We start from the raw sequence: 72,089 nt of genomic DNA, 5'->3' as shown, positions 1-72,089 counted from the left end.
GTATTAGTAATGAGGGTTCATCACTGAGTGATGACAAGCCCAAATGACTCATCAGTAAATAGTCATAACAGTAATTCTGAAGACAGTGTTTACACAACAGGAAAGGGGTCTAGGGACCACGTGGTAATGGTATGGGGTGTGTATATTGAAGGACTAGAGCAGTGAGCAGATCACAATGACAAGTCCTATAAAACACAAAGACTTCCCAAACCAAAACCACTTTAATAACGTAGATGACTGATAGGAGCATGAAAATGTCATTGGATGGCATCTCTAGAGGAAACTTCTTCTTTGTCCCTCAGTTACTTTGGACTTCAATGCTCACCTAGAAATAAAACACAAGGGGTGCACACTGACCTTTCAATCAATACAGAGACCCCAGAAGCAGAGGCAGCAAGCCGCCATTGCTTCTCAATGCTGTGTAACTTTGTGCAGGCCTCCTGCCCTCCAGCTGTGTTGTGCCCTTAGCTTGAACACATTTCAACCACTGTGTTGATAGTACTCTGTACTGTTATGATAACCACCTATATGGGAACAAGGATTGAACAATGATTGCTTTATTGCTAACATGTGAATTCAAAGTTAGGAATAAAATTGAAGACAAACAGCCACAGATTGCCCTCACTCTGGGAAGGACACGGACCATCGACAGTTCTGAACTTAGTTTCGGGTATATATTTAAAATATACAGTGAAAAAGAAAGATGAAATAAAGCAATTTCATGATTATTCATGAGTTCCATGCCCAATATTTCATCAATTGTGAGATATTCTGGAATCAGAATCACTTCTAGCCTCAAGCTTTTTGATAAGGGATAATCAATATATATATATTCATGATGAGACAAAGACTCTAGAAAGAAGTTAATTTTCCTTTTTTTATTGGATATTTTTTATTTACATTACAAATGTTATTCCCTTTCCAGGTTTCCTGGACATAAGAAGTTAGTTTTCAAAAAAAAAATGACAAAATGATTATCAGGGCTGGAGAGATGGCTCAGCAGTTAGAGCACTGGCTACTGTTACAGAGGACTGGGTTCAGTTCCCAGTACCCCTATCATGTGATTCACAATTGCATATAACTCCAGTTCCAGGGGATTCTATGTCTCTTCTGGCTTTCACAGAAGCCTGCATATATAAAATACACATACATATACTAAGGCCCAAACACTTACACATAAGATAAATCTAAAACCTTTTGTTTAATTTTTAAAAGATTGTGACTTTATTTCATAATCTTAGTCTTTCTTCATGGGGACATTCAGAAACAGAAGTGAGCAGTTTAACAAATAACTCATTGATTTAAATTTATTTTTAGCAAATATCTTTCCTACTTGATATTAGATTTATTGGCTTTATCTACATATTTAAGTCTCATTGTAGTACACAGCATAGAAGAAGTCCTCATTAAATGGGCATTGTTTAGATAAATATAACATACACAGATACACACACATGACACTAGTAATTCCATTATGTATCAATTAGCAGTTTGAATAGAAAGGATAATAAAACCTGAATCCTTTTCTCAGGAATACATGATATGCAGTACCTTGTAGATTAGACTGGATAGTCCAAAGACATTTCAAGGAAGTAATTATCAAATAGATGTTGGGTTTTAAATGTTTATATCCATAAGCAAACACTTGCTATCTGTTTTTTAAAGATATTTTAGTATCTGCAATAAGTCTAAAAGTATTTATATTTAAAAATAAAGAAAATCTTAAAGCAAATAATGAAACTAAAGGAAAAAAATGGAAAGAATTGAAATACATGTCACACCAAACTTCACATATAAGAAAGCCTATAATACATATAACATGTTCATGTATGTAATATTAAATACTGCTTATAAGTTAATAATAAGAGAACTCAGAGAAGACAAAATGCACATGGATAATAACTGAAACCAGATCCTCTTGGCTTTCAAGTGTAATCAGGAAATATATGTGTATAGATACAGATAGATAGATAGATAGATAGATAGATAGATAGATAGATAGATAGATATAAATATTTAAGCACATAGTACCACTTCCACCTACTGAAATGATAAAATTAAGAATAATTCTGCCTTAGTATTATGGTGAGAATAAGTATATAAAGTCTTAAAACCTTTTCATCAAAACTAATCAGTTTTTCTCATTTTAATTTTCTTGAGAATTCCATACTTATAATATTGTGTTTTGATAAAACCCACCCCTCCAGTTCCTCTCTTCCCCACACCAACTTTTCTCTTAACTTTATGTGTTCTCTCTCTCTTTTTTAAAACACAGAATTCACTTAATGTTGCCCATAAGTACATGAGCACAGGGAAATAAAGCTACTAGAGCATGAGGCATGACGTCATGAGCCCCTCTCAGCCATGCATTCAGACACAGCTACTCTGAGTTCATGTGTAATTGGCCTGCCATGTTGCTACAAACCTTCTCCACCATGAGCACTTAACATGTTTCTGCGCCCTCTCTCATGATGACCACTGAGCTTCAGAGATGGGGATGCTCTACATGTCCCACTTGGAGCTAAGCACCCCAGTCTCTTTTTCTCGACACATGGACCAGTTATGAGGCTCTGAGTCAGTTGCCACCTTCTGTGAGATGTGTAGCTGCTAAGACCATCCACCGTGAGAAGAAGCTACAGAGAACCAACTGCTCTCGGCCGAACGAAATCTAATGGTGGGAGGCGGAATCAGTAAAAACCGAATATAAAGGAGTTGATCCGTGTGCTTTGCTTCCTGCTCTGTGCCCAGGGAAACAGTTTCTTTTTTTTAAAGGTTTATTTATTATATATAAGTACACTGTAGCTGTCCTCAGACACACCAGAAGAGGGCATTGAATCCCATTACAGATGGTTGTGAGCCACCATGTGGTTGCTGGGAATTGAACTCAGGACCTCTGGAAGAGCAGTCAGTGCTCTTAACAGCTGAGCCATCTCTCCAGCCCCCGGGAAACAGATTCTTTAGCTGAAAATATTTGTACATTGCAGCAAAGGCTTCTGTGAGTGCCTGAGGAGTCCACTTTGCTCTTCTAGAGGACCCAAATTCAATTTTTGGCACCCACATGAGGACTCAGAATTATAGCCTCAGTTCCAGGGAATCAATGTCCTCTCTTTTAGCCTTTGTGATCAACAGGCACAGAGATGGTAGTGTGTGTATGTGTCTGTGTGTGTGTACATATAGCATGCATATGCAGCCAAATCATACCCATAAAATACTTTATAAAAATCTATGTGAAATATTCTCTTCAAAAATTTAATGTAATCTTAGCAAGAAGGAAATTGGCAAAACTGGCTTTGTATCAATTTTTAGAAGACCAGGCACTAAGATAAGTAAATAAGAGAGCTTACCACCAAGCCTGACTCTGAGTTTGATCCCTAGGACCTATATAATGGAAATAAAGAACAGTTTTCTGATCTACGAATATGAACTGTGGTGTAGTGTGTGTGTGTGCGTGCGCACGTGTGTGTGTGCGTGTGTGTGTGGTGTGTGCACATGTGCATACACACATATAAACACACTAAATAAATATAAAAAGTAAAATGAAAGAATCTTATAAATTCTAAAACCTCCTACATAGGGATTTGCTTATTGGATTTTGTTTACATTGCATATACAGAAAGTAATAAAGATATTTGAAAAAATAGCAGAAAATCGATTCCAAGTTAATGGCAAATGTCAAAGCATGGATCTGAGAACCTCAGAAAACATATATTATGGAAATACTATTATGCCATTCTAAAGGAAAGGGTTTTTTTTTTTTTAAAGAAAACAGATATACTTTTTAGACCTGCATGGGGAAAAATATCTTGCCCATAGAGAAACAAGAAAAAGATGGCCTACAACATCACAGAAAAGAGTGAAGTATTTACAGCACCAACAGAAAAACCATCTCCCCAGAACTCTAGGAAGCAATCCAGGAGCAAAGAAGAAATATCGTACTCGCAGGCAAACTTGGTGCAATTGTGAGGAGTGGGTCTGCCTTGCAAAAGTGTGTGAAAGATATTCTGTACTGGAGGAGGAGACTATAGAATGGCAGCGGGGTCCATATAATAAAAGACAACAGGAAAGGTGATTTGCTTTTTCCTAACCCTAACTGGTCTGACAGACACTGATTTACTCCAAATAAACCCAGCATCGGTGTATTTAGGCAGACATGCCCAAGGGTTGGCTGTGGTATAACCTGCTGGTGTATGGGAAACAAACGAAGCATTGTCATAGAGGGCAGCTGTCAATGACTACTTTTATGTCATTATGATCTGATAACGCACAAGAAAACATTTTGATTCTGTTTTTATTTGCTAAGGCTTGATGTATGGCTTAGGAAAAGAAAATCCTAAAGTTCACACAAAAGCAATAAAGATGTCAAAGAACTGAAGTTACTCTGATAAAGAAGTAATGCATTCCCCATTCTCAAATCGTGCTACAGAGCCATAGTAGCGAAAAGGGTCTGATAGTGGTGTTAACAAAGACAACTGGAATATGATAGAAGACCAGAAATAAACTGACACAGCCACAGCTAGTCTTCAACAAAAGTGTCAAAAACATATATTGGGGCAAACAACAACAACAGCAGCAGCAGCAGCAAACAGCTCTCTTGACAAACTGAATTGAAAAATGTAGACTTCCACATTTATAAAAATAAAACTGTATCCATATATCTCATTATATGCAATCCAAAATGGATTAGAGACCTTAATATAGGACTTGAAACTTTGAAAATGTTAGAGAAAAATATCAAGAAAGCACGTCAAGATACAGTCATGAGGCTTTCCCTAAAGAGCTCCAATAGTACAGAATGTAGTCCCCTCAAGAACTAACACATGGCATTATGTGAAATTAGGACATTTCTGTACAGAAAAAGCACCACAAAGTGAGGAGAGATCATGCAGAATAGGAGAAAAATCTTTCTTTGCCAACTACAGGTCAGTCAGGGCATTAATCTCTAGAATGCGTGAAGAACTGTAAAAAATAAATATGAAGAAAACAAACAATCCAATTAGTAAATGAGTTGAAAAAAGTCTAAATTTATGGTTCTTAATAGAAAAATACAGTGGCCAATAAATTTTAGAAGTGTTTGATATTTGTAGCCACCAGAGAAATTAAAACTGATCCCAGATTCCACCTTACCCCAGTCAGAATGGCTGCCATTGTAGGAACCAATGAGAACGATAAAGTTATTCCATAAGTCACACCTTATGGAATGAAGGTGTGAGGGAAAGTAAATGTTTAGTCACTGCTGGTGGTGGGAAAACAAATGGACACAGTCCTAGAAATCAAGCTGAAAAGTATCATATGAACAGCTATTCCACAGCAGTGTGTGTGTGTGTGTGTGTGTGTGTGTGTGTGTGTGTGTGTGTGTGTGTATGAAGTACTCCACTTCAGTATACAAAAGTGATCCTTAAACCTCCTTATTTATCATTGCTCTATTTACAATAGTCAGGAAAGAAACTAGCCTTGCTTAGTGGATAAAGAAAATATGGTATAAGCACATAACAGAATTTTATACAACTATGAGGAAAAATGAAATCATGGCATTCGTAGGCACATGAATGGAACTAGAAATCATTCTGAGAATGTTAAACAAGTAAAACAAGATAGTGTATTTTTTTCTCATATGCAGAACATGTGTGTGTGTGTGTGTGTGTGTGTGTGTGTGTGTGTGTGTTGTATATATCATAAAACTGGAAATGAACCCATGAGAAAGAGAGATCTTGAGGTGGGGTTCAAATACTGAGACAAATATGGCATGGAAGCAGAAGAGAAATAAAATAAACAAAACATGTGGAAGACACAGTTGTTTTGAGGAGAACAGTATGCATGAAAATCCCATAGTGAAATATGAAATATAGTACTTTGGGTGTACCAACTTTAAAATCATTATAAATACTAAAACTTTCCAGATAAAAGCACAAAAGTTAATGAAAGAGTGGAAGACACCTGATAAAGACCACATAGAAAGGGGCTGGCGTGATTGCTCAGTGTTGGGAATATTTTCTGCTTTCCCAGAGGACTCCATTTTGATTCTCAGCACCTACCTGGTAGTTCAAAACCATCTGTAAATCCAGTCACATTGCTGTGTCAAAACACAATGAACAAGGCCATTCATAAAACAAAGAATTTAATTAGGCTTCCGATTTCAGACAGAGTCCATGATGGTGGACATAAGGATGTGGGTAAGAACATGGTGAGAGCTCACGTGTGACTCATATGCAGCAGGCAGAAGGCTAACTTAGAATGGCTTGAGCATCTTGAAAACTGAAAGTCTAGCCCCAGTGATGTATCTCCTCCAACCAGGCCCCATGTCCTAAACCTTCCAAGATAGTTCAACCTACCGGGGACCAAGTATGCAAACATATGTGTGGGACCATGTTCATTCAAAATACCAGAGGCTGTCTTTAGGCCTCTGCTGCCACCAGGCACACATGTAGTGCACAGATATGCATGCATGTGAAGCACCTATACACATAAAAGTAAATATGTTTATTTTAAAAGCTAATGTATAGAAATAGCACATGTGGAAAGTCTTTTTCCACCTATATAATCCTCTTGAACATCAGTGGTCTACATCAATTACAAGACAGAGATTATCAAGGCAGATAAAAATCAGCACCCACCCCATTGTAAAGTCATCTAAGGTTCCACCTTAAACACTAAGAAATACAGATTTAAAATAAATGAATGGAGAAAGACATTCTAACACAATGTAAATTCCATGGGCAAAGAAAGACAAACAGAAAGAGGGACATTATATAATTATACTAAGATCAGTTCTTCAAGATGGTGTCATAAAAATGTTCAATGTGCATCCCTGAAAACAGAATCATAATATACTTTGAAACAATTGATGCGACCTTTCTGAGTACGTATATGATTCCACCATTTTAGGGTTTCTCAAACTTCTTTCAGAAATAAAAAGATAAAATCAACAAAAAAGAATAAAAAGAATAAATCAGGGTCTAGTTGGATACAACAGGAATTAGTAGTACATGAATGGTATCTACAGATTTCAACAACAGCTGAATAGATATTTGTCCTAGGCCCATAGAATATTCTAGATTGCCTATATGCAGAGACAAAAGTTAAAAGAATAAACATCATAAACTATCCGTTCTCCAATCACAATGTAAACAACCTAGAAATCAATAAAAGAATAAGTCCCCAATAACAAAGATTAATGATGCATGATTCAAAGGATAAACTCAAGAACATTTTTTAAATATTTTAAACTGAAGTTGAAAACATTTTACGTGTCAATTTGTCATTTCATTATAAAGCAATGTTATTCTTAGTCTGCAATCCAGCAACTGGGCTGCTTAGTACTGACCCTGGTGAATTGAAAATTTCTATCCAAACGAAACCTGGCACACAGATGTTTCTAACAACTTCATTCAAATATTCTCAAAAAATGAGGTCGTTATCAGTAAGTGTCTAGATAACATGTGGTACATTATACAACAGGATAACATTTAATACTAAAAATATTGAGCTGTCAATCAAAACAAACAATCAAAAACCAACAACAACAACAACAACTAAAACCTGAATGAGACTGCTGGTCTTTCTACAGGGTCACCCTCCTCCTCAGCTTCGTCCAGCTTTTCCCTAATTCAACCTCACGGTCAGCAGCTTCTCTCCATTAGTATGGGTGCGAATATTCACATCTGACTCTTTCAGCTGCTTGTTGAGTTTTTCAGAGGGCAGTCATGATGGCCCCCCCCCTTTTTTTTAGCACTTCATAGCCTCAGCAGTAGTATCAGACCTTGCTGCCTCCCCTTGAGCTGGATCCCACTTTGGGCTTGTCGCTGGACCTCCTTTTCCTCAGGTTCCTCTCCATTTCCATCCCTGCATTTCTTTCAGACAGGAAGAATTATGGGTCAGAGTTTGACTGTGGATAGCAACCCCGTTCCTCACTTGATGCCCTGACACTCTGCTAGAAATGGGCTCTACAAGTTCCCTCTCCCCACTATAGGGCATTTCATTTAGGGTCCCTCCCTCTGAGTCCTGAGAATCTCTCACCTCCCAGGTCTCTGGTACATTCTGGAAGATCCTCCCAACCTCCTTCCTCCCAAGATTGCCTGTTTCCATTCTTTCTGCTGGCCCTCGGGACTTCAGTCCTTTTTCCCCATCCAATACCAGATCATATTCCCTCCCCCACAATCCCCCTTCACTCTCAGGTCCCTCCTTCCCCTCTTGTGGTTGCTTTCTTCTCCCTCCCCAGTGGGACTGAGGCATCCTCACTTGGGCCCTTCAGCTTGTTGACCTTTTTGAGTTCTGTGGACTGTATCTTGGGTATTCTGACTCTTTTTTTTTGTGGCTAATGTCCCCTTATTAGTGAGTGTCATGTCTTTTGGGGCCTGAGTCACCTCACTTAGGATGACATTTTCTAGTTCCATCCATTTGCTTGCAAAACTCAGACGTCCTTGCTCTTAACAGCTGAGTAGTCTTCCAGTGTGTAAATAACCAGCAGTCTCAATTTAACCTGGACCCCTGAGATCTCTCAGACACTGGATCACCAACCAGGCAGCATATACCAGGATTATGAGGCCCCCAACACATGTACAGCAGAGGACTCCCGGGTCTGGGTTCAGTCAGAGAAGATGCACCTGACCCTCAAGAGACTGGGGGTCCCAGGGATTTTAGAGGTCTAGTAGGGGTGGGGGTGGGGACATCCTTGTAGAGACTGAGGAAGCAGAGAGGAGGTATGAGATGTGGAACAGTTGGAGGGTGGACCAGGAGGGGAATAAAATCTGGAGTGTAAAATATATAAGAAGTGTAATAACATAAAAATAGCTATAAAAATAATAAAAAGGGCAAAAAATTATTTTGTATAAAATATTACAAAAAAATGAAATGAAAGAAACCCATTGAAAAAAGTAAACGTCGTGCATGATTCTAACTGTAAGGTATTCCAGAAAACTAAAATATGGAGGAAGTAGACTAGAGAGGAATCACCAAGGTGAAAGAAAGGCTTAGCTGTGCCTGTCTCTATTGCTAGTGCTGGAGGAATGGAGCGAGATGAGGGGAGCTGGGCAGTAGGGATGGCTTGCCACCCTGTCTAGCCCTTCTGCGATTTTTAAGTGTCTCAATAAAGAAGGTGGCAAGCAATGAAGGGAGACAGCTGACATCAAGCTCTGGTGTCACACATTTGCCCACAGTCACGCACACTCTGCAGACATTCCCATACTGCCTGCCACACACGAGCTCTTTCCACACAGATGCCCACAAAAAGACTCACAGGAGCTCAACAAAAACACCTTGTGTGTGAACAAAATCGGAGACACACACATATAATACATGTATATCACATTTTATGGACTTTATATGCTTCTATAAATGAAATAACTATTATCCTTGTGCTATTGGCAATTGCTTGGAAACCAGACCTTTGCTATTATGAAGATAATAGGTCAAAGCAATTGACAGGTAAATCTACATATTAATGGCCATTTTTCCAGGTTTCCTGTATGAACTTGCTAAGATTGAAGGAACTGCTTTTAGACTTTGGATGCCCCCTCATATTCAGCAGTTACCTTCCAAAAAGTTACTTCCAGTTTAGATGCCTACACAGGATACAGAAAAACAGTATTTCTCATGATAGATTCTAACAGGCTGTATACTTCAAGTTATAGTTATTTGATCAAAAACATAAAATATAAATGTAAAATGTATAAATGACTAATAACCTATGAAAATTCAATTTTTTTTCTGTTGTAATTTGTTCAGGCATTCCATGTTTTTGTTTTTATTTCTAAAAGGTCCATTTATCATGATATTGATCCATATTTTGACATTAATGCAGCAACCATTTTTCATAAGTTGCCATTTGCCCTTTATTTATTATTAGAATTTTAAATTTGAGTTTAATCAAATAAATTCATTCTGTTATGGATTTTGTCTTTATCATGTTAAAGAAGTTCCTTTCTACTTTTCTAACTTTGGTAGAAATAATGACTTGGTTATTTCTAAAGTCTTTGCTATTTATTCAAGAATTGTTTAATTTATCAAAGAGATCAATTGCATGAGCATGTATACATATTTATTAATATCTAATGTCTCTAAACTTTTGAGTTTTTCATTTCTAAAATCCTCAAATGCACATAAGGTTGAAAATAGTATAATTACCCATGGTATACTGTATTTGTCAAGGTTTCCCAGAGGAACAGGACTGCTAACATACACATAAACATGGAAAGAGAATAAATAATTAATCATGAACCTTGAAGAGCACAAGCACTGATGGGTTGGTTAGTAGACAGGAGACTCAGAAGAGTTTCAGTCCATAGGCCAAGCTGAGTGGCAGAATCCCCACCTGTGTCAGGAATGCTGATCTCTATTCTCCTAAGGCCTTCAATTACTTGGATCAAGCTCACCCACGTTATGGAAGCCGACCAACTTATTTAGAGATTGTCGGAAGCAAAATATTAATCTCATAAAAAGTATCTTGACAGAAACATGCAGAATAATGTCTGATCAAATATCTGCACGCTATGGTCCATCTAAATTGCCATGTACAAAAGCCACCATCATTTAAATGTCCTAACTGTTAGGCAGAGCATGGCAATGAGCAACCAAGCACTGGGAAGGTGGAAGAGGGAGGGTCAGATCTCAAGCCCAGACACACAGCAAGTTTGAACAAAGTCAAGGCTATGTGAGAGTGTCTCCAAAGAACCAAGAATATTTTAACATTAAAAATACAGTTTAATAGAATTGGTATAGTAGTAATTGATAATAGCAAAAGCATAAATACTAATTTATAGGGTGTTTTTTGTTTGAATGACTGATCGACTCTATTGAGACAAAAGTATCACTATGTAGGTCGGCCCAGCCTGGAATTCATTATGTAGACCAGACAGACTATCCTTAAACTCACAAAGATCAACCTGTTTCTGCCCTCTGAATGCTGGGATCTAATTTGTGTGTGTTTGCCTGATTGTGTGTATGTGCAACATGTATGTAAATCCTTTCAAAGGAAGATGCTAGAACCCCTGGATCTGGAGTTACATACACTTCGGAACCTCAATGTCAGCGCTGAGGACCAAATCTACATCATCTACAAAAGCAGCAAGTGCTCTTGGCCACTCAGTAGCCTCTCCAGCACCTTTATATCTTTCTATTTGCTAACTGAACCCCTTCCGAATGGTCCATGCGTCTACTGTGACGGAATCTACTGCTCCTGAAATTCTTTCTTGCTCTGTGATGTAAGCTGAAGCCCCTCCATACTGCCTGGCCTTAACTAAAAGTCAATTTTCAAGAAGTCATACTTATTACAGAATGGCACATGCCAAACTCTGGGCACTGTCGGTGCCCACTGTTTTGGAGATGGAAACACTCCAGGCCTCACTAGTATATACAGCTAGGTCATCTACATATTTAAATCATATGTTCATACTGATATTTGCAAACCTGGCTTCTTTACTTTTATATTTACCTTAATATTATGCCAGTAAATATTAATTCTTAATAATTTTAATGTAAATATTATTTTCTTCATGCAAAGTGATTTCAAAAAGCAATTATGTGGTCACTTCTAATATCTTTATTATTAAAAAACCTAAAGCTTCCAACATCTACAACATTTTTCTTAGAGTATGTTCTATTCTATGTATAAAACTTTAAAGCTATTGCTACAATTCTACTCTTATGTACTCCCCTTAGCGCAATATTTTTTCATGTAATATTTACTCCCTTCCCCTTATCAGCAGCACAAAAGCTATCCCCTGCAGGTTTGTGTGCCTTTTCTTCCTTCAACTCCAGAAACGCAACATCCCATTTGAACCAACAGATTTGAAGTTTGATAATAGAAAAACGTTCTGACCTTTGATTTCTGAAATATGTTTAGGCTCTACTCATCAGCTTTTTAGGTTTATTTTGGTGTGTGTGTGTGTGTGTGTGTGTGTGTGTGTGTGTGTGTGTGTGTGTGTGTGTGTGTGTGTGTGTGTGTGTGTGTGTGTGTGTGTGTGTGTGTGTGTGTGTGTGTGTGTGTGTGTGTGTGTGTGTGTGTGTGTGTGTGTGTATGTCTGTGTGTGTGTGTATGTCCGTGTGTATGTCTGTGTGTGTATGTGTATATGTGTATGTGTGTGTATGTGTGTGTGTGTGTAAGCCAATGACAACTTCAGTTATTGTTAGTCAAAGTATTGTCTACTATCCTCTATATTTTATTTCTCTCAACAAGGCTACCCTAGGGATCTACCTGTGCAGTGATGGGATTATGAAGAAGCTCCATTCCTAATGCTTCTGTGTAGGTTCTGCAAATGGCAGACAAATCCCAATGCTTGCCAGGTAAGCATCTAACCAAGTGAGCCACCTCCCTACCCCCAATCTGTTCAATTTATAAATAAAAAATGGGGATGTTCTTCTGTGGCTTTCCTCCTTTTTCTCATTTCTTTGTTAATTTTCTCTCTGTTGCACCATAACACATACTCTTATTTAAACTCCATCCAACATGCAAACCATTAACTTACTTAGTATCCAACACCAACTCTTCTGCTAAACTGTTCTTATCATTCTAGATTTCTCTGAAGTTGCCTACACACATGATATTATATCTTTCATGTCCCAGATAGTTTTTTGCTGGGGTGGGTCCCTGAAGGACATTTTAGCTGAATATCACTACTTGCTTGAACATTTGTAGATGTTTCTATGATGTTTTCAGATGTTAAAGGATGCCACCAGCTGAGAGTTCACACGACAATCTGCTTTGATATCCTTGAACAGGAGTTTGATCTTTTATCAGGGAAGCCCAAGGGAGCTTGTCTCTGATGTCTGATTACCATGCCAGGATATCCCCACACTGACCGTTGACTGTGTAGGTTCATCTCCCTTAATTTCCGAAAAGATTTCTTGAAGAAATTTCTTCTAATTTGACATAGTAATTCTTTCCTATTCTATCCCTTTCTTGTATGAGAGGCGTTTCTCATGTTTATGGCTTTGCTTTGCTTTTCTTCCATACCAATACGTTTACTCACAGTTTTCTTTTGCAGCTGTTTCTCAGCCTCACCCATTTGTATTTCTGTCCTTTCTTTGTACAATCTTCCTTGTTCACCTCTGTGAACCAATAGTCTGCCTTCATCTCCAGGAGAGTTTTGTATTCTTTGAAGTCTCTCTCTTCAGTTCTATCAAATCCATATGTATCTTCTTGGTACAGAAGTTTTCCTATTTCTACTTCATAATTGCTCCTTCTATCCTCAATGTCTAATTTTCTGTTTTTAATTTTCTTTTATGTTATGGCAGCATTTTTCTCACTTCCAAAACAACGTTGACCTTCATCTGTTTTCTTATAGTATCGCCATATGGGATTTGGGTGGTTTTGTTTGCTTTTAACATACTTTAATGATGTTCATTATTCTTAGCATTTTAATTGGAAGGTGTATTCTGTGGAGTGAGGGATAAGATCTGAATAAGTTGGGCTTTCCTGGCTTCTCAACTCAAGGATTCCGTCTTCTATTGCTGTCATGAACAGATGTTACCTTACCACAGGTGTCCATCTGTGGTAAAGTTGACACGGGTTCTTTCCGTGTCCTGTTCAATAAAGGCTTGCTAACTTGTGGCTGCTGCTTTCAAAGGGTACCTCAGATGTCCAGACTACTCCGTATCTTAACCCTGGAAGTGCTGCCTTCCTATCATGCACCAGTCTTCTGCATTCTGAAGCCTATGTCTTTGCATTCCTCAAGTGTGAGACCATCTAACAGCTCCCCTCAGCAATCCATCCATGTCACTTTGTGAGATTGCTGATGCCAAATGTCCTCTTCAACTGTCTGTCTGTTTCGTTTGCAATTTTCTGTGCACTTTTTCCAGATACCATGTAGTATGAGGGGCCCTGTAGTATCTGGTCACTGCCTATGAACTGGAGTGCATGCTCCACTGTGCCTCAGGCTGGAAATATAGAATTGTCTGTGTGAGGTTTCATTTGTTCTCTGTCTGCTGTCTGCAGGCCTTAGAAGAAGACGTTGGGTGATTGTACTGCCCATTACCTTCAGCTGAAATTTCTATATTTCTTCAGTTTAGCTTAAATTTAAAATTTTGCACTAGTAAGAAGAAATTAAGGGCAGCCGTAGGAATTCAGAGTATGAAAGGTTTTCTTTGGCAAGATCAAAAGGAACGCACGTGGGAAGAGAGTAATGCATTCAGACACATTAAAGCTTGCAAGTGCATACAATATCAATAAAGCGATTAAACGAAAAACAAAGTTGGAAGAAAAAGGTCTGATATTTATTACTGACAAGTGAATAATATTCAAAATAAACAAATACGCTCAGTCTACAGTAAAAAATAAACATGATAAAAGAATATAAACTGGAATTTTTATAATCAATTTCATGATCAATTTGTATGTGATAGAGATCCTGAACATCATTTGTAATTGAGGAAATTCAGTCAATATGCTACAAAGGGAAATGACGTATAATATCAGAGAAAGACAGAGGTGTATGAGGAGAGTCAGATTCTGGGGTGCTGAAAGGGGTGCACAAGTAACTGTAATGAGGGTATAGAGGGCTTCTGAGAATGATGCTCTGCTCGCTGACCAACATGATGATAATGCCTTCATAAAGACTAATCTACCTAACAAAATCTTACTAAATGATAAAAGATAACGTGTGTGTTTTTCAGTATATGCTATATAATTTAAAATGTTAAAATTTTTGAAGTAATCAATAGAATGGAAATTAAACATTCAGAATTTTGATGTTGTAATTTAACAGTACTTTATATATCTAACTAAAATTAATGGACACAGAAGGGTAAAATATCAGCTGAGAGTAAACATAAGACAGACATTAATAACTTCAGGCAACTCATTGAGTCTTCAGAGAGAGGGAGAAATTCATTTCGCATAATTTATATGCAGTTTATGTGAACATAAATCATCCTAACAAAAGCATTGTAAGTTGTGGGGATACAATAAAAGTTCTAAGGTAAGGAAGGAAAAGTGCCACTTACCATAATGAAAATGGAATTCAAAGCAAAACAATCTGAAATGAAGAAAGCCTGTGTTGAAAGATAACTACAAACCTTTATATAACATCACAGCAACAACTGAAGTATAAGACATACTTGTTAAGCCTGGAACCTCGTTAAGCCACTGAGGGAAACCTTTCCCCTTCATCTACGTTGTGAGCCAAATTAGGAAATACAGGGGAAAAGAGTAAGACTAAGTTAGAAAAGATGACATTAAAGAACCTAGGTTGCTTTCTCTGGCGATGGTTGAACTGAATCGCAATGAATCCTGACACTGAATAGCTTTCTTGCACACCACCAGACTACCCTGCGTAAGTGCCTAACCCTGAGATCGCCATACACTCGTGAGTGGGAGTGCATGTACAACCTCCTTGGAAAAAGCAGTGAAGAGAAGGAGAGAAGGAATCATTGAAAACGACTTTTTTCTTCCTAACTCACCAAGCACTGTCATCAACTTAGCAACTCAAAACACATATAGAAGTTGTATTTTCAGGTTATAGCTATGTAGTCCAAGGAGAAAATAGCACACAACAGGTGACAGGAGGAAATGTCAGAATATAAACTTAGAGAATTCCATTAGCCCATGGTGATGGTAAAGACTGCACAAAGGAGAATTTATCATGCCACAATAAGCTCTCACCCTCAGTAGAACCGGTGCTCACTGAACACTGTAAGCACAGCCCAACCTCTCGCTTCACTGTGTTCGAAACTCGTTAACGATTCTTTCAACAAAAATTCCTACTCAGGCTAATTAAGCCAGGTTACACCACAGGGTTGCAAAAAACAGACATAATTGGAGAAAAGGTCCAGACCTTTCTTCTACACCTCAAATTAAAAGTTTTCTGTCAGGCAACTAGACATGTTTTTCTATCAAAGCCAAATTCTCAGAAGTGATCATAAAATAAATAAAGGGACAAAATGATGGGTCAGGCAAAAAAAATTTAAATGAAAAGGAGAGATTGGAGACCTTAATAGTTTGTCCACAGAGTATCTTTCAACATGTAGACTCAAAGTTATAAAGAGGAAGGATATTAAAAAATTAATAAAGGTATGATTTCTGAAGGCACATGACTATTTCATGCTCCATTAGTGGAAGGCAGGTAGAGAAAAATTGTTCAGGCCACAGGAACAATTTTAGTATTTGGCTGCAAATGATAATGTTGTAATGTTGTCCCAGGGAAGGCAGATCCACAGGTCATACTGAAGATCCATCCAACTAGGGAGTTTTGCCCATGGAGTGACATTCACAGTGAAAGAAAGAGTTTTCTCTAAAATCAGAGCTGACCATCAAGGTAATTCTTTTACAATGAGATTTCATCATGACTCTGTCTTCATGATACTTTATATTTTCATTTCCTTTTCTCCCTCTAAAGTATAGAACAGATTTTAAGTTCACAAGTTCTGACTCCTCATTATATGCTGATTTTGGGAGAGGTGCATATAATATATCAATCAGATCATAAATCCCAAAGCAACAGTGACCAATACTGGAATAATTGAAATGCTATTTTCCTTTCCTTGTTAGGAGCTGACTGTGTTCTAGGTAGAAAGAGAAGAATCTACCTAGATATGTGGAAGAACATGAAATAGATTCCAGCCCCAATAGCTTGTCCACTTCTACCCATTCGTTCATTCTTTAATGAGTCAAGGATGTTTCTAGACATTAGATGAAAGATATCGGAGTTTCTTGGAGGTCAAAACACAAAGAAGCTAGGTTTGGTGGCCCATTCCTGTAATTCCAGCACTCTTTTGAGATATAGGAAGGAGAATTAGAAGTTCAAGACAAGTCTCAGATACCTAGACAAAAAGCGTAAATAACAACACAAAACAGTGGCGGAGTCCTTCTGGTTCAAGAAGGCACTGATCTCATGCCATGAATTACCACTGAGCTCCTTGCTGCTCTCATCACTCTACTCAAATGCCAAGTCAGAATGAAAGGATTAAAAAGGTACTAAAACTGTGAATCTCAGAGGCAACAGGATGAGGAAAGGAAATGAGTCACACTACCTTGGAAGCTGGGAACCAGAGTGATGACTGATTCAGCAACCCTGAGCTACCAAATCCTACATAGGCAGTGGGGAAGCATCAGTGCTGATTCTACAAAACTCTCAAGAGGCTTGGGAGTGGCAGCATGAAGCAGCTTGGGAGGTGAGGCTCTGGGCGAGGTTAAGAATGGAGGAATGTGTAAAATGAAAATTTCAGAAACAACTGGCCAATACCACAATCTTCTCTCATTTTCTGCCACCAGACAAACATCCTTACACCCAGTGACTCTATGCCTTCTCACTCCTCTCATCTTTTGATCTCTCAGTGGCATCTCAACTGACTTCCTTAAAGAGGTAGACCAGAAGGAGCAAAGACCAGGACACACCAGACAGAGCAGAAGGTGAAATGAGCACTGTATATGCAATGCTTGATTCAAAGTTACAGTTATGTCCTTAATAAAAATACATGTGTATACGTGAGTATTTGTTTTTAGCAAAGAGTTATTTTTTTCTTTCATATACTAGTTTAATTCTTTATTTTTTATTTGTCTAGCCTTTATTGAGTCTGATAGATTATATTATCCACCATTACTCTGACACTATTTTTGTTGCCAATGTTCTTGTATATAAAATCTCTACATTGTGTTTTGCTTTATTATTTGTATTCTTAGTCATTAACCTTTAAGACTTTGGAAGGTCACATTAAATTAGAAGTTTAATTAAAGTATAAATGAGAACTGAAATGTTATCATTTGTGTTTTCTTTCTTTCTTCCTTCCTTCCTCTCTCTCTTTCTTTCTCTTTCTTTCTTTCTTTCTTTCTTTCTTTCTTTCTTTCTTTCTTCCTTTCTTTCTTTCTTTCTTTCTTAAACTCTACCTAGTACCTATGTGGCCAAACTGTTTCCCTGACAGCTTCTTTGGTCCCTATGAGATTACTCTGGGGTTTTTAATTTGATTAATAATTATCTTGTATTTTCTTCATGTGGTATCTGTTTTAAGTATAGCCTTTTCATTTTTATTCATGTTTTAATCAGATAAATAATTTTATTTTGTATGTTTGAATATTTGGGTAGCTTATCAGTCAGAGTTCAACAGCGGCAAGAGAATGAGAAGGAAGAGGCAAAGAAAAGGCAAAACCAGTGAGACAGGGAAACTAGTCTGTGTTGTTAGAACAGGAACTTAATATATGTGAAGGTGAGATAAAAAGACAAACAACAACAAAGAAATGGCCCAGAAATTAAAGAAATCAAGACTCTACTTCTCCCCTAGACTATTGGAAGAATGACTCACACTAGATCATCCATTGCATATGATAGCAGGCCTTTCCAGAGAGAGGGTTGGAGCCATCAGGGTGCCTATAGACAGTGATGAATGCACAAAAAGTAAGGTCATTTCTTTGACCTTCCACAAGGATTAATCTCCATCTAGAAGCTGGAAAAGAATATTGATTAAGGTTTGACCTCAGTGAGCAAAGGCAAATCACAGAGAAGGAGCACAATGGATTTGAGGACTTCCATTGTTCTATTACCATCTATTATTATACATGGGTAATAACTACATGTTTATATGTCGCATGAGGAACTGTCCTGAGTCACTGTGGCATAGACTGGGGTCATCTTAGAGGAACACCTCAATTGAGAAATTGCCTATGTCTGATTGGCTTGTAAGCATGTCTATGAGTGACTTCCTTGATTTTTAATTGGTGTGGCCTGTAGGCATGCTAACTGAACTGTAGGCATATTTATGAGGGAGTTTCTTGATTGTAGATTGTTAATTATTAATGACCCATTGTGGGTGGTACCATTCCTAGGCAAATGTTCCTGAACTGTTTAAGAAAGGTACTGAGTATAAGGCACATAGGGAGTTAGCTAGTAAACAGCATTCTCCACAGATTTTGTTAAAGTTCTTCACTATGATAGGAGTTTCCTGTTTGAAGCCAGTGCTGTGAGGATCTTTTGTTTGTTCATTTATTTCACTTAGTGAAAAACTAGACATGAGAACTCTGAAATTTCAAGCTAAAGTAAGCCTTTTCTGCTCACACAGTGATTATCTTGGCTATTTATTATAGTGATACAGGGATGATAGACAGAAGATTGGGGCTTAGAAGTATAGTGGTTTAGGCCATTACTAGACTTGTGGAAAAGCCTTTAGAACTGATTTGTAGGACGAATTTGGGGAAAATTCTCAGGAGAATATTAGGATCAAATTAGAAATCTGTAAGTAGACTGAAGGTAAGGAGAATACTGATTGAGATGCAAAGAGGAAAGTGTTCTTCCAGACCAGTGTCCAGATAAAGGTCCTAAAAATGAAGGTCCTATTGAAAACCATAGCAAAAAAAATCCATATACATTTCATCAGGTTTTCAAATTTTATGAGACACTGATATTGAAGTAGTAAACAGTTAATCTTCTGTAGGAAATTCCAGGGCAACATATTAAATAGTTTATGGCACAGCCATTCCTGCCTTCCTTTAGCCATGTTTATAGCAAGAATCAAGAGCAGACAGAGCATAGACCTACATGGTCAATTTGAAGCTTAGTCAAGAAGGGTGCGCAAGCAAACAGCAGACATAATTTTATGCTGAAGCAGAAAAAGTCCTAGAAATGTTTTCTGCTGTCCCATTCTTGGTCTCCTGTGGACATTTATATCAACAATGAGGGAAAGAACTTGTCATCCGTTGTTAACTTATAATTTCTCCACCTCAGTTGATAGCTATGCATGTTCTCATCCATCAGGAATATGACCATCTGAAGCATGGGCCTTCATCTGGAACATTTCTCTGTTGATTTATATCCTAACAATTAAAAGAAAAGAATAAATGAACCAATGAAATAACATTTGAAGCAACAGTGAATGAATGAAGTAAAATTTTAAAAATACTCAGATTTGAAATACAAAATAATTGTTTACATAGTATATCTTAAATAACTGGCTGTTTATTTAAAAGCATCCCCAAGGGCTACTCTTATAAAATATTCTTAAGACTCAAACACTTTTCCAATATTTTTGAAAGAAGTATAGTGTAGAAAATATTATGCAGATTTTCTATAATCCTTCTTTAAATTTTAATTTAAAAATGAAATTAAGATTTTAACAAAACTATATTGTCTACTTTTTCTGCCATAATTCATCTTGCCCTTCATCTAAGAAATGACTCTCGCACATGAGATCTGGATACCAACCTGTTATAATATATATTTATAAACATTTTGAAGCTAGCCTTGATTTTTTTAACTCAAAGAAAATAATCCTTTTGGCATAAGAGCATTAGGATGTGTGATAGAATAGAAGTCTTTTTAGAAAGAAATTGCATTTATAAGACATAATTATAGTTCTCTACACTTTCCTTATCGTATATTCACAGTATTACAGATAGGAAAAGAAAAATGTGAAAAATTTTTTAGAGAACTGCAAGTTGCATTAATCATATATTGACTTATTTCAGAAATTCATTGTAGAATTTTGTACACTTGAAGAATATTGATGATAGATGAACATGATTATGCTCTGTCATTTTCTACTTTCCTGTTAATTCAACTATTATCGTTCTCAAGTAATGCATGGCTTCTCAAACCTATAATTTTTAGCTTCTTACAAACTCAAAATGCTTATACTTCATACTCCTATAAAAAAAAGTAAAGCCTGTTGTATAAATAGAGGGGAGAAAAATAGATTTTATGACAAAAGTGACAACCAGTGATCCTTAGACAAATTGTCTCAGACTCTGATGATGGTTAATACATAAGTGAAGTAGCATGAGCTAAAACTAGAGAGTGCACAAGGAGCTTTTATGTCACAAAGTTCATGAACTACATCAGGACAGAAAGGACCAAGTGCAAACACAATTGTAAAATGGTGTGAAATTTTTGTTTCCACAAAAACAATGCAGTTTTCATCCTCTGGAACAGCTTAAATCCCACACTAAGACTTTGAACATCCACATATCAGAAATAGCAATAGCGATCCACCTAAATAAAGGCATCTAGAAAGATTAACTCAAGTGAAACTGATAAAGACTGTCACGTGAGAATAAGACTTACTAATCAAATCTTTACTGACTATATAACAATTATGGAGATTAAACAGTAAGTGCTAAAGAGGGGTTTAAAAAAACTAAATGTTTGTTCCAACATAAGAAAACACAATATTAAACTAAAAATGGAAGAATGTTTCATTAATTGACACAGTATATCTACATTTAAAAATTAACATACTAGCAGGAGCTGGAGAAACGGCCCAGCAGTTTAAAATACTTAGGGGTCCTGCAGAAGATCCAGGTTCGCTTTGCAGCATCCACATGACAGCTCAAACGTATATAGCTCGAGTTCTAGGACATCTAATGACTTCTTCTGATCTCATGAGCATCAGGTGCTCTCTCTCTCTCTCTGTCTCTCTGTCTCTCTGTCTCTCTGTCTCTCTCTCTCTCTCTCTGGAAAGTGTAATATTAAGATATCTATCTAATTCAAACTCAGAAAGATAAAGACTACATGTCGTGTCTCAGATGCACATCCTATCTGCAATGTATAAGATAGATAGATGATAGGTAGATAGATGATACATAGATAGATAGATGATAGAAAGAAAGATAGATATACATACATACATACATACATACATACATACATACATACATACATACGTGGATGATACAGGAATGTGCATATGGGTAAAGCCTAAAAAACTAAAAGGCAGATGAGAAGAGAGCTAGAGTGGGTACTGTGGGAGGGGGGAGGGACACAGAGAACATGAAACGGAAAGATAAAGGAGAGGCTATGACAAGGTAGAAGATGAAGGAAGAAGAATCTATTAAAACATACTTTGATAAATAACATCATGTTCTTTGTAAGTTAAAAATAAAAACAAGTAAAAAATAATCCCTCTGCACATATGGGCAAAATATTCATTATAACATTAAGATTAAAAAGAAAGCAATAGCCACACACTAATTTGAATTGATAATAAACATATTAAGATAAAATTCAAATTCAAAATAAAGAAAATTTAGTTTTCATCCACTGGAAGAAATCAAAACAATTGTCTCAACTGTCTTTTTAAAAATATTAAATGCTCACCATTAAAATAAAAGAATAAATGAACTAGCGAAAGAACTTTAGAAGCAACAATGAATGAATGAAGTAAAACTTTAAAAATACTCAGATTTGTAGCAAAAAAATTATTCCTTCTGTGAGGGGGATTGCAACCCCATAGGAAGAACAATGTCGGCTGGTAGGACCACCAAGTGCTCTCAGGGACTAGACCACCATCCAAGGAGTACATGGGGAGGGACCCATGACTCCAGGCCCTTAGTCTCTGGGAGGTTTGATGCCTAGTGTATGGGGATGCTGGAGCGGTGGGACAGGAGTGGGTGGGGGAGTTGGGGAGCACCCTCATAGAGGCAAAGGGTAGGGGAGAGAGGAGAAGAGGGCAGATGTTGGATGAGTGGTTTGTGAAGGGGAAACCAAGAATGGGGATATCATTCGAGAGGTAAACAAATGTGATAATTAATAAACAAAAAATAATAAAATAATTGTTCACCTAGAATATCCAAAATAACTGGCTGTTTTATTTAAGAGTGTATCCAAGGGTTACTTTTACAAAATATTTGTAAGACTCAAATGCTTTGCACACATGCACACGGAGTAAAACAAATATGGTGCTCCGTAAAATGAGTGGGAGCGGACCACCAAATATTTCAAAGAGTAAGTGCAGGTCAGAAGGAAATATTCTGAAACATCTATCATTATAAAATTTACAACATGGAAAGGGAGGAGGTTCATTGCCCTAAGATTTTCAAAAAGGAAACCACAATGTCATCTCCAAAGTCACTAGATAAAAACAGCACCTTTTAAGTTTGTGCCTCATTCCCGCTCAGAGAATAGAGGGACCCTACAATTTTTTTTCAATCCCTTGCAAGTACACAATTATTTAAAAATAAACAGAAAGATTGCACCAGACAGGGTGATAGCCAAAGTTAATGCTGTAAATTAATAAAGTCATTCAGAGAAATCCTTGCATGTCTGATGGGAAATATGACTTTCCCAAAAGAATTCTGAACCTAGTCAATCACTAAAGTGTCTGCATGAAGGCCTGTTTGGCAGAGTTAATGCCCGTTTCTCAGGATGAATAATACTAAACTATAGATGACAGACAGAAAGACAGACAGACAGACAGACAGACAGAACAGAATGGCTCATTGGGTAAAGCTATTAGTGAAGGATCCAGGGTTCCAATCCCAGAACCCTCATAACAGTAGTCATGGAAGAGAATTAACTCAAAGTTAGCCTGTGGTGACCATCTGTGCTCTGTGATACAACACCCCCCAAATACACACACATCATAAACACACACAATAAAAATACATTTTTCAAGTAATAATGGAAGACAAAGGAACCTTTGCTTTCTCTTGATTAAAAAAGTAACCACCTCCAACTCCTCACTTACCTGTTAAGAATCTTTTTTTAGTATTTAAATTTCTTTTTGTTTCATTTGTATAGTTTATTTTTGCATTTTTATTTCTCTTATTTTTCATTAGGTCTTTGAGAATTTTGTACAATGTATTTTGATCATATATACCTCCCTCCCCTAAGTCGTCAAAATCCATCTCTGTGTCCTTCCGTGACCACCTAACTTTCTGCCCTTTCTTTTATAAAAACTCATGTACAATTTGGGCTACCCATATACTTGGAATATATGGCCTTCCACTTGAGTATGGTTGACTTTGCCTGGGGCTAACAGTTCTTTAGTTTTAGCTGGGGGTAGGACTTAGCCCCACTCCATCTCTGTGTTAGGATTTATTTATTTATTTATTTATTTATTTATTTATTTATTTATTTATTTATTTATTTTTGTCTTGAGCTTTGGACAATCTCATGCACACATCGTCACAAGTGCTATGAGTTCCTATATATGCCCGCCCTGCTGTGTCTAGAAAACATTGTTTTTGACCAGAAAGGTCATTGATAACTGACTCGTTTTCAGGAAGCCAGTGGCTAACAGTTTTCATACTTCTTGGAGGAATACCCCTGTGGGTAAGTGCAGGATGGGACGCAGCAGGAAGCAGTCCAGTGTGGGCACAAATTGTTTCTGCCCAGCAGAGAGGCACCTCCTGCCTGGGTTGGACCAGCTACCAAGAGAATTACAGTTTCCTCAGTGGTCTTCGTCCTGCTGTTTGCTCCTTTAATGACTTTTTTTTGGCACCAATTACGGAAATAATTTCCTGATAAAGGCATTTGTGCTAAAGCCATCAGCTTGGGAGTCTGACGAAGCAGTAAGAGCCACGAACGGACTTCTTGGCAAATGGCAGGTTGGCTGGTTACATTTGAGGATTTTTAGCTTTGTGTCTCAATTATCTAAGACTTTTAATGGGGAGATTTTGTAGGAAATCTCTAGTAAGGAAAGTCAAGGACCAGCCTGATGATAGAAAAAGTACAACTTATTTCCTACCAAAAATAATATGAGATAGTCTTCTGACTAAAATCTCCACAAAACAGCAGCAATCCCGACAGGTGCCAGAAGTCTGAAAGAAAATGTGTCTCCCATGAAGCCTTTCTCAGTGACCTAGCAGGAAACTGTAACCTCATTTCCAGCTGCATTCTCTGCCCTCATCCTCACATGTAGAACAACGGCTGTCACTTCACGTATTATGCAATTTACCTGTGTCTTTTATTCTCTAAAACTAGAATGGAGGACCCCAGTTGTGTCTTTAGGATTTCTTAATCCAATGAATAGAGGGGGTGTGGCGTGCAGCAGGAAGTAACAGCGATGTGTGAGTTAAAACAGGCACAATATTGAAAACGACGCTGCCCAAGAAAAGATACCTTCTCAGCGCACAGAGCCTGTATAGACATACACTACAACAAACAAAATAAACGAAGGCTGTAAAATCATCTATGGTCTCAAACTATCCGACATTTGGATCATTGGTTGTTATCGTTTTGGGGGAGGTGGGGTGTCATGTAAATAAATCAAAATCAAAACCACGGGAGACAGAAATGGAAATCTGCTCCCACCTGCACTTGCACCATGATTTCCCCATGTTCTCAGCAGGCCCCCATGGGTAGCAACCCTCCTGCTTGCACATCACTGCTCGACCTTTCTTTATGCCCGGATGAACAAACAGGTAGATAAATTCTCCGTTTGCTTTATAGTCTCAGAAACAATTTCAAGTTTGCATCTTTTAATTGCATTCCACTCCTGACTTCGTGGATTTCACACATAGGTACGTATGTATTAGCTCTCGGCCAGCTCCTGCCTGTCGGTAAAATATATGTATGACATTGAGACATCTTGTCCTTGTTTTCTATCACAATCCATGTTCCTTTCTCCATTAACCTTTATGACTTGCCTGGCCTGGCCTCAATGGGAGAGAAACGCGGCTAGCCACAAGGAGACTTATACCAAAGTGAGGGATACCTATGGGAAGACCTACCTGCTTAGAGGGGAAAGGGAGGTGGGGTGGGGAGGGATTGTGGGAGGGGATGACCAGGAGCGGGACAGTAGCAGGTTGTAAAGTGAGTAAGTAAAAATGATGACGCCGCCGCCGCCGCCGCCGCCGCCGCCGCCGCCGATGACGATGGTGAAAATTTAAAACAAGATTTCTTTTCTATATATGTAAAGGTGTGTTTATGTGTATGAGGTACCACTGGAAACTTGGGCCTCAAGTCCTCTATTGCTAGAGTTGCTAGAAGGTTGTAACCTCCAGATGTGGTTGCTAGGAATGAACTCAGGACATCCGGACACTCAACCACTGAGCCATCTCACTACTTAGTTCTCATTCTACTTACACCAATTCCAGCTTCAAAAGAATCACTTCCATTCTTGATGTGAACATTTGATCTCTGTTTCTGAGATCTATTTCCTGCTTCTCCTCGTTCCATTCTGAAGGAACTGGATGCTAGCTGTGCCTTTTTGTTTTGTTTTGTTTTGTTTACTTGTTTGTTTTTTAAATAGTTGTCTTAGTGGAACACCAAGAGTAATGCCCCAAATATCATATGATTAAAGATACTCCAAAACCATACTATATAGGAAACTATAAATTCTGTTTTCACTTGAGAAAATCTCACTACCCTTTCTTTAGGTATCAGACATAGAGGGGTTATGCGGTTTCAAAGCCAGAATTTCACAGCACAACGGATCTGATCTCAGCTTTGCTATGTGCAAGGAATGCCAGACTGCTTAATGTTTCATGTGTCTCAATTTCCTTGTGTGCAGGGTGCAAATGCCAAGAGCCTTTACCTCATAGCATTATTGAGGGGGAAACAAATGGTTTATTATACAATAATCACTTAGTAAAATGTCTAAAACACAGTTACTGGTTTAGCCATGGGAAGTTTAGTCTAGAACTCAGTGGTTTTCAAATTACTCTAAGCTATGGGACATTGGTTCAAGTCAAATGCCACACAGATATCTAATAACAAAGCTGATGAAATTAGATCTGTTTTCATCTGCAACTCTAAAGCAGCAGAGAATTGGAGAATCCTGCCTTCCACACTTCCAAGTATCCCTAGGTGATCTCTTAGATATCACTGAGAAACCACAAAACTACCAAGCACCATTGAAGTCCTAATAAGCATTTCCTAAGCCCTCACAGCTATGCGCCTTGGGGACTTGTGGTCAGTAATAGAAATCTGACAACAGAGTTAAACACATGGAGATTTATCCTCTCATCTAGAGGTCAGCAGGGGCAGCTGCAGTTATGTGGCAGATCTCCAGTGTCATGAGGAAACCACATTCTCTGTCCTCCCAAGCTCCGGTCCTCAGTCACCATACTAGTGAAAACAGGAAGAGAAAATGGGTGGTGAGAGGTGTGGGTAGGAGAGTGGGAGGGCAGAGTGGGGACTTTTAACAAATTTCACCCAAAACCTTCTGTTGACATTTCAGAATCCATCTCTCCACAGAAATCAGGCTGCAAAAACCACTTTTCACTAGATGCAAAATCTATAATTAATAATTCTATTTTTCTTGAGGGAGGACAGTGTTCTGCTGGGTAATCTCCTCCTGTGGGATCCTTTCAAAAACACCATCATGCTTAACAAGTAGAATGCATGCTGAGGTTTCATTTTAAAGCAAAGAGGTGGGGAAAGAAGGGGATATCAATCAAAAATTGACTTCCTGAATTGGCTTTGCATAACCGTTAGTATTCATAAGGCTTCTACGTAAGTACATCAATTTCTCTAGTGATAAAAATAGTCATCAGTGAAAGTCTAATTGCTCTAAATGTCTTCTCTTCTTGTCCAGGAAAGTGAAATACCGAGTAGAGCCTCACTACAAAGTGAGAGAGTTAATTAGTAGACTTACAATGTGACGATAATAGGTAAGTCGTTATAAAATCATAAGTAGACATTGAAGACTAGATAAGGCTTACATAGAGTGCAGAACAATGAACAGCACCTGCTCTCTTTATAGATTGAACATTTTCCTGTGAATTAATTTGTGAGTCAATTTCTTAATTCTTATTAGGAGAAATTTAATGCCAGTAATAAATGAGGTTTCATAAAAGTGAGATTTCTTTTGAGGAAATAGAAAAATTTTAGAAATTCAAATCACATAAAGAGAAAAAAAGTAGACATTAAAGTGACCTTGTGAATCTAAGCTCTTAGAGGGTAGGTTCTACTTGCTATCAGATATATGCTGAAAACTGACTACTCCCCCAAACCTTTGAGGAATATATCCTACCCCATTGCCAACATAAACTTATAGAACTGTAAATGATATGAAAGTGTTTTCCTTGTCACATAATTTATCTTGCTTATCTGAGTAAATTGAATATTATATATATATATATATATGAAATTCATTAAGCTACAATTATTTACAGAACTAGTCCAATTTCTAAGAATTTATGGTAAATAATTATAAAATATAAAACCATGGCCTGTCTCAACCCGAAGCACAAAATGTCAAGGGATATTAAGATAACAAACACACACACAGCTCCTGCCATATAACCAGATGAACAACTAGCATTTCAGTGTTGAATGAGACCAAGGGTCTAGGACAGAGACACATCTAGCCATCAGATGTGACACTAGGAACATTCTATCTGGCATAAAACATGCTGCATTGTTATTGACAGTCCAATTTTAAAAGGTTTTTCATACTATGTAAGTATCCTCTCTAGAAGAAAGAAGAAATTATCCCTCTCCAGGAATAAGCAGATGACACCAAGAACATTTCTTGGAATCATTTCCTGTCTCACACCGGACCACTCTGAGGGTCTGAGATCTACTTAGCTACCAGTACTACTAGACTGCCACATTCCTATTGCAACTTCTAACCAAAGGCTGTCTAAGGCAGAAAACTATTGGTCTGTTCATACCCAGATGTAGATAGTCTAGGAGCTCTAAACTAGTTTCTGTTAAAAATTAAAAAAGAATAGTTGTTATGATTTGGGAAATTGTTCAACTTTATTTGTGTATATGGGTTGTCTGAGTGAGTTTGTAACCCATGGAACTCATGGAAGACAGAGGAGAACATTAGCCCTGGACCTGGAGTTACGGGCATTTGTGAGACACAGCACATGAATGCTAGGAACAGAACTCCAGCCCTCTGAAAGAACAGCAGGCACTCTTAACTGCTGAGCCATCTCGTTAGATCCTAAAATGATGTTCTTATCTAGAGCTATTTTATATATAAACACACACACACACACACACACACACACACACACACACACACACATATATATATATATATATATATATATATATATATATATATATATATATGGATTGGTGACTTCATGATGGATGCGGGAATTAAGACAGTGCACACATGGAAAGAAGATTAAAAAAACTATTCCAGTTCACTGGGGGTTCAGTCTTAGCAGGACCCAGGGCTTCCCCTTCCACTGGTGCTCTTACTAGGATATTCATTGCTACCTATGAGGTCAGAGTCCAGGGTCAGTCCATGTATAGTCTTTAGGTAGTGGCTTAGTCCCTGGAAGCTCTGGTTGCTTGGCATTGTTGTTCATATGGGGTCTCGAGCCCTTCAAGCTCTTCAGTTCTCTCTCTGATTCCTTCAACGGGGGTCCTGTTCTCAGTTCAGTGGTTTGCTGCTGGCATTCGCCTCTGTATTTGCTGTATTCTGGCTGTGTCTCTCAGGAGCGATCTACTCACCAATCTAGCATCACTCTACACTGGGACATCAAATGTCCACAAGACCAAGGGCCTTTCTTCCCATTAATGCCAGATAAGGCCATTTTCTACTACATATGTAGCTGGTGCCATGGATCCCTCCATGTGTAGTATTTGCTTGCACATCTAGCATTTTCAAAGTGCATTCTGGGGTTCAAACTCTCCCTATTTCATTGGGCTAGGACAAAAGCCTCAAGTAAAAATATTGGGACTTGAGAGCGACCCTTTTGGATTTCTGGCTTCCCTATCTAACCCAAATAAGTGACTAGGCCTACCACTTGTAACTTTCTGAAACAGAGAGGACCTAGCCCCTAGCCTGCTTGACTGTGGTTCTGATGGACTCTAGCTCACTTCCTAATAAAAATGGAGCAAAGCAAAAAAAAAAAAAAAAAAGAAACTATTCCGTGGAAACTGAGATACTACTGAGCAGGGTCGAAATCAACTTTAAAATACATACTGACAAAAAAAAAAAAGACTTGAAAACTTCAAAAACTGAGTGTCATAGACTGAAGAATAAAATTATTGTGTTTGATTAAATCAGTCATATGAAACAAGTCTTATTACATGTAGGTATAATGACCGAGTATGAATACATATCTCAATAAAAGTTTCAAATTCGGCTAGTAAGCTAAGAATTCTACATTTCAGTATCCTATTGTTTTTCCTCCTTTGTGTGAAACAGGTTAACTATGAGGCAATTCAGAGATGCTAAAGCAGAAGCTAATAGAAAAAGGCTAGACTCAATGAAGTAAAGAACAATTGCTATAAATGTGACATTTTGACAGCTATGCTTTATAATGAGAATCATAGCATATTATGATCTCTTAAGTAGAAGCCCATGTAAAAGGAGAAATATGGTTGTGCCTAGAACTAAGAAGTGGCTCATGGCAAGATCCTCCTAGGCGTGCAATTTGTCAACAATTCAGTCATCACTAGAGGTTCACATGTCCCAGAACACGACTGGACACTGAGTACAATGAGATCCTGCCACATCATGTCTTTCTAGAAAGTACCAAAAGAAAGGTATGATTGGTGTGACAATCAACTTGTAAACTAAAGTCCATCACAGTTGCTCTTTACTAGTTCTGTATGCTAATTTAAAAAGGTTATTCATTCAATTTAACAAAGTTGTTCTCTTTGGAATCCCTCAAGATAAGCTTTGCGAAAAAAAAAAACAAAAACAAAAACCAAACACAGACAACCCAGATTGAATTCTACATATATTAAGGTTAATTACTGAGACCTGGCAGAAGGTGTTTATAGTTTGCTCTTACTATATTAAAAGATAATAGTGACAACTATGGTCCAGAATTCTTGTTTATGTACCAATCTTTTGGTAGAAATTCCTAAAAATGTCTTTTAACATTCAAATTAAAACTTGCACAATGTATTTGATGCAAGGTGGCAGGGTTATACATTTTATCATCTTTTATTATTACTATGATGAACTGAGGGAATCTATACTAAAAAGAATTAAAGGGCTATTTACATGAGAGCGGCCGAGGTTTAATGTCTTGGTCATGCATAGTCACATTGTTTGGACCATACATGAGGGTAGCAGAGGGTAGAAGACATGAGCATATGTGTACAAGTCCACAGGAACAACTCAAACTGGAACCAAGGAAGAGGGGTTGGGTAGAGCACCGCAATCCCTTTGGACAAACAAGTGACATAGACATCTTAAAAGTGTGCCCAAAATCTCTAATTAATGACATACTGGGATCCAAATCCATACCACAGAGGACTGTTTAAAGTTACAGACAAACCATAACAAATGAAAACAAATGGGAGATGCTTCAGGCTAGAGAAGTAAGTCACTTGCTTCCACACTACAGCAGGAAATCATGAAGACTGGATTCTTTAAAGTGGAGTTTGTTCGCGCAATCCATAGACTTGATTTTCTTTAAGGAGTTTCCTGTTCAGCCTGATAGGATAATAGAAGAGTATAATAATAGAAGAGATAATAGAATACGATAATTATACAGCTTTGCAGGGAACTGAAATGTTTACATTTGCAGGTAGCATTTTTTTAAGTTCCTAACTTGGAGACTACTTGTAAAGATGATTACTTTGCAGCTAACATTCTTTCATATAATTCATTTGAAATAAAAATATAATCCTTTATATATTTATAAATGATTACCAAATACAAATTCATTTAGCATACTATTAAAAGATTATAATTCATCAAATCCCATTTCCTTAGGAATTCCAAAATCTCCTGTTCCTAGTGAAGGAAAAGAGCGCAAATCTGTCAACTTACCAAAATTGAAGTGAACAGTGTTAAAGACAAAAAGTTACTGAAATTTTATTTTACACACACACACACACACACACACACACACACTGAGAGGGAAAGGGAGAAAAGAGGGGAGGAGGGAGGGGAGGAGGAGGGAGAGAGAGAGAGAGAGAGAGAGAGAGAGAGAGAGAACCTAACTTTTATTTTTTGATCTTTATCTGTAGGGGTGTGTGTGTGTGTGTGTGTGTGTGTGTGTGTGTGTGTGTGTGTGTGTGTGTGTGTGTGTGTGTGTGTGTGTGTGTGTGCACACACACACACATAGAGTTTGATATTGGGTGTCTTCCTCTGTCTTTCTTCATCCTACTTTTTAAAGAGTGTATTACTGAATCAATTAAGCAGCTGACCGATGTTTCGCCTGTGTCTATTTTCAAACCCTCATGACATGCACAGATCACATCTCTAGGTTCTGGGGGATCTAAACTGAGTTTCTTATGCTTACACAGCAAGCACTTTACAATGAGCCGTCATCTCAGCCCTTTTCTGATGAGCATAATCTTGTCTGATGAAATTGAGTAAAATATTTAAGAAAACTGTTAGAAAAAGGAAATACAACAATAATGCCCAGGGAAGTCTTTCTTCACCAAGCTTAACTCTCCTCTGCAGGCATCTTGTGAATTTTAAATCATAAAACACAACAGGAAACCTGGAGTTTAAGGAAATGGGCCACCAGTCGATAGGCACACACATATAAGGGCATACACACATACATACATGCATGCACATATACACATGTGCATGCACACATATACACACTGTAATTTGTGTTTCTTTTTTATCTGAATGTTGAGCAAAACTTCCTCCTTGATCAATTGCACTGATTAAGATAAAATTGCCTAGCTTCTGCCAACAATGATAAAAGCTGTCCACAGCACATATGTGTTGAACTATAAGTACTTATAAGTTGTTAAATGTCCTAAATATAGAATTGTAAACCTAAATTTGAAAAGTATAGATATGCAGACAGTGGTAAGAAGGCCCTGAAATCCCAAGGGCAAAAGAAAACAGAAAGAAGTTTTTCAATAGAGGAAAACAAAATTACAATCTAATCATTAAAAATGGAAATGGAGAAACGAAGAAACTATTTGACCTCAAATGAGAGGAAGGAGTCATCTAGGAAAAGGGGATGTCAACTGAGGAATTGCCTCCATGAGACTGGCTTATAGAAAAATCAGTGGGGCATCCTTTTTTTTATTGAAGATGGAGGGCTCCACCCACTGTAGATGCTGCCACCCATGGAAAAGTGGGACTGAGTTAAATAAAAAAGAAGAATGAGCAAACCATGAGGAGCAAGTCAGCAAGCAGCATCCCTCTATGGCCTCTGCCTCAGCTCTTGCCTTGGATCCCTGTTTCAACTTTGCTTGAAGATAAAATTTAAAATGAAAGCCAAGAACTCTCTCTTCCTTGATTTGTTTTCCATCATGGTGCTTCTCTAGCAACAAAGCTAACCAGAACATACTGACCTGTAGATAAGTAACTTTAGCAATGTTGTGCTATTTGTTGGGCTAGCATATGATCTAAAAGGCAATCTAAATCCACAGAGTATATAGCTCTAACATCTGTGGGTTATACATTCCTAAATTTCTCTCTAGTCTGAAAACGGAAGTTTACTAAATAAATATTTGGAGTTTTAGGCCTTATGGTTCCTAGAAAGGGAACAGGTGTTATGATAGGACTGATCGATGACAATTTAATTAAAGAGTTATTCACAAACCACAGGTGAATTGAAAAGAAAACAAAAATGGTTACCTCAAAAGTCCCAAGGCAGAATGAATAATGAGCCATTGTAACTGCTGGAGAAGGAAAACCACAAAGAATAGTCATGATACGCACTCTCTGGGAGAATTGAATTTCAACATCTATGACTCTTGACATAGGAACAAGGCCATGACAAAAGTCACATTGAAAAAATGATGAAAGGGAACAAGAAAGAGGCAAGGACACCAGGGACTATTTCCTTTAGTTTCCTGCCAATGTCTCCCTAACATTGAACCTAGTTGAAAAGCAGAGAAAGATTGACACCCCTTGATTTGGTCCTTAAAACCCATCATCCTCCAAGTGCACACTACAGAGGGAGAACTAGGACATGAAGCAGAGATCCAGCATCAGATGAGCATCCAGTACATCCTCTGCCCCTCTGAGACAGGCTCAGTATTCCTTCAGTGCTTTGCTGAAAGTCCAGGGGGACATTTAGCCAAACAAGCTCCATTTTGCCCGTAACTTCTTTTGTGCCTTGTTCATAACCAACTGATATAATAAAGATGTCGAATTGTCAGTGCACAAATATGGGATGGAGTCTACATAAAAACTGAGAGGCAGACTGCTCCAGGACAAGAAGAGATGATTAGAAAAAGAGGGTTTCACAGCATAGAGGGATCATTTCTTTCGCACTATCATCAAAGTGATGCTATAAAGCCCAAATCTAGATGGAAGAATGAATTACACTGATGTGAAATAGGCACAAGGAGCACATTAGGAAGAGGCAGCCTTGGATCTTGGGTACTAGAGAATATTGTAGCAATCCCAGTACTAAATAAAAATCAAGCTATAAAAACTGAGGATACTTTATATCCAATTTAGACAGATTCAGTCTTTGCAAAGTAAAAAAGCATTAAAACCCAGGGTTTGCTTTTTTATATATAAAGTAATACGACAACACTGGCTTAACAGCATGAAACTGTCAAGAAATTATTGGAGGTTCAGTTGGAACATTTGAAGGAATTGGGGCCGTTAACAGAAATACAGCTACCACTGTGCAAATCTCAGATTTGCAAACAAATATTCTGCTGCTCACTCTATGTCTGAAACTAAACCTTGCCCCATATGAGGGATGGGAAGCAGATGCTGATATAAAACCAGCTCAGTAGACTGGTTGGTAAAGTCAGGTTCTACTATAGCCACCTTTGCCAGTGCTCTAAGGGACACCTGAGTCTTAAAGAATATATTGGATAAGGAAAATCCTTATGGGAACCTTTGCCCAACCAGCCCCAGGCTGTTCTAGAAATAGAACAGAGTTCAGGAGGCTTCTATGTCTGACCCGTGAGCTTTTAACATGGAGCTTATAGTGAGAGGAGATGAGGGAGATAGAACAGTTAGTTAGCAACTCCCAAACGAGAAGGGAAGTCAAGCCTCATCAGACATGCAACAAAGCAACACAAGCCTGTTCACATGGGAAGGACAGTTCTGACAGGACTCATCGCTTGTCTCTCCTCAGTTCCATCTACCATACTTAGTTTGCTTTTGGTTTCTATGACAAACCCAACGCAAAGCCACTTAGGAAGGGAAGTGCTTGTTAGGCTTACAAGTTCTGATCCCAGTTAGTCATTGAGGTGAGTCAGGGCAGGAACTGAAGGCAAGAACTGGAACAAAGGCTTTGAAGGAACCTTACTGGCTTTCTCCTCCAGCTTGCCACATTCCGCTCCTTTTCTTCTACCTCCCAGGATGACTTGGCCCAGGGTGGCACTACCTACAATGTGCCTGCCCACATCAAGCATTACTTAGGAAAATCCCACACATACTTCCCTGTAGTCCAATTCGATGCAGGCATTTTCGTAGCCAAGGTCCCCCCTTCCCAGATAATGCAGTTTTGTGTCATGTTGACAAAAATATATTCAGCACATAAACTGAATACCTATTCCCTTTCGCGTCATCTATTTGTAGCAGTCAAGTACCATTAAACGTAATGGTCTGAAGCACCATCCCATTTTCTCTCACAGTTCTATTACTTAATGAGGCTCTCTTCCCCCTGAATGCTGGACTAAGCTAAGACATCCTAGATGGCCGGCAGTGGGTGCCCACTGTTGGCAGGGTCTTAGTAGTTTTATCCACAGCACCTGCATGTATCTTGATCTGCTTCCACAGTTCAGCCAGCTTCCTGGAGAACACTTTGCAATGGCAAGCATCTGGGCAGGAAGGAAGAAAAGCTTCCAGGGAGGTTTCAACAGCACTTCTCAATCACATCCCACGGATAAAGGAGCCTCAGGGATGGTTCAGAGTCCAGAGAGAGGACACAAACCAAAATAGAATTTCCGCTATCTTGGGTCTCACAAATGTTTGACCATAAAATATTCATGTCAGCACTCCCAAGAATCATGCCAGAACACAAGGACAAGGAGTGCGGGAGACGGCAGCCTTCAGTTCTCTCCTGATCCCAGCTTATTTCCTGGAGGAAACACGAGCAATTGAAATGTTAAAATGCCACCATTGTCAACCAGAGAGGAGCTGGGAGCTAGTTGCTTAGTTGCTAAGTAACTAAATTACTAATCAGAATTTGCAAGCGGAAGAAAAAAGGAGAATAAAGAAAAGAGTCAAGGTGAGAATGAAAATTGGTTCTCTCCAAAGGAGTCTTGCTGGGGATTCAAACCACTCTTAAATGTAGGCCCTTGTGCCCAGCAAGAGATGACCAACAACACAAGAGAAAGTCAGTGGAGGTGTTTTGTCTTACATTTTGTCAGGGCCTCCCCCACCCTGCATAAATATTGCATAAATATTATGGCTTCCAGGATGGTGATTTGATGGGATTCATCTATGTACAGATATATGTGATTTTATGGGGTTTTTTTTTTGAAGGGGGGTATTTTTCTTTGTTAGTTTTGTACTATTCCAAGTTTGGTTTTTGGTATTGTTTTTTAACTTATTTTAATATTATTTAAATGCCTGTTTGTTTTCTAAAGCAAGACAGGAAAGATGTGGATTCTGATGGGAGGCTAGGTAGGGAAGAACTTAGGAGAGCTGGAGAAGGGGAAGCCATAATCAGAGTATATTGTATGACTAACATCTATTTCCAGGAAAACCAAAATTATATTAAATTATAAATGCAAGGAAAATAAATGTCCAAAATGAGATGAGTCAGAGTTAACCTAGTTCTAAAACTAACCTTCCTGAATCCAGAAGTAGAATTCAGTTGGGAGTAAACAAGAACCCTAGGGAATGGATAAAATACTTAACCCTCTTGTAAAATGCCAAAGTGGCAGATGTAATATAAATATTATTATTTTATCTATTGTTACGGTTGCACTTTAGTATCATCTTCCTCTGTTCAACCATATGGACATGATATGTTTAAAAATGTTTAATAATAAAGAGATTTTTTTAAGCTCTTTCTGAAAACATCATCAATGTAATCAAAGAAAAATACAGGTAAAATACAGTTACATAATGGGAAAATACAGCTAAAAGAAGTTTAGGTATCATTGGGGCCAGGATGGCTTCTTCTATTTGAACTCTATTTTAGTTTGATGCTAATAGATATATTTTTATAATATTTATCAGAGTTATTTTTCAGGAGTAGTTTCCAATTCATCAAGAAAACGCATTTCTGTGAGCAGTGAATTGTCTATCTAGGCCCTGTCTATGTCACCCAAGACAGCATCATCTATTTTCCCAGTACACAGCTCATCATTAGTAGCTGCTCTTCATGGCTCCTTTTCTGTACTTATTTTAACATGGTGTATCTGAGATTATTCTATTGGGTCGGGAAAGAAAGACTATAAAACAAATATATCTAATAGCTGAAACAGGAGTCGTCCAGCAAAATTCCAGAGGCTCTAAATGCCTTGTTCTCACTAACATCAGTATGAGTAATAAAAGTACTTTCTCTGGGGATGCTTTGAAATTCTAGCTGCCACATTATTGGAAATGTTTCACAGTGAAATTGTGTCTCTCATTCCACAGTGAATAGTCATCATAACCAACTCTTTTCCTTTCTCCCTAGCAAGCAGTAGCGTCTAAGTCAATTATCTGTAGGGATCACTTCTGTCTGGTCAACTACACCGAGGCAAGGGTAGTCAGGCAGCAGTCCTGACTTGCCCATTTAGAACAGTGCCCTTGTAACAACTTTTTTCTCTTCCCAGCTGACAAATGGACTGTCCTGCATGACATCTTCAAGCGGTGTGCTGAGTCACTGAGGAAGAATGTACAAACAGGATTCACTAGAGGTGGCGGCTTTAAGGGTTGGTTCTTACAGGTTAATGCTTAAGACCTGAAATACCAGCCTTACTTCTCCTCACGAACAGAGGACAGAAAAAGGAAAATAGGGGCCTCTGTCTGTCTTTCCACCTCTGTCTCTGTCTCTCTAGCTCTGTCTCTGTCTTTCTGTTTCTGTGTCTCTCTGATTCTGATTCTGTCTCTGTCTCTCTCTGTTTCTGTCTGTGTCTGTCTCTGTCTCTCTTTTTCTTTCTATCTCTCTGTCTCTCTCTCACACACACACACATAAACACACACACACACACACACAAATCCATGTGTACTACTTCTGCTTTATATTAGTTTATTAGTTTCAACCTTCTTCTCTGAAAGAACATCTACAGTTATCATTAGATAATATAAATTATGTGTTCACTAAATTTCCAAGTGTCTTTCTGTATCTCTTCTAAATGGGATATAAACACAGTATGTGTTCTCCAGAGTGATTGTAAGGATAAATAGATGTTCCTGAGTATCTCTTGTCCAAGAATTGTGCAATGACATTCATATATGATATATAATGCCTAAATGTAGTGTGTGTGTGTGTGTGTGTGTGTGTGTGTGTGTGTGTGTGTGTATGAGGACTAAACTTTAGGTTAGCCTTTTGGTGCATATAGTGGATTGGTTGTGGCTTTAGTGTTTCCCTAAAAGTCTGTGAGTTAAGGGCTTGGCTCCCAGGGTACTGATGGGAGATGTTGGATTAAGAAAGAATTATAGACATGAAATTGGGGATCAGGGACTGAGGCCAATTCCCTCATTATACTGCACTTTTTATATTGCATATATTAAGAGAGCTGCTCAAAGTTTTCATTCAATTATAAAGAAAAAAGGGGGTGGGGGACTCCCTAGTCATTCCCACAGATACGTAAAATGACTATTAAATATAAAGTCCTTGAACATTCACAGTGACCAACATATGACCTTTCATTAATGTTGTTCCAACAGGCAGAGCAAATCTATGAGAATCCTCTCTCTACTGCACCTGCTCTGCATTTCAAAGCCATTATACATATGCTCCTAACACTTGCTGATGTAATTCTTTATATAACTTAATTGTCATAAAAGGTGGAACTAGTGAGAGACCCCCACAAAATATTCCTATCTCTTCAACATCTCAGAGGCCAGAAAAAAAAAAAAAAAATCTTATGTGGCTCCAGGGACGCCCTCGCTCATAATGTTGCCTGTACTAATTCTTAGTATATATGTTTTTGATTTCTCAAAATTATTCCTCCTCTAAATAAGTACTCTGCTTCCTAAATTTCCATAGCCATCTTTACAATCATTAATTGACAAGAACAAGAGGTCAGAACTTCCTAATAAACCTCCCCGAATAGAATATTTGGGAGTTTCCCATTCCTCTGCATCCCTCAAGAGAAGACTTCAAACGTCTTCATTGCAATCACAGGGAGAGAGTATTTTTATGTAACAATTTTGTACTAAATATTTATATAGTCTGTGAGATAATTATTCCTTTCTATGCATAATAACTTCTGATTTCATATCATTGAAAGTAATTCTATTTAGTTGTAAGTTATGACATTAAGTTCATAGCTCACATGCATTTTCTGATTTCTCAACATTATATATATATGAATTTGGTTCAGTGCAGGGTCACAGTTGTCCAAACATCCTTCCCATGTTAGTGTGTGGTAGAAGCAAAGCCCGAGAAACTAAACAATAGTTCTAGTTAAGCTCAAAAGAGCTCACCAGAGAATTATAATTAAGACCCCAGAAGGCTTTCTAAATGATGCAATATGTGTCAAAGGGGTATGTTGCTAAAGGTCTTTAATTAAGTGAAAAAAATGTTGGGCAGAGTTATTGTTCCAATAATCAGGGGATAGGTATCCTTTTCAAATGTCTGTCAAAAGTGTGTAATGCTGAAAGGACTCCAAGGTTGAAGAAAAATATCATACCAGTATTACTTTCCCGTTTTAATATCCTACACTCTTGTTTCACTCTTAGTAGAAAAGCACACAAATTTGCTTATCTCTTTCACCCTTGCAGCCACTTGCTGCTCTCACTTTATGCACTCAGCTGTAGTTGCTTAGTATTTTTTTAATGCACATATGATTGTGCTTAAGCTCAATGGAGATAAAGGTAAGTCATTGGGAAATGTATCTCAGAGGTGTTTTCTGTTATTTAGTCAGTCAACAATTTAGTATTTTAAATAATAGTTTTTAATCATTGGATTCCTAAACATTCATAGATATATGTCATCCACTTTTGAATGCAAGGTCGATTATCTTCTAATCAATCTCTCTCAACTGTTGCTATTACTACATGCAAATTCAACAAGCCATTTGTGAAGTAATATTTCTGGTTCTCTCCTCCTCCTCCTCCTCCTCCTCCTCCTCCTCCTCCTCCTCCTCCTCTTCCTCCTTTCCTCCTCCTCCTCCCTCTTCCTCTTCCTCCTCCTCCTCCTCCTCCTCCTCCTCCTCTTCCTCCTCCTCCTCCTCTTCTTCCTCCTCCTCTTCCTCCTTCTCCTCCTCCTTCTCCTCCTCCTCCTCCTCCTCCTCCTCCTCCTCTTCCTCTTCCTCCTCCTCCTCTCCTCTTCCTCCTCCTCTTCTTCTTCTTCTTCTTCTTCTTCTTCTTCTTCTTCTTCTTCTTCTTCTTCTTCTTCTTCTTCTTCTTCTTCTTCTTCTCCTCTTCTCCTTCTTCTCCTCCTCCTCCTTCTTCTCCTCCTCCTCCTTCTTCTCCTCCTTCTTCTTCTTCTTCTTCTTCTTCTTCTTCTTCTTCTTCTTCTTCTTCTTCTTCTTCTTCTTCTTCTTCTTCTTCTTCTTCTTCTTCTTCCTCTTCCTCCTCCTCCTCCTCCTTCTTCTCCTTTCCTTCTTATTCTTTTCTTCTTACTTATTCTCCTTCTCCTTCTGTCTTTGGAACAATTTCAAGAACTTCATTCTGAGAAACAGAGTCACTTCTTGAGAAAATTGAGATCCAAATTGCTGAGCAATGTTCATGCATCAATCCCCTATTGATGTTAAACCCAGGTACCGAAATCTCAGTGAAGTTCATTTTTGTCTAGTAAGAAGTGTTTATGACTTTTCAAAGATTATTATCTGGAAAATAATCGAAGCAATTTTTTGACTTTTAGCCTCAAAAAATGGGAGATTTTGTTTTATCTCCCGAGAGCTAATACATAATGGTATTTCTCATGTAATAGTTTTCTTTTAGATACTTACACAGAAAGCTAATCTTTCATGGTATTAATAGTGTCTACTTCTATGGGCACCACTGGATGAGCATATGGAATAATGTTGAGTGAGGACATGACTCGTGCTATACCATTGTCTAGCACGTCAGCTTATACCAGATGGTTTCCCTTTTAGCCTGAACAGGGAGCCAAGAGGTAGGAAAAGAAATATTATTCCAACACTAAACTGTGATCAGGAATGTTGAGTTTGCTCAATCCAAGCAGATCTTTGATCTTAGTGTAAGACTGGCAAGTGTTTTGTTGGATTTTTTTCTCCCATCTCCAAATTCATTTTCATATGTAGAAAATCTGGCCTGTGGTGCCTCTCCCCAGAGGACTGCCAGAAAAATTATTGCTATGCAGACAGGGTCGATCCTACTTTAGATAAAATCTATGTAGTGCTTTTCATGTCTTTAATGAAACCAGCAGGAAAATGGACCTCAACTATAAAGGTACACCAGTGACTCATCACAAACTTAAATCAGCATTCCACTGGGGATCATGAGGAAAACTGAAGTAGGCTTATATTCCAGCCTACCAAGAAAAGGTGTTTTTGACATCATAGTTTTAAATTTTGGCATAGTTTTTATTAGTTTTGGTGAACCCACTCATGATGTTCTGCTTTGGCATATTCTTGTTTCTTTAAATAGTATCTTTTTAGTCTTTGGAAGCTCCATACATCCATACAGTGCATATTGGTATCCATATATTACTACCGACCTCTCTCTCCCTTCCATGCTCCCAAGTCAGCTTCCTCCCCCCCCCCTGCCTGCTTCATGCTAGAAGGAGTGAAGCTTCTGAAGGACTGTGAGTCCAGTGCTTGTCACGTCTCCTCCATAAAACAAAGGCTTTGCCTGTGGCAGTCATCCACATGATCAAGCAACTGCAAAGAACTCATATGAAATTAGCCCAAATCCCCCAAATTAGATAAACAGAAATAAAAATAACATAACTAATGATGAAACTCAAGTCCACTTCAAAAGCTTGCATTTTGTGAGAGTCCACTGTACTTGAGAGGCAAATATGTAATGTAGACCCCAAGTGTGAGTGACTGCAAGTCATCGGGAGCACAGTTGTCTGAGCAAGCGTGAGAATCTCAGGGCAGGGAGGAATAAATGATCTGAACCAAAGGTCCTGAGTCAAACAGGAAAGTCATAAGTCATTTACAATAAACTTAAAGAAAATTTTAATTGAAAATAGTCTTAATTATAGAAAGCTTGCCCTCATATTTGACAACTGGATTTTTTCCTCAGCAGTTGAAAGTAGAACATACTTGTATGATAAAAAAAAATGAATGTCAACCATATTCCATTTTAGTTCTCCCTTAACTGCTGCCTCAAGGAAGAGCCAATAGACTCCTCAGGCAAATAAAATTTTAGTCACTCGTACATTATAGAAAATGAAGGTATCTTTTTCAATCTGAGCTATAGAGATGGCTCAATAGTTAAGATCACGTGTTGCTATTATTGAAAACCCAGGTTTGAATTCCTGAATCCATAACAGCAGCTAACAGCCATCTCTTCCTCTAGTTCCAGAGGATCTCATGCCCTCCTTTTGACCTCCCCAGGCACCATACCTGCATGATTCATGGACATACATACAAACAAAACACATGTACAAAAGATAAAAATATTTTCAAATAAAATCAAATTCCAGCAGTTCTCAGGTAGGACATAGGCAAAGAAGCCTGTAATCTTAATTCAAAGATTTATCTCCTTAATGAAGTTTCAGTGTTTGCCCTGACAGGTAATATTTGATAAACTGATACATGGAACTTTAATAAATGTTATATATCCCAAAAGACATATTGGGTAAGATTCCAAATCAAATTCATGAAACTGTTTAATTTCTGTTTTAGATTTACTTGCTTTATTTGTATAAGTATTTTACTTGCAGGTATGTATGTCTTTGTACCACATGTGTGCCTAGTGCTTATAGAAGTCAGAAAAAAAAAGGATATTAGATCTCTTAAAACTGGAGATACAGGTGGTTGTGAGCCACCATGTGAGTGCTTGAAACTGATGCTAGGTATCTTGCAAGAGTAGCCACTGCTCTTAAACACTAAAACATCTCTCTAGACCAATTTTAATTGTCTTAAAATTTACATGGTTCTTGGGCTTGTTTACTATGTTGAAGTAATAAAGAAAGGAAAGGATTGAAAAAGTGCTTTGGAGTTTGCGATGGTTGAAATAAATTGCTAGATTGCACTGCAAACTGCCTCAGAGATTAGCTCAGCCTGGTGTTTCTGTGAGGATGTTTCTGGAGATGATTGACTGATGAAGGCTCTGAACTAACTAGTAAGTTAATCACTTGAAAGATTAATGATCTAAGATAATGATGTGGCTGCAAGGTGGCAGAACCTATGAGGTGAGGCCTTGGTATAGAATGTAGGCCTCCAGGGATGGTTCAGTGTTACATTGGGAGCTACATCTTGATGATCTTTCTTCCTGTAAGGCTCCTCTCTATCTTCTGGCCACCGTGATGTGAACTGCTGCTAAGTTCCTCCATGCCTCCATTGCTATGATTTATTGAAACGTCTGAATCCATGAACCGAAACTAATCTTTCCTCTCCTTGGTCATAGAGATGAAGAGCCTAATAAAAGGTCACAAAGGGGATTAAATATCAAAAACAGAAAATGGTAACATTTAATAGCACTTTAAGTAAGAGGCATCCACAGATGGGAAGAACATTCTCGTAGCCAATAAAATTGCTCCACAACCAAAGTTTCAAGTATCCACTGGAATTGCAGAGAACAGAGCTCCCTTTTGCCCTTACAGCCAAAATGAGAATTTGATTCTCATTTTACCATCCATTCTATCATGTGTGATGTATTAAACACCATGACCAAAAACGACTTGGAGACGGCTTATTTCATCTTAAAGGTTACAGTCGTCATGGATGGAAGTCCAAGCAGGAGCCTGGAGGCAGGAATTGAAGCAGAGACTGTGAAGGAACACCACTTTTCGGATTGCTTCCACTGGCTTGTAGGCTTCCATAAAAACTCCAAACATGTGATCCTATCTTCACTCTGTGTGCTCATAGATAATGAGAGCTCCCAGGGACTAAGCCATCAACCAGAAGTACACAGGGCCACTCATGGCTCCAACTGAATATGTAGCAAGGGATGACTTTATCTGGCATCACTGGGAGGGGAACCCCATGGTCCTGTGGAGGCTTGACCCAGGATAAGGGAATACTAGGCTGCTGAGGCAGAAGTGGGTGGGCAGGTAGGAGAGCACCCTCATAGAGGCAGGGGTAGGGGAAGAGCATAGGCAGCTTATGTAGGGGAAACCGAGAAGGAGGATAACATTTGAAATGTAAATAAATAAAATAACTAATAAAAAAAGAAAAAAATGAATGTTTCATGTTTCAAGTTACTGTGTATAAATGTATTTTATCCCCACCTTGTTAAGTCCCTGCCAAGTCAGCATTAGCTCTATCAGTTCTTATTTTGATCTATTTGTGTAGAATAACATGTTTAATGTAGTTACCAGAAAACGGAGAGCTTTATCTACACAAGAGCTAAAGAGAAGCAAATAGAAATTTGAAGTATAAAAACATTGCCCAGGTGGCTGGAAAGACACTTATTGCATAAGTGTGAAGACCAAAGTTTGAATCATCAACATATACATAAAAGCCAAGCAGTCATGTCAGCCTTCCAGAAATGCCAATGCTTAGATGGGGAAGATGGGTTCCCCGGGGCAAGCTGGCTAGCCAGACTCACCAAATCAGAAAACTGGCAAGCTGTGTATTTAAGGGAAGGGCCTGGCTCAATAAAGTGGAGAACAGAAAGAAAAGCACCTATGTCAACCTCTGATCTCTGCATTTATGAGCAAACACATGTACAGCTACATATGCATACACATGTTCTCACATACATACAAACGCGCAAGCATGGCCATGTCCCTTCACACAGTTCCATGTTTACATACATAATGATCACAGCTCAAAGACTGTAAAGGTGAACCAAAAAGTATAAATTCTTCAGTACCCTACATAAACTAAATATGAAAGGGTCAAGGCACCCTACATAATGTCATTACCACTGAGATACAGAATCTCTTTAGACAATTGCCCTAAGTAAAATTTTCAGCCTGTCACTGCGACTTGCCTAATGACACAGTAATTTTGAATAAATTAGTTGACATTCAACTTTCAGGATACTCATTTTTAAAGAGTTTATTTATTGGGTTAGTATTATTTTGTTTGAGTCACTCAACTTCCCCTCTCTACTTAAAACATCTCTACTTCTAAACTTGATGTACAGCACTAACAAAATCATTCATTCCAGTTTTATTGGGAAATGTTATTGATCCACAAATGCCACTAGATTCAACTATCAAAGCCCATCTCTGAAGGGATATTTTATTCCGATGCTGGAGTCATGAAGCTTATGTGCTTGCCAGGAGGCAATTTTTGCTGCTGGTAGTGGTGGCGGTGGGTTTTAGAGACAGGATTATATCCACCACATGCTGACATCTAGCTGAAGATCAGTTTAAACTCCTGATTCTTTTCTTCTAACTATGGAGAACTAGTACTATAGGTATGCCATCGTCACACCCAACAACACATTTTAAGCATGCCAGTTTTGTCAATTTTTAGAAATTTTATCTATTCTGGCCTTAATTTTCCAGACTATATGTCAAGAAGAAACATCACACATATAAATTGATCATTTTCTATGAGGAGGACCTTTCCTCATCCCTAGAGACATGGCACAAACATTTATTTTTGCCATCATCTAACTGACCCCAGAGAGAACTAGATATCCCACAGGGGTTAGACTGACTTTTGGTAGAAAGCAGCTGGACCTCATGAACACTGGACTACTTAAGTACCCTCTTTAATAAAATAGCAGAAAAATAGTTTAGTTCATTTGGGGGGCTATAGAAACTCGGTGATTATGATTTGCAAATGGCATCAATGTATTATCCCACAGTGCTGGAGGATGAGAAGTTTAACATTGCGATTTGAGCAACTACCCTGTCCGTTGAGAGCCATCTCTTCTCTATGACATGCTTGGAATGCTGTGTCCTCAGGTTTCAGGAGAGCGAAAGACAGCATGCTCCACAAAGCTTGTTCTCTGGGGACCCAATACCATGTATGAGAACTTTGCCTTCCTGGCTTAAACCTAGTTATCCTATAATTCCACCACAATAAATTGGTATATATATATATATATATATATATATATATATATATATTTAAAACAATTACATCTCAACATGTATATTCTTGGAAGTATTCAGACATCCAGAAATATCTATTATTAGTGAAGACCAACAAGCACTTGAACGATGAACTGAATGAATATGATAGAGCTACAAGTCAGCCAAGGGAGAGAAAATTCTATCTGGGCTGCAGAAGGATCCTAAGTGGAATTAACTCTGGCTGGATCTACCTACACACATTAGCTGAAACCCTCACTGCAATTATCTATGTCATTGCAAAAGCTTTCCTAAACAAGGCACAGTTGGAAGCTTTATCATCTCGGTTCCAAGTAGAGGTGTTACTCTTGCTAATTATCGCACATGGAAATGGAATCATGCAGGAACCATCACAGGGCAACCGTCTAACAATAGCCGAGGTATAAACAGACTTAGTCATCGCCTGCCTAGAAGAGTTGGAGTGGCAAGCCAGAACCTGTAAGGAGGGGATCCACTTAAAGACTACATTTGTGAAGTAGATAACATCTTAAATAAAATCACTTAAGGCATTAGAGATGGATAAAGTAAGAGATGAGAGACACATAACTATTGTCTGTCAAATGTTCTAAGGAAAGGAGGTAATTTCTAAACAGTTAACATTACCTGGCAAATGTCCATCATTTGTGTGTGGTGGAGTACAGCTCCCACCAGCTTGCAATGTCACAGATGAAAAGGTGGGAAATGGACTCTTAGGGTCTTAGAAAAGCAGAGCACCACAGTGAACAATTTAGTGAGAGGTCTTAAGATAAGCAGTTCCTGCATAGCTATAGCAGAGCAAAGGGAGCAAAGGGAGGGAGGGAGGGAAGAAGTAAAAATTACAGCCCACACAGGGAAATATAAGACCATAACTGTGGGGTCTGCATGCACAAATATCAGACATGCCACAATATACTCAATGTCGACTTTTCCCCTCCCTTTTGTAACAGGATTGTTCATGTTGTGTCATTGTGTATTAAAACTGTATGGTTTTCTGTTTAATTGTCACAGGAGGCTGTAAGAGTTGCCAAAAATTGAAGTTTGTGTTCACAGGAGACTTTGAACTTAGGACTTGAACAGTATTGGAACATTTAAAACAAATAGAGGTTCTTGAATATGATCTACTGAATTTTATCAGGATATATATGATTAGCACACACAGACACACATACACACACACACACGTGACATGAATATTTGGGGGTCAGGGGCTAAGAGGGCTATCACCTGACAAGGATGTACATGTGATTATTAAGTTTAATATTTACCTTGACTAGATTAAGAAATTCCTGAGAGATGAGTAAGGCACACATCAGGGTGTGCCTCTGATGGTGTTTTCAGAGACAGTTTCATTATAAAAGTCTCTAAGCTAAGGAGTGCACTAATCCCGTGATGGGTTCATTATATAACGCCATTGTTCAGATGTGGTAAAAGATTCAATTGCACTCCCAAAAAGACCAAATGATGGATCTGTAAGCATACTTCTCTTCAAAAACACCTGTTATCAAAAACAACATTATTATCTAGCATTAGATTACAGAAGAAATGGAGGACAGACAGTTAAAATGTGTTAGAATTTCTATACCTTTTGAGGAAGCCAGCATTCAAACATATAAGTCTTCCTAACTATAAGAACTGTACACAAACAGTACAAAGAAAATATCAGTCTACACAATGTAGTATTAATCAAGTTAAATTCATAAGTCATTAATAAAATAATGCTAGATTTAAAAAGCACAGCCCAAAGTATGTTACATCGGAAGCAAGTAAAAATGTCAAGGAAATGCTCGAGATTCTTGTTTTTTCCATAAAAAACTAAGAATGTGTTCCTATTTCATATGTAAAACTAACATGAAAATCTCCAGTGAATGATAAGAGGATAAACAATTAATAATCTCAGGCAAATAATATGAGAAAATATTATAGGTAGTAAAATACGGGTGAAATAAACACAGAAAAAATGACTTACAATTTGAGATCTGGGGAGAACTCTGCCAGTTGATGGCCACACATTACTAGAAGAAATACAAGATGAAATGATTCGAGAAGGGATCATTTTGCAACCAAGAGTGCACATACTAGGCCTTGCTTTCTTGCAGGTTTGTTTTCCAATTTCAGTTACCTATGCCAACCATGATTTAAAAATAATAAACTTTAAATTTGAACAATAGTTCTTAAAGAGTTATACTATGTAGCATTCTGTGCTCTGATCTTAGCTACAAAGAACATGGACCCTCAGTCTGTTCAACATACCCATAGACAGACACTATATCACACTTCCACACAAGATCTATGGTAAGAGCAAATCTTCCTCAGGAATTGTGACGATAGGCTAGTTCCCTTTGGCAATTCAACGTTCAGAAGTTTCAGCGAGAGCATGGCAATAAGTGCATATTTAAAGTGCAAAGGTATTAGATTTGTGAGAGGAAGATATGAACAGAAAACAAGGTCTGATTTACTGGTAGCAACATGTGGCTGCATAAAGCATGGAGCGCATATGAGGACTTCAGTCAGATACACAACAAAACTAGCGACCCCAAGCCACTTGCCATAGGGAATGTTGTTTACAAGAATGCAAAAATAACTTCAGAATAAAAGGTATAAAATTCTGAAGTTGCTTCCTCTGTCAAGAAAAAACTGTTGCCATGTTTGTATTGTATTCAAGAAACACTGTGATAATCAATTTAAACATGTGTTATAACCTCCTACTTACCAATATTACTTTAGGATAGTGAAATTGTATATTAGTTCTGTTTTGTTATTAACACCTTATTATGAGAACTTTCCAAATAAATTCCATCCTAGTTATGTACTTACACAGAAAACACAGGTAACACTTCAGTACTGCTGATATGTTAGATGGCCACTGAAGGTCCTGGCGTACATCACCCTCAAAGAGTACAGAGAGACTACTGTACCGCTTAACACAGTAATTCACTGCTGGATATTTACTGAGCCCACAAACTGCATCCTTTGTTAAGTAATATATGATAGCTATTCACTTTAAAGGGTGTATATACCATTATAAGCTTTCAGGTAAATATCAACCAGTAGTATTTGGTTTCATGACTCACAGGTCATTCTTCTATTTTATTTTTTTGACTTTTTTTTTTACATTTTGAATGTTATCCCCTTTCCCGGTTTCCCCTTCCATAAACTCCCTATCCCGTCTACCATCCCACTTCTGCTATGAGGGTGTTCCCCACCCATGAACCCAACTCCAACTTCCCTTACACTGGGGGAGTCGAGCCTTAGCAGGACCAAGGGCTTCTCCTCCCATTGGTGCCCAACAAGGCCATCCTCTGCTACATATTCAGCCGGAGCTATGAGTCTGTCCATGTGTACTCTTTGGGTAGTGGTTTAGTCCCTGGGAGCTCTGGTTGGTGGTATTGTTGTTCTTATGGGGTTGCAAGTCCTTCAGCTCCTTCAGTCCTGAACAAGTATAGAATAGAATCTATCTTCTCACATAAAAATGCCAAATATTGTCTACAGAATGTTCTTAGTTAGAATTACTATTGGTGTGATGAAACACAATGACCAAAACAACTTATGGAGGAAAGAGTTTAATATTACGTAAACTTCTACTGTTCATCATTAAACAAAGTCAAGACAGGAACTCAAGCTGGGCAGGAACCTGGAATCAGAAGCTGACACAGAGGCCATGAAGGAGTGCTGCTTATTGGCTTGTACAGCCTGATTTCTTATAGTACCAAGGACCACCAACTCAAGATGGCACCACCCACAATGGGTCTGAACCCCCATAAATCACTAATTACAAAAATACCCAACAGTCTTGCCTTTGACAACCTTAGCTTATGGTGGTGGCATTTTCTAAATTGGGGTTCCCATATTTCAATTGACCCTAGCCTGTGTCAAATTGGCATAAACCAGCATGTGTGTTGGATGTAACCAGCATAACTGACCTCTTGCTTAATTAACACACAAACACATCACTTTTCTTTTCTAAAAAAAAGTATTTACTTATTATATACTTTATTATATTTTTATTATATGCAGCACTGTAGCGTAGCTATCTTTAGACATGAGAAGAGGGCATCAGATCTCATTTACAGATAGTTGTGAGCCACCATGTAGTTGCTAGGATTTGAACTTAGGACCTTTGAAAGAGCAGTCAGTGTTCTTAATCACTGAGCCATCTCTCCAGCCTAACACATCACTTTTCAATTACAACCTCTCCTGTCTCATTTGTCCCCAAAATTACACATTAGTATCAACATTGCATTATAAACATTTCAAATTCTACAATCCTACAGTCTTTAAAATTTCAAATACTTAGTATTTAGTCTCCTTAATATAACCAGTCTTGCTCAGAGCTCACCTAGTTTCCACAGCATCATTCCCTCCCATTGTCTCTATATCCCAACCCACAACTCCATCAGAAGCCATGTCAGCTTCCGAACACCAAAATCCCAGAACCCAGAACTTCAGAGGCAACACTGGCATCCAAAACCCCAAAGATTTTGCAGGGTGCCAAATTCCCTGTGGAGACACCCTACTGTACCTGAAGATCTCTGAAGATCACAAGAACCATAGGCCACTCAGTCTAGAAGGCCAAAAAGGAAGTATAAATCAAGGAGGGAACAATGTCTGTCCAACAAAGATAAGGTCAGAACTTTGCTCTTTAAACTTTAATTATCCCAAACCCAGATGCCTAAACTCCAGTGTAAGAACACAATCAATGGCCAGGACAGTATGGTGCCAAAGAGCCATAAAGCCATCAGAGCCCAGCCATCCTTCTGCAGCACCCTCTGGATATTCCAACACAGATGAAGTATAAGAAAATGACCTTAAAGCCAACCTACATTGATAGTGGTTTTTAAAGAGAAAATGAATAACTCTCTTAAAGAAATCTAGGAAAATACAAATAAACAATGGGAGGGGATTAATAAATCCCTTAAAGAAGGCCAAAAACAAAAACAACAACAACAAAAAAATCAAACAGGTAAAGGAAATAAATAAAACTACACAAGACATGAAAACTGAAATAGAAGGAATAAAGAAAACAGAACCTAAGGGAATCCCGAAGATAAAAAACGTCTAGGAAAGAGAACAGGAACTACAGATGCAATCCTCACCAACAGAATACAAGAGATGGAAAGGAAAGAACCTCAGGCATAGAAGATATGATAGAAGATATATCAGTCAGAGAAAAGGTTAAATCTGAAAAAAAAAATCTGAACACAAAACATCGAAGAAATCTGAAACTAAACCTAATTGTAGGAATAAAGAAGGAGAACGATAAATCAAAAACAAAAAAAATCATAAAAGAAATTTTTTAAACATAAGAACATGCCTATAAAGGTACAAGAAGTTTACAGAATACCAAAGAGATTGGACCATAAGAGAAAGTCCACCTACCACATAATGATGAAAATATTAAACATACAAAACAGAAAGAATTTTAAAAGCTGCAAGGGGAAAAGGCCAAAAAGTATATAAAGGCAGAACTATTAGAATTATACACAATGTCTTCAGTGAGCTCTAAAAGCCAGAAGAGCCTAGACAGATGTGCTATATACTCTAAGCGGCCACAGATGCTAGTCCAAACTACCATACCCAGAAATGCTTTCTATCACCATAAATGGAAGAAACATTCCATGACAAAGTCAATTATAAATAATATACACAAATCTAGCCCTATAGAAAATGCTAGAAGGAAAACTCCACCCCAAGGAGGCTATGAAAACACAGGAAATAATCTCATACCAGCAAAACCAAATGAAGGGAAAATACACACAAACATATACACATACATACATTACCAAAACAACAGTAACAAAATAACAGGGATTATTAATTATTGGCTATTAATATCTCTCACTATCAATCGACTCACTTCTCCAATAAAAAGACACAGACTAAAAGAATGGATCCATCCTCCTGCTACACACAAGAAATGTACTTCAACATCAAAGATAGACATCACTAAGAAAAAAATTGACTTCTGACCTAAATGAATCAAAAGAGATGAGAGAAAGATACTTCATACTCAAAAGAAAGAACAACCAAGATGATTCCTCAATTATGAATATTTATACCTCAAGTATGTGGGCAACAACATTTATAACAGAAGCATTACTGAATTTTAAATCACACATTGAACCCCATACAATAATAATGGGAGACTTCAATAGCCCACTCTCACCAATGGACAGATCATCCAGATAAAAATTAAAAAGAAAAATACTGGAACTAACAGATATCATGTCTCAAATGAACCTAACAAATGTCTACAGAACATTTCACCAAACACAAAACAATATGCATTCTACTCAGCAACTCCCAGAACTTTTTCCAAAATTGACCATATACTTGCTCACAAAGCAAGTCTCAACAGAGAAAATTGAAAAAACCTCGTGTATTTTACCAGGCCACCACAGATTAAAACTGGATTTAAACAACAATAGAAACAGTAGAAAACCTACAAACTCATGGAACTTGAACGACTCCCTGTTGATTGACCACTGGATCAAGGCAGACATAAAGAATTTGCAGACTCTCTAGAATTAAATGAAAATGAAGGCAAAACATACCCAAACTTATTGGATACAATAAAAGCTGTACTCAGAAGAAAGTGCATAGCACTAAGTGCCTTTATAAGGAAAATATAGACATTTCATACTAGCAACTTAACAGTACACCAGCTCTAGAACAAAGAGTAGCAATCATACCCAAGAAGAGTAGACGGCAGTAAATAACCAAACTGAGGGATGAAATAAATACAATAGAAAGAAAAGCAATACAAATAAAATCAATCAAACACAGAGTTATTTGAGAAAAATCAACAAAATAGAAAAACCCTTATCCAAACTAACTTAAAGGCAGAGAGAGAATATCCAAATTAACAAAATGACAAAGAAAAAAGGGAGACACAACAGGCACTGAGGAAATCCAAAGAATAGTTCGTACTTCAAAAAACTTGTACTCCACAATGTCAGAAAGTTTAAAAGAAACATATGGCAGCATCCAAGCAGGCATGGTGCAGGAGGGACTGAGAGTTCTGCATCTTCATCCAAAGGAAGCCAGGAACAGGCTGAGCATCCTCAGGCAGCTAGGAGGAGGGTCTCCAAGACCACTCCCACAGTGACACACTTCCTCCAACAAGGTCTAATAGTGCCACTCCCTGGGCCAAGCATATGCAAACCATCACAACCCCTAAGGAATTAGAAGCAGTAATTAAAAATCTCCTAACCAATCAAAGCCCAAGACCAGATGGTTTTAATGCAGAATTCTACAAGACTTTTAAAGAAGAGTTAATACCAATACTCCTTTGTAGTGGGTTTGTCTAATGATGCTCATATTCTAATGCTAATTTGGGTGCCCCAACACCGTTTGCACAAAAGACAAGAAAGTCTGCATATAAGACACAGAGGGACCCTTGCTCCCAGATAATCCTGATTGGTAAATAAGAATGCCAGCAACCACAGCTGGGGAAATAGAAATAGTTGGGGTTGTGTTTTGGTGGACTTAGCAGAAAGAACAGAGGGGAGGAAAGAGGGACAGACTGCCACAGAAGAAGAAAAGCATGCTGGAGGGAGGAGAGCCACAATCAGATGGAGAGCTGAGCCATAAAAAAGTGCACATGGAGGCTGGTCAGTTGGCGTTAAGAGTAGCTCAGACAGAATAAAGAAATAGTAAGTAGTAATTTGGAGTGATCAGTAGGAAAGAAGATTCTAACAGCATGGAGGGGTAGGCAGTTGCCCAGCTACTGTGCTGCCTAAGGCATATTAAAATATAAAGTCTGGTGTTTCTTTCATCCAAGATCATAAATGGTCAAAGGCAGGAAAAAACCCCATGGCAAGATTTTTTTTTTTAAAAAATTTATTACTACACTCCTCAAATTATTCCACAAAATACAAATAGAAGGAACATTGCCAAATTCATTTTAAGAGAGCCACAGTCTCCCTGATACCCAAACCACACAAAGACTCAACAAAAGGAGAATTGTGGACCAATGTCCCTTATGAACATTGATGTAAAAATAATAAAATATTTGCAAACCTAATCCAAGAACACATCAAAAAGATCATCCATCATGATCAAGTGGGTTTCACAGCAGAGATGCAGGAAAAAGTTTAATATATAAAAATAATTTATTGTAGTGCCCCATATAAGCAAACTGAAAGAAAAAAATATAATCATCTCAGTAGATGCTGAAAATGCCTTTGACAAAATCCAACACCCTTTAATGATAAATGTCTTGGAGAGATTAGGGATAGACTGGACATTCATAAACATAATAAAGGTAATATACAGCAAAGCCTATAGCCAAAATCAATTTAAATGGAAAGAACTCAATTCCACTAAACTCAGGGATAAGACAAGGCTGTCTACTCTCTTCCTATTTATTCAATATTCTAATTGACATTTTAGCTAGAACTTAAGACAACTATAAGAGATTAAAATGATACAAACTAGAAAAGAATAAATCAAAGAATTACTGTATGCAGATCATATGATTGTATACATATGCAACCCCCAAAATTCTACCAGGAAATTTCTATATCTGATAAACACTTTCAGCAAACTGGGTGGATATGGTATTAACTCAAAAAAGATCAGTAGCCCTCCTATAAACAAAATATAATAGGGCTAAGAAAGAAATCAGGAAAGCATTACCCTTCGCAATAGCCACAAATGATATAAAATATCTCGAGGTAACCCTAACCAACCATGCGAAAGACATGTATGACAAGAACTCAAGCCTTTGAAGAAAGAAATTAAAGAAGATAGCAGAAGACAGAAAGATCTCCCATACTCAGGGTAGGAATAGCATAGTAAAAATAGACGGCCATTTTACCAAAAGTTATCTACAGATTCAAGGCAATCCTCATCAAAATTGCAACACAATTCTTTAAAGACTTTGAAAAGACAATACTCGATTTCACCTGGAAAAACAAAAAGAATCTAGGATACCTAAGACAAATCCTATACAGAAAAAGAACTTCTACCATCCCTCAGTTCAAACTATTACAATGCTATCAAAATAAAAACCACATGATATTGGCATCAAAAGACAGGTTAATCAATGGGATAGAATTGAAGATCCAGATATAAACACACACATCTCTGGACACCTGATTTTCAATAAACAAGCCAGAATTAGAAGCAGAAATAAAGAAATCCTCTTCAACAAATGGTGCTGGACTAACTAGATCTCAGCACGTAGATGAGTGCAAATAGATCCATATCTCTCACTCTGCATAAAACTCAAGTGCAAGTGAATTAAAGGCCTCAACATAAAATCAGATACACTAAACCTGGTAGATAAAAAGTAAAGAATAGCCTTGGACATATTGGTACAGGAGACAACTTCCTGAACAGAATGCCAATAGTGCACACACTGAGATAAACAACAAATGGGACCTCATTGTACTGAAAAGCTTCTATAAAGCAAAGGACACAGTCAATAACACAAAACTGCAGGCTACAGAATGGGAAAACATGTTCACTAACTCTGCATCTGAGAAAGTGCTCATTTCCAAAATATAAAAAGTAGAAACTAGACTTCAACAAACCAAATAATCGAATTAGAAAATGGGGTACACATCTGACCAGAGAATTCTCAACAGAGGACTCTCAAAAGTCCAAGAAGCACTTAAAGAAACGTTCAACATCCTCAGTCATCAGGAAAATCTAAATAAAAATGCAAATCAGAATGATTTGCTAAGATTAAAAACACAAGTAACCACTCATGCCATTGAGGATGTGGACTAAGGGGAACACTCCTCCATTGCTGGAGTGCACAAACTTGTATAGCCACTTTGGAAATCAATATGATGGTTTCTTAGAAAATTAGGAATCAATCTAATTTAAGACCCAGGTATGTCACTACTGGATATATACCCAAAGGACACTCAATCCTACCATGCACTCAACTATATTCATAGCATCTTATTGATAATAGCCAGAGACTGGAAACAACTGAGCTATCTCTCAACCAAAGAATAGTTAAAGAAAGTGTATATATTTACTAAATAAATTACTATTCAAAAACCAGCATTCTGAAATTAACATGTAAATGGATGGGATTAGAAAAACATCGTGAGTGAGGTAACCTAGCCCCAGAAATTAAAATGGTATATATTCACTTATTAGCTGTAAAGTAAATAATATAATCACATATTCAAAGAGGCTAAGTGACAAGGGGAAATAGAACAAATATCACAGGGTAGATTGAGGGCAGGGGACATGAACAGGAGGGATCAGGTAGGGGAAGATGGAGGGAGAGAGCACCTGGAGAGACAACTGGAATTTGGGGAACATTTTGAGGGCAAGATAGAAAACTTGCAATGAAAACTCCCAGTAATCAATGAGGGTAATCTTAGATAAATCTCCTCACAGTAAGGACTATGGAGCCCGAACAGATCATCTCCTGGAAATGAACAAGGCTCCCGGTGAAGGTATTAGGATACCAACCTTGCCACAGAACCTTTGACCTACAATTTCTACTGCCTAAAAGATGTGCTGAGGTAAAGCTGGCACAAAAATTATGGGAGTTGCCAGCCAATGACTGGTTCATCTTGAGACTCAGGCCACAAGAGGAAGCCTACTGGTAACACTACCTAGAGGGCCAGAAACTGGGCTGGATAGCCCAGAGACCAAGGGTAGAATTAAACAGGACCAGTGATTAAAAGCAGACAGATGATTGAGAGATGAATGATGGATGATGATAGATGATAGTTAGATAGATAGGTAGATAGATAGATAGATAGATAGATAGATAGATAGATAGATAGATTGACAGACAGACAGATGACAGACAGACAGTCAATGAAATGATTCCTAATAACATGCTATACTTATAGACAGGAGTCTATCATAATCATCATTAGAGAAGCTTCAATCAGTCATTGATTAAAACAGATCCAAAGACTCACACCCAAACATTAGGCTGAGCTTAGGGAATCCTGCAGAATGCAGGGAGAAAGGATTTTAGGGCACTAAAGGAAACCCCCAGAACTAACAGTGTAGGTTAAAAGGAGCCCGGAGACTGAACAAACAATCAAAGAGCCTGCATGGGTCTTACCTGGGCCATCTGCATATCTGTCATGATTGTCTAGTATGGTCTTTTTTTAGGACTCCTGACAATGAGAGCTAGGGCTGTCTCTGATATGTCTAATTGCTTTTGAGACCTTTTCCTCCTACTGGATTGCCTCAGCCAGTCATATAATGGGTGGTGCCTAGTCTTGTTGTAAATTGATATGCAAAGTTTGGTTAATATCCATGGGAGGCCTGCCTTTTTCTGAAGAGAAATAAAGGAAGAAGTACTACTGGGAGGGTAGAAGGGGAGGGAGGGGAACCTGCTTTCCAGTGTAATATATGAGGGAAAAATAAACAAAACTATAATAGTCTCTTTTAAAACTCAAAGTCTTTTACTATCCAATGTCTGTCAACCATAGGCTTCTATAAAATCAAAAATAAGTTAAATATTTTCTTACATCAAGGAGAACCAGGCTACAGTTATAAGCTGAACAAGGTAAAATCAAATTTCTACTGTCTCAATAACTCAATGTCCAGTGCCTGGGATCCACTTACCATCTGACTCCTTCAAAGGGCTTTGATGACTTCTCCACCATCTTGAAGACACAAAGCTTGTCTTCTAGGCTCTGGTTGGCTCCACTCGAGTGTTGCTGTTATTCTTGGTGGTCATCCCACAATCTGACAAATGTTGGGGTCTCTTGAAGCAACTGGCCTGTACCTTTCACCAGTAGCCTTTCCTGAGATTCCTTCATGTTGCCAGTCCTCCAATTCTCTGCAGAGTCCTTAGTCCTGGACTTTCAACTGCTACTGAGGCAGCACCTTCCTCAAGCTTCTCACAGTGCTAAGCCTCAGCTGCTCTCCATGTCCCCTTCAAAGACAGAATAGCACCCAGGTGAAAACTCTTCCACTACCCAAGTTCAGCTGCCAACACAAGGTTCAACATTGGCTACCTCTGAAACAGACTCTGTGTGTTAACTCTCAGGAAACACTTTCCAAAAGATTTCACCTCAGTGATGCTTGTCTCCTTTTAATCGTTGCTAATTTCTTAGCTCCCAATGGCCAGCAGCAAATGCCCCAGTTTTAAGAAAAATGTTTTGCTTCAGTATTTCTGGTCTCTTAACCACAGCTGCCTGTTCAGTCTAAGAATTGAACAATCTTCATCCTCACTAGAACCACAAATTCCCAACTCAAAATAGCAAAGAGCCCTGATTCAGTCTTTAAGAGCCTCTAAAGCTTTCCAATGGACCTTCACACAGTAGGCTTCAGTCATCTGCATTGCTCTCAACATTCTTATAATCCACAGACCAGCTCACCAAACTTTAAAAACTCAATAGATTTTCTAGTCTTAAATTCCAAAGTCCTTGCACAATCCTCCCAAGAACAGCATAGTCATGTCTGTCACTGAAATATCTCCATGATCTTGGTACCAATTTCTCTCTTGTCCTAGTTAGGGTTACTAATGTTGTGATAAAAGACAATGACCAAACAGTTTAGGGAGGAAAGGGTTTTTTGACTTACACTTTCACTGTTCTTCATTAAAGGAAGTTAGGACAGGAAGGCTGTCTAGGGGTGCTATTTACTGGCTTGTCCCTCATGACATCCTGTGCACTTAGAGAACCCAGAAAAACCAGTCTACAGATGGCACCACTCACATGTGCTTGCCCTCCCCCGAATTAAGAAAATTCCCTGCAATCTTGGCCATGACCACAGCCTGAATTTAAAGTGGCATTTTCAAATTCAGGTTCCCACCTCTCAAATAGCTCTAACCTGTGTCAAGTTGACATTAACCAGCATTATGTGTTGACCTAACCAGCTCAACTGACCTCTTATATAATTATTGCACAAATACATCACTTTCCAACTAGAACCCTTTCTTTCTCATTTGTCCCCAAAATTACTCATGAATACAAGATTGCATGGTAAAAATTCCAAATTTTAACATAAAAATTTAACATAAAAGTATCTAGCATAATATAGAAAGATTTATTTAAATGGGGAACAAGACAATGTATTCTCGTTTGGTTGTGTGATGTATAAATAAATTCCAGATAGATACTGCAATAGTCCTTGGATTCAGCATAGAACATACCTAGACAACAAATTCTCTCAATACAAAGAAAATTCATTACTCCAGGGGCAAGCAGGGCACAGGATGCAGGGCAGAAAGGCTGCCTTGGGATTGGAAAAAGATGGCAACAGATGACTATGCAGAAGATTTTAAGAAGAAAAGAGGAAGTCTGTGCTAGAGTTACTTGATAAGTACTGCTTAGACAGGTTAGCCGGTGTAACCAAATAATGAATTTTGTTTGCTGTACCTTGTTTTTTTGTTGTTGTTTTTGTTTTTTGTTTTTTGTTTGTTGGTTTGTTTGTTTGGTTGGTTGGTTGGTTTTGGTGGTGGCTAGACCTTGGAGTTTTGGCCAAGCATAAGGAAATGGCCAAAAGATGGAATAGACCTTGGGGGCTACCTTTATGAATATAATCTAGCAGTTCAGCAAGGGAGAGGGAAAAGGAATGGGCTATATTTGCCATGCTCAGGCCTGTTAAAGAGCCTTTGAGACATCCTAGAAGGTTTTAACACAAATGTAAGTCCAGTGGTTATAGTGAGGTGAAGTATATGAATTAGGTTAATTAGGTTAATTAGACTCAATGAAGTGCAGATTTTTCACTTGTTATGAGACACACAAAAAAGAAACAGCAAGGGGTGTTGAAGGGAAACCAAGAGAGTAGTTGAGTGCCCCTTAAGTAGGGAGAGTGGGACCACAATTCCCTACGTCAAGAGATTAGATAATAGGGCAGACAACACAGAGGGGCAAGGAGAACCGGGGAAGAATGCAGCCAGGGTGAGATGCTGCATGAATGTGAAGTTTAGGTACCTAAGATGAGCACACAAAATCCACACAAATACTGAGCTAAAGCTCATAGCTCCTCCCAAGACTCCCTTCTCACACTACCTGATAAACAGGAGTGCAAAGAGTCTGATTATGCAGCTCATAGATGCAGACTCCATTCATAAAGCATGGACTCACCTCAGACAGGAGGGTGGAGGGGAGTTTCTATTCTTTCACTTTGCCTAGATGTTAAGGCCATGGCTGCAGTTTTCATTAGGCTATGACAATTATGACAAGGTATTTCATTAGGGTCATACCCTGGACCTAATAATTGGTTGGCTTTCCTAGGTGTTCTTAATATAAAATGGCGAAAACAAGGGAATAAAAACATATGTAACATAAATGTCTTCCATCTCAATGATCATGAGTTAATGACATCATACTTCCATCATTTTGTCCACTTCCACGATAAATGCACGATGTGAAGTCCCTTGAGTCCCTTGCCTCGATACATTGCTTTGCTCAATGGCATTGCTCAAATATTTCGTATTGTAGAACTAGCCTTGAGTTTTTAGTGGTGTGGTGGAGGCTTTTGTTGACTTGGACTGCAAAGGAAAGTAGTGTGGTACCCAGAGATGCCTCCTTCCAGATAAAGGCTTTCCTGTAGCTACACCCACTCCTTGACCCTTTCCAAGAGGTAGATCAATTTCTTGCATAGCCAGATCAGTCTGCCTATTATCATGCTAGGATAGGACAGTGAAAATATCTAGAAACTTCTGTCTCTTCAAAATCATTATTTCCTTAAGTACATCAGAGGCATCATGCTTAAGGTTTTGGCAAGCTGGAACAGGTTTTAAAAGTAGTTCATAGATGTCATCCCAAGGGCAGTGCCTTAATGTCAAAACCTAACTTCTTATGCAACTTGCTGGATTCAGGCCTGCAGCATAAATTGGCAATATTTAATCAGGAACCAGAAAACGCCCCCAGTTAGCCTTCCCAATCTTTCTGTTAGGCCAATTGTTTTTTGATGATGTGGTAACACCACTGAGTATCCTAGACATAAGCCTATTGTTGCAAGATATGATTCATAATCTGCGTGCCCAATTCAGTGGAATGTTTGTACAGGATGCAATGGCATTTTGCCATTCCACAAATTGAGGTGCTGAGAGAAGACTGAAATCAGGGAAGGCCAATGTAAACCTCAAGAAAAAATAACAATTTCTCCGAATAAACATGCTTCTCTCATTAATGAGCAGAGACTACTAGTATAATGATGTCTATCCAATTGCCTTACCTTGGAACTGGGAATATATTGGGAATGCAAGATTGGTTTCTATGGCTGTCCATTTGAGTTCTCCACAAGATAACAAGATCATACTCAGTAAGAAGCTCACAGGGCTGAAATCATATGCAGTCTCTATGTTTACTATTATAGCTGATTTGTTCATAAGTCATTGTACAATATTGGGGAGTCTTGAGAGGAAAAGTAACCAATAACAAGTAGTAAAATAGTTTTGTGGTCTTAATGATTAATAATTTTATTGGTCATAAACAAAAGATACATAGATACATATGATCTCATTATCAAAAGTTGGAATATATATTTCCTACACAAGCATTGGGCATCCATTTTACAATTTTCTTTATTACATATCACTAACCACTTATGCAAAGGATAGCTATTGTTCATAAACAACATAAGCATGTGCTTCAAATCTTCTTTTGTTCTTCAGAAGACAGGCAAACAGGTAGCTATTCCAGTTCAGTTTACTTGAAGGGGTTCACTTCATCCTGCTCTCTCAGAACCAACCTAAATAAGGAAGCTATCTTCCATTTCACAAAGGCATGCCGTGAAGATGCATTCATAGTCACGAGCATTGCATTCCTTTTTCCATATTAATTAGGAACAGAGAAATCCTCATGACATCATAGGTGTAGGTAAATGAGACAGGGATGAATGAATCTCATGCTTGTGTAGTACACTGTCATGGGCTAGACCTGTACAAATCAAAGAATACAAATTACTTCCACTGTGTAACAGAATGCTGCCTCAAATGCAATTTTGTGTTTTAATTGATCTGAATTCTAGTTCCTAAGGCACATGGCCAGAAAAGGATAGCACACTATGACTATATTGCCTGTATCCTAAAAATCAGGGTTAATATCTGAAAAGTTGCAAATTATTATATTAATGAGGAAGCAAAGGACAGGAAGTGATATTACTATTAGATGCCAAATACAGTTAAACTTTATAAAGGTCAAGTTTTTTCATGATATATGAATAAACTACAAATAGAGGATAAAAGGTGTCATAAAACCTTCTGGGAATCATAACAGTTAAAAGTGCAACCTCAGGAGGCTTCCCTTTGAACTCATAAGCAAGATGGTGAGTATGTCAGACTATTTTTATATAATATACAAAATATCCATTACACCAATAAACACAACATCCCTGCAAATGAATTAAGTTCACAGCAGGGATGAATTATCCTGCTATAATCCCAGTTACTCAAGAACCTGGGACAGGAGAATTTAAATTTGAAAGACAGCCTCATGTACACAGTGATTATGAGGGCAACCAGGGCAACCTCAGAAAACCCTGACACAAATCTAAATATTTTAAAAGATAGGGGTGTGGCTCCATATCAGAGTTTTAAAAGGGTAAACAAAATGTTTCATTATTTGTAGATGATAATTTTTTTTTACAATTCCTTATTTTTAACATTTCACAAAATGAATATCCACCTGGTACAAAGCAAAGTACACCTCAAATTTTGAATTTCTATCTTTTCCTGGGTTGCAATATACTATGGGATGCTCTCATGATGCTGGAGGTCATCAGAAATAATCCCCAGCTCTCTATCAGTTCCTGGGTACCAGAAGTTGCAGCTATTCCATGATATGACAGGTTGTACATTTTGACATTGAATAGCTTAGGTGCACAGAATGTGTTTTGACTTAGAATATTTGCAAGTTACATTGGTTTCATTAGAACTCAACCCCATTTGAAGCAAAGAAACATCTGTATATATGCATACAACCTCCACAATAACTAGCAAATAAAATTTTGCATTGCCAATATTTTTTCAGCTTTGTATGAAAAGAACGTAACTCAGAGCTAAAACTACATTTCTATATCAGCAATCAGGTAATTAGAAAATAGAAGCTCAAGAATAGTATTTACTATTCTAAAAAGAAATGTGACATTGATTTTGCCCTGTAGTTTCAGCTTCAACAGTCTTCAAAAATCATGCAAGGCCATCAAGGGGCCCTTGGTTGTGCCTTTTAGGAGCAAGGTACTCTCAAGGCAGGCAGGAATTCCGGCATTGTCTGATCTGACCTTGCCCACGGTAAGCCTCATCTTCCTGTTGCTCTTCTCCAGAATGGTACAAAGCAGAGAACACTGAGACCAGTGTTACTCTGTTTTCTATAATGGAAAAACTGTGACAGATCCATTGATCCTAAATTTTTTATTGTTGGAGTCTCCTGGCTTTTCTGATAATTTTTCTTTTATTGTATTGTGTACCATTAATATCCACTAGGGAATTGTTAATAAGGCTAAACTGCATAGTATGTATACAGTAACAGTACAGAGTAAGTAGTAAGAAAAGTGTACACCTAATGTGGCAGGAGAAGTGTTCACAAGCAAGAGTGCAGGATGCCACTGATGGAAGCCGTGGCATAGGCCACAGCCAAACATGAGGAGAAACTCTGGAAACCCTGCAGAGGAGAGGAGGAAGGATTGCAGGAGCCAGAGAGGTTGAGAACACCACAGAAACACAGACCACAGAATCCACTAAGTGGGGCTCATAGAAGCTCGAAGAGACTGAAGTGACAAACACGAACCCTGCATGGGTCTAAACCAGTTTCTTTGCACATATGCTGTGATTGTGTAACTTGGGATTCCTAATAGTGGGGATAGGGTGTGTTCCTGACTCTTGCCTTTTCTCCAAACTCATTTCTTCCCACTGACTTGCCTTGTGTAGCCTTGGTAGGAGGGAGATGCCTACTCTTATTGTAGTATGTTACACCGTGTTCAGTTGACATCTTGGGAGACCTGATCTTTTCTGAAGGGAAACTGAGGAAGGGTGAATCTGAAGAAGAGGAGAGGTGGTTAAGTGACTGAAAGGAATAGAGGGAGGGAAAACTGTGGTCAGGATGTAATGTATGAGAGAATAATAAATCAAACAAACAAATAAATACATGCTACTATTGCAGAGGACATGGGCTCAGTTCTTAGCAGCACACAAGATAGCTAACAACAATCTATAATCCTAGCTCCTGTGAATTTGATGTGCTATTCTGTCCTTAACAGGCACATGAACTCATGCACGCATGTATGCACGCACACGCACACACATAGACACACACACACACACACACAAATGAATTTATATAATTTTAAACATACAAATAAATCTAAGACAAAAGCACAAAGATTGTAAGTGCAAGGGGTTGAGGAGGGTAGAAAATACCATTGTCTCTGACCATTAAAGGACAAATGCACTCCTGAACCCACTGCAGCTGTGGTTGCCTGTACAAGATCTGCATAAGATCAAGCCAGTCAACATTCTAGCATAAATAGCTATCAAAAATTCATGGTGGAGGACCAAGAAACAATTTTTTTAAAGGTGACTCAAGCTCAGCAAGTTTCCCAATGCCTAGGAATATTTGGTCAGCACAAATTGAATTCAGTGGATAATAGAAGGAGGAGGAGGAGGAGGGAGAGGAGGAGGAGGAGGAGGAGGAGGAGGAGGAGGAGGAGGAAGAAGAAGAAGAAGAAGAAGAAGAAGAAGAAAAGAAGAAGAAGAAGAAGAAGAAGAAGAAGAAGAAGAAGAAGAAGAAGAAGAAGAAGAAGAAGAAGGACAACAACAACAATAACAGCAGCAGCAACAACAACAAGAGAACAAGAAGGAGGAGAAAAAGAAGAAAAGTTTATGAAAGAGTATAAAAGTTGGTTTTGATTCTTGGAGCAGTTATTAGGAAAGATAGGGAAATAATGTAATCAAAATACATTGTGTGAAATTCTTAAAGGATCGCCTGAACAGAAAAATGTTAATGAACAGAAAAATTGAAGAATATTTAAAATACAGTACAAGAGTGCTTCCTTATAATGCATGGGATCACCAACCTGACCCTATGTATGACAAAACAAAGAAACAAAACCATCGTAAGCATGTTTGGAGAGACTTCAAAGAACACAGGTGCTGAAGTCTTTAGGATTTATTTTCACAGTCAATGACCTCCATGAACAATTCTTAAGATTCTAAAATTTACTTGAAAAGGTAAGTTACAACAAAAACCAAAAAAGGTCACAATGGAAAACAGAGACTACATGTTCAGATGACCACTTCTACAGAAAGAGGCACAGAAAGAGTGTTTGTCACCACTATTCTGACAATTTGATGCTGAACTACTGTCTTAGTCAGGGTTTCCATTGCTGTGAAGAGACCCCATGACCAAGGCAACCCTTATAAAGAACAACATTTAATTGAGATTTTGAAATTCAGTTCAGTATCATCATAGCAGGAAGCATGGCAGTATTCAGGCAAGAATGGTCCTGAAGTAGCCTAGAGTTCTACATCTTTACCCAAAAGAAGCTAGAAGCAGACTGGCTTCCAGGCAGCTAGGCTGAGGGTCTTAAAGCCCACAGGGACAGACTTCCCCCATCAAGGCCATACCTACTCCACCAAGGCCACACCTCTAAATAGTGGCAATCCTTGGGCCAAACATATTCAAACCACCACAACTACCAAGCACAGTTGGGGTTTAAGAGCAACCCAAGGTTTCAGTGAGTTTATTGGGAAAATGTTACTAGCTTTAAAGATTCATAGAATAGATAGCATCCCATATAAAATCAGGAGATCCACTGAGCACAGGAAGCCAACTGGTTTTTAGGTGGCTTGAGCAGAAACAGAATAACAAAATACATGAAAAGCATACTTTTACTCCTTTTTGTTGTTGTTGTTGTTTTGCTTGAAAGAGAAAAAAAGCAGGAAGCTGAGTGAGTAAACAGGTGAGGAGGATCTGGAAGAAGTTAAGGAAACATTATCATAACATATTGCATGAACGTGTTTCTAATAAATAAAATAAAAATTAAGAAGTGATAATGGTACTTCTCAGTTAGTAAAGTGCGTGCCTTCCAAGTGTGAGGACCTGAGTTGGATTGGCAGATCCCATGTATAAGAAAGCAACATGTGGATTGCCTGCAGGTAATCCCAGAACTGGATCCCTGGGCTCATGGACCAGCAGCCTTGCCTAATTGGCAAATTCCAAAACACTGAAGGGCTCCAACTCAAAAAGACAAGGAGGAGGAGGATCACTGTTGAGGAAGGACTCTGAAGATCAGTTCCTCTCTGGCCTCTAAATGTGTGAATGCACGAATAGACTCACATTTAAAAAAAGAAAAAGAAAAAGAAATCTAAGAATGTGATTACCCCTCTCCTCCTCCTTCTTTTATTACCTCTATGTCATTTCCATTGCCTATCCAAAATTTCAAGACCTTTTCCTACTGTCTGCTTCAAATCTCTTGTTTTGAGGGAAAACTACATGGTTTAAGGATTTACCAACTTCCTCTAAGCTTCAGTTTGACACCACTAAGCATGAGTGACTACATTTTGGTTTGGCCTCTGGGGGCTTCGCACAAAATTCAGTTCAAAACGATGCCTCCAATCATTTATTTACCTTCCCACATACAAGTGTCAATTCCAGGGGCATGAAATATTTAGGTATGAGGCATATAAATAAGTAAACGAATAAAATATTTATATGGGATACAGCTTCATGACTCCAGTGCAGGGAGGAATTTCATGTACAAAGAACAAGAAAAGTAGAAAGAAAATTCAGCAGTGGAAAGAAAATTCAGCAGTGCAGGTGAAATTAAAATGAAGAACATTTCCCAAAAGGCACCAAAAAATTCAGAGACAAAGAAAGTGTGAAAATATATAGACAATAACAGTCATCTGGTTAGTTGTATCCAAAATGGGTTTTTAAAAAGTGTCAGAGGCTTAAAGGGAAAATGCAGAAAAATGCATGAAAGGAAAAAAATCTAAATTGTGATGAATATATAGAAATGAATAATGGAAATGGATAATGGAAAAATTTAAATTAAAATAAAATGATTGCATTTCAAAAAGCAAGTTAAGAAACATAATACCACAATGTTGCCATATTTTGAGAAATGTGTATATATCAAATTTAAGATTAAAGTGTTCAGGATCCGGTTCAGTCTTTGAACAGCTCAGGACCGGAAAACTGCTGTTTACCTATGTAGTTTGGTTGATACTGGTGGTTTTTGTTTTGATTTGATTTAAAATTTGTCTGTTTTATTTAAAATTATGATTTGGTTTCCCACTTGAATTTTGTTGTTAGTTCCCTTGTTGAAAAACCTTGTGCTTCTTGACTCAAAAGACTGTAACCAGAATAATGCAGAAATAACAGAAGTTAATCTATGAGGCTGTAGGTCCCTTCTGCTTGCATGTATACAAGTATGTTCCTTTGTGCAAGAGAAGGAGATAGTTTCATTTTCCACGATGTTATGGAAGACCCAAGACTATGCTTCATCAAATCAAACAACATTCCAAATCCTTGTATTTCCTGGAGCAAGCACACACACCCATGAACAGAGAGACCCTTCTGCCTGACTTCTCCCTCCGTCTTAGTGACTGCAACTATATGTTGCCAAAATAGTAACAAATGTTAAGACAAGAAGAGGGGATAGGCCTGGTTCCCAACAATGAAATTACCTACCAGACTACAAAATGATTATACTTCATATATGTACTGGAGCAGGTAAAGAACTGAGTTGTCCCTGGGATCACAAAGACATATATATATATATATATATGCATGCCAGCTAGATTACTGTGTCTAATACAAACTGGAATGTATTGTACACATACTGCCACATTTCAGATTTAGTACAAATAATATACAATATATCAAAATGATATTTTACACAGTTGGACCCAATAATTTGTGGTGTAATATTTATTACGTGCTTTATCTTAATGTTAATGTTGATACTGAAAATTTTTATATTGCATGTGATGCTTGCTGTGTTGTTCTGGTCTGCTTTATCATTGTGATAAAACCATTCGATAAAAAACAATGTAAGGGACAAAGGGAGTACTTCAACTTATCCTTCCAGGTCACAGGTCATCATTGATAGAAGCCAGGAAGCCAAGAATTGAAGCAGAAATCACAGAGAAATGTTGCTGATAGATCATTCCCTGGATCATGTATAGTCCTCTTTCTTAGACAGCCCAGGACCACCAGCCCAGGGATGGCCAGGGCCCTCCTACAACAACCAAGATAGTGTCTCACAGATATGGCCACAGAGTCACAGGTCAATTAGGTCTGAGAAATTCTTCATTGAGGTTCCCTCTTCCCAGATCATTCAAGATTATATCAGTTTGACAATAAAAACTGGCCAGCACAGCCCCCAACCTGCTACCCTGTGAAGTAAACAGTGCAGATGCTATTTTGTGGCTACCCTATAATATTCTTCAATTTTAAACTGGGGTGTCAACTTTGAAAAATCATGTTTCCTTAAATGTGCATTTTATCTTTCTAATTAATTCACTTTGCTCTTCTTTGAAATCCAGGAGATGGAGAATCGCTCGGGCTGCTTTTTCGCCTGTTCCCATTTTCTGGAGCAGAAGATGATATGCTATAAGGACTTTCACAGCAGGCTCATCATGTCAGCAGACTCCATGGCAGTTCTTAAAGTTCTGTTGTGTAGACTTGTGTTACCTGTCTAAGCAAGGCGGACCAGTGAGTCTGTCAAGCCTGCCTTCAGAACAGTGTCTTACCATCAGTTTGCTGTGGAGCAGACTGTGTCTCGTTTTGGTGAGTACAGCACTGATATCATATTCCATGGGCAATTTCCTCTTCAGGTTATGTGCAGGGGAAGTACAGTTACCAGCAGAGAAATCACCTAACCGTTGTCAAATTAAAGAGTGGTGGAGGAGTTAGGTGAGGATTCTCAACACGTTGAAAGAGAGGATTATAGTTCAGCCTGTGAGGATCCCACATCCTGAGGTCATTAGGGATGCACGTGTGTATTAGGAAAGAATTCAAAACAAGTCGGCTTGTTGATTCCTCTTAAAAAGGAAGCAGATGGCAGCCAGCCAAACCTCAGAATCAAAAGTCACAGGAAACTACAAATCAGTGCAAACAAGGAAACCTTCCAAAGTGGCCTGAAATCGGAGAAGCCCTCCCTCTACTTTGATGATCAGCTTAGAATATGATCTTCAGAAGTAACCTAGTAAGCACCCGCACTTGGGATGTCTAGTTGTCATGCTGGCCCGAGTAAGCCTTTTATTTATCAACTCTGTTCTCTTCCCAGCATCCCACTCTCCCCTTAATGACCATTTGGGCATTTAGAAAGCTGGACATTCAGAAAACATACAATTGTACATTGTTTTCAAGCTCCATGCTGCCCCTGACAGAATTATTGAGGAAGCATTACGCAAATCTATTGTTTACGGAGACCATAAAACCATCTGGTCCAAAAGGTTCACTTTCTGTAGGTGACTTCTGGACACCAGTATGGGTTTAACTTCCTCTGTCATTCCTATTCTGGCTGCCAAGCCACTGTTGACAAAACACAGGTGATTTGTTTCTCATTTCTGACCAGGCTTCCCACCCTACCTCTGCTTATTTAACACGGGTCTAGTTTCTGTAAATCACTTTCTCTGCCTTTCTTACCTGGGGCCGTTTTCCACATTTTCCCTGAGGTTTCCTTTGGAGGCCTTCTGTGGATTTCCAGACAGAGTCAAACATTTATAACTACATCTCAGAGACACAAAGCGCATTTGTAGAAAGTCATAAACACGACCTTGGTAATAAACCCCAGGGTGTGGCTATTGCACACAGATGGCGGCTTCTAAGCTTTCACAGTCCACGGGCAGCCCTTCATTTATCCACACTTTCAACTGCAGAGCAGGGGACAGAAGATTTTGTTGCTACTGAGTAAGTCGAATAAATGGATTTCATTTCAAAATCACTATATAAAATTACGTGGGGTTTGCATTTTCCATGAGAATAGTGGACTTTTAAACATGTGTTTCACTGTTCCGTATCGTCACAATGCATCAGAATTGTAGCCATTTCTGCACATGCTCAGACATTCGAATGTATTTCAGAAAAGTCAGAACATGGAAGCTGCGTGTTGCTCTTCCACAGGTACCAACTTCCCAGAGGGTAGCTGTCAACTTGAAGGCACTAAGACTCCCATTTAATCTCCTGTGTATAAAAACATGAGCAAGAAGCAAAATTTTATTTTGATCTGGTGATGTCCACGAGTGACACCTGTTTCAGTATTTATTTTTCTATAACATACAAAGTCTGAGAGCCTTTAAGATCACTGTGGGCAAAGCTAGATTCAGTACTTTGTACCGTTAGAACAGGTTAGACCTTTGGCATAACTGATCTTTGCAGATTATAGTCTCATGGACAAGAAATTTGAGGGTGCCATTGAGATAACAAAGGATAGATCATTTCCAACAAAACAAGCAGCTCCTGTTCGATTATTATTTTCACAGCTTTCTCATAAATATCCAGTTTAGCTAAGTAAACGTAGTTATGCAAATCCCTAACATCTACTGTTCTCACAAACGGGATACCCTATGTTCCATACTAAGCTTATCTTGAGAATTACTCATGGAAAAAAGTGAGGAGTTGAGATCGATTTTAAAATGTGAGTTTTTTTTCAGTGCCAGAAACCTAGGCACTGCCATTAGCTATAAAAAGAACTGGTGGGAGGAGGATGTGGCTCCCGCCTGAAGATACACAACACTTTCTGGCAGCCACATCCTGCCTATGGCTGGGTCAACCCAAGGACCACATGATGGTTTTCTTAAATGATATGCAATTAATAACCTGTTGTTGTAAAGGAAGGCCATTAAGAACAGAGTAGTATCTCTAAAGGCTAATAGGTATCTAGAGTTGTAGCACATTTAAGGGTTGGAGCTTTGTAAGCATCATACAGAGAATGTCTGAGGGTCTCTTAAGAAATAGAGAAATAAACCATCACAGGAATAAATGGGAAAATATACAAACATATGTGTATGTGTGTGTAAGTGTGTTTATATTTATTAGTTCTGATAGGGATCTGTAATGCCCCTACGGATTCGTGTTCTGAGTACTTTTTCCACAAACAGGGAAACAAAGAACTAGTGGGGCTGTTTCTGAAGCCTACAGAACCTTTGGGACACAGGGCCTGACTGCCAAATGTCACTAGGTGTATGTGGTTGGAAGTTGATGCTGTTGTTATTGTTGTTGTTGTTGTTTGTTGTTTTAACAGACCTCTGATTTGGGTTATATTCTCTGATTTCTGATCTGTTGGCATGCAAGCAACCAACACCTCATGCTCCCCCTGCTACAGATCGAGCCCCTCCACTGTACCTCCCCAATTATGATGGACTACAAACCTCTGAGACCACAAGCCAAAATCAACCTCTCTTCCTTTCAGTTGCTTCTGACTGGTACTTTGTCCTAATGATCACTACACTTTAGGAATTATGTGGATTTCATAAATAAATTGACTTGTGTTTTTACAAAATTGATACACAGTTCATATAAGATTGTGCTAGATATAAATGGTACTAGTCTCCTTTAGTCATTTAGTATTAAATTATAATTATTTTGCTATTTCATGTATTCTTTGAAAACACTGTGTATCTCTAATATCGAGTGGGATCAATCCTCCTCAAACATTAACAGGAATCAAAATGACCTTGGATCCATTTCCAGTCTCTAAATTAATGCATATCAGTAGGGCCAGAAGTGTGATTTCCTATTTCACTGGATAGTTGAAGATAAAGCTCTTTATTACTTTATACAAACATTATCCTTAAATTGTGGGTTTACATTACTTTATTCTTGCATAAATAACTCAAGAGTGAAAATCATTTTGCATAGCATGTTTCTCTTAGGTATAACTAAGAAAATTATAAACACTTTTGGAGATGTAGTAAATATGACCAAACATTTGCATGCTTTCTACCAATTTATATTACAGGTGAATATTCCTTTTCTTATCTAAATCCTTTGTGTTACATAGTACATTCTAGATCTTCTATGTTTAAGTCTAAGTGACATGTTATTTCAGTCTATATTTCCTTTATCACACGGAGAGGAAAACATTTCATCACATTTTCAATGTCTACCTGCCAAAACTAGGAACAATTCTACAGATGCTTTCTTAAAGCAATTTTCTAGGGATCGTTTGCATTTGCAGGACTTAACCCCCTAGCTAGCGAAGTTATCATAGATATTTTGTCACTTAGTGATGTGCTATTTACTTATGTGCCGACCTTCACAGATTAGTTTGGTTTTTTTCAGCTTTTATATAGTTTTATTGATTTGGGTTTAGGGACATTTTCTTGTTTTGTTCTTGTTCTTGTTGCTGTTGCTGCTGTTGCTGCTGTTGTTGTTGCTGCTGTTGCTGTTGCTGTTGCTGCTGTTGCTGTTGCTGTTGTTGCTGCTGCTGCTGCTGTTGCTGTTGCTATTGTTACTGTTGCTGCTGATGTTGTTGCTGTTGTTGCTGCTGT

At 38.2% G+C, this 72,089-nt stretch overlaps 1 long non-coding RNA gene across 1 annotated transcript; it reads right to left on the bottom strand.

Annotated features, from left to right (window-relative positions):
• Positions 1-18,424: 18,424 nt before the first annotated feature.
• On the bottom strand, positions 18,425-69,296 carry LOC116895307. Its single transcript, XR_004387270.1, has 3 exons — positions 69,244-69,296; positions 57,260-57,572; positions 18,425-19,729 (listed from the first exon to the last, which is right to left on the bottom strand). It is a non-coding gene; the product is annotated as an uncharacterized LOC116895307 (long non-coding RNA).
• Positions 69,297-72,089: the final 2,793 nt, after the last annotated feature.

This window comes from Rattus rattus, chromosome 3 (genome assembly GCF_011064425.1).
Source record: "Rattus rattus isolate New Zealand chromosome 3, Rrattus_CSIRO_v1, whole genome shotgun sequence".
Taxonomy (NCBI): Eukaryota; Metazoa; Chordata; class Mammalia; order Rodentia; family Muridae; genus Rattus; species Rattus rattus.
This window is presented reverse-complemented; position numbering and strand designations above follow the sequence as displayed.